At 37.9% G+C, this 60,948-nt stretch overlaps 1 protein-coding gene across 7 annotated transcripts; it reads right to left on the reverse strand.

Moving 5' to 3' along the window:
• Positions 1-2,536: 2,536 nt before the first annotated feature.
• Positions 2,537-58,935, reverse strand: anapc1 (anaphase promoting complex subunit 1). 7 transcript variants are annotated; one of them, XM_044136388.1, is made up of 54 exons: positions 58,703-58,935; positions 57,386-57,625; positions 57,136-57,300; positions 56,876-56,918; positions 56,101-56,198; positions 55,721-55,803; positions 55,543-55,616; positions 55,309-55,454; positions 55,062-55,222; positions 54,153-54,284; positions 53,841-54,059; positions 53,272-53,367; positions 51,881-51,971; positions 51,324-51,389; positions 51,064-51,201; positions 50,188-50,331; positions 48,369-48,429; positions 46,032-46,087; positions 45,525-45,656; positions 45,253-45,327; positions 43,213-43,326; positions 42,492-42,661; positions 39,601-39,692; positions 39,161-39,309; positions 38,404-38,482; positions 35,823-35,859; positions 35,595-35,668; positions 34,154-34,332; positions 33,572-33,658; positions 33,213-33,352; positions 32,835-32,953; positions 32,495-32,625; positions 31,436-31,576; positions 29,144-29,296; positions 28,910-28,991; positions 27,791-27,882; positions 27,206-27,340; positions 26,934-27,016; positions 26,070-26,148; positions 25,898-25,972; positions 25,200-25,252; positions 24,882-25,035; positions 24,582-24,778; positions 19,945-20,031; positions 19,368-19,485; positions 17,058-17,135; positions 16,892-16,959; positions 16,630-16,768; positions 15,486-15,572; positions 12,899-12,994; positions 11,697-11,886; positions 7,951-8,082; positions 7,258-7,446; positions 2,537-2,554 (listed from the first exon to the last, which is right to left on the reverse strand). In XM_044136388.1, exons 2-53 carry the CDS (start codon positions 57,599-57,601, stop codon positions 7,301-7,303), a joined length of 5,952 nt encoding a protein of 1,983 aa, XP_043992323.1. In that variant the 5' UTR covers positions 57,602-57,625; positions 58,703-58,935; the 3' UTR covers positions 2,537-2,554; positions 7,258-7,300. The 7 variants fall into 7 exon arrangements, with proteins under 7 accessions (XP_043992323.1, XP_043992325.1, XP_043992322.1 ...); XM_044136390.1 differs by lacking the exon at positions 2,537-2,554 and adding an exon at positions 6,937-7,098 and having other exon boundaries at positions 24,582-24,775; XM_044136387.1 differs by lacking the exon at positions 2,537-2,554 and adding an exon at positions 6,937-7,098.
• Between the last annotated feature and the right edge of the window lie 2,013 nt (positions 58,936-60,948).

Genomic DNA, 60,948 nt, shown 5'->3' on the forward strand with positions numbered 1-60,948 from the left:
CCCGTTGAAGCAGTTCCCTCTGTGCTTTGAGCTGCATAAAGAGGAAAACATAACCCAAGTAAATAAAGGTGTGAAAGCAGCCCGACATGCAGATCACCTGTTTGCACACATGTGGGAACACATCCAACTGCACTGAGCTGGATGTTTTAAAAATGACTTATTATACTTTGTTGAACTGCTTAGGATAGGTCTATGGGCTATACAAAACCTGTTCATTCATAGATTATGAATGCTCAGTTCTGCCTGTGTTACTTTCAGAAGGAGCTGTTTCAGGGCCTCTTGTCATTTTAAATCCAAATAAGCTGATACTGGCCACGCCTCCCAACTTAACATTTACACTCACACCTGAAAATGACTGCAACTAAAGAACCATACATCTTTGACAAGCAGAAGAGGAGCCTCCTGCGCAGCCAACAAGAATCCAGCAAGTGGTTTCTGAGTAGTTGGTCCTTTCCGGCAGCCATTGTACAGCGCATACAGCTGTAAAACCAACTGACCAAACGTGCAGGAGTGCTGCTTGGGTTGCTAGGTAACGGGGCTGGGTTCAGCTGGGGTTGCTAGGTAACAGCACAGTGTGACTTAACAATTGGGAGGTTTTTGTTGTTTTCCAGCCACCAAAAAAAGGTAGCTTATCGCTAAAAAAACAGCTGGGTCTTTACCAAGGACTGTTTTTAGAAGCAGTTGAGACACAAACAGAAGTAAAAAATATGTAAAATGTGAATTTTGCATAAGTTCTCTTTAGGCAGAATTATTTTTAATCAAGAGCTATATTTCAATCATCTTTTACAGTAATAAACAAGGTATAATTAGGTTCAAGATATGCTTCGAGCCAGACAAATAAGTTTTGACTCCTCACCCAGCATTTAGCCTACAGTTCAGAAAACTTCTTTGTTAGGAATAAACCAACAAACCTAGACAGAGGCTCTGCATGTTCTCAACATTTCCTCAGTAGAAATGAGCTGAGATACTGAGAACATCAGTTTGAGACCATTCTCAACATCAGCCTGATTGTGTAAAATTATTTCTGCAGCGCCTTCGTCCTGCTAGCTTCCATTTTAAGTGTTTTTCTCGATTGGACTGACCAAAGAGATTAGACATTTTCATTTGCCTTGTGACTTTGGTGATTTTTATTCAGCTTATTCCGGGGGGAACCCAAAGGACTACCCTCAAATGATACTCCCTTAGTCTCCCTCTGTTGGAAAGCATAAAGAAGGCATGCTGATAAAGATGAATGAATAATATTAGACTCCCTTTGAAGCTAAAGAGCTGTTATGACTTTACTCTCTACTCCAACCCAAACAAAGGAGCTTCTTTCTTTGTCTCCAAGGTTGAGCTCAGCCACTTAAGGACAAGACTCATTTCAGTTTCTTATCCATTTCTTTGGTCCTGGTCCAGGCCTTATAACCTTGGTTGAGAGTCAAAACATTTAACACTAAATTCTAGCGCTTCATTTCTGGGCTGAACTCTATCTTCACCAGACCAGAATGAAGTGGCACAGGGATTACTGAAGAAAATTTGACACAATCTACCCCAACTCTTCCTGTCATCGCTCAAACACTCACTCAAGATACCCAAATTCGTCCACTTGAGGCAGAAATATGACTTGAAGAAAGTCAAATTTGACTTTCAATCCATCTTGAGAATAAGATGGATTATTGTCAAATGTAAGAGAGACGAGCTGAGCTGAGTTTAACCCAGCCGGTTGTGAGCTCTGAAACAAAACCCGAAGATGGAATCAGTTTTTATTAAACAAGACACCCTCTCTATGCGCCATGAGAACTTGTTCACAAATGGAATCAGTGACGACCATCAGCCGTGTTCCAAACCCACAATGAGAGCAAAAAACAGTGCTAGCATACTCCATGGTGTTGCTGTCTGTTAAACAAAGATGATACCAAAAGACTGTACTACATTATGAGTCAGTAACTTGTAAACCTAACCTTTAGCAGACAGAAAAACAAGTGAAGTAGTCACTTTCTGTTTGACACGATCGATCTCTCACATCATTATGAGAGATTCCACTTTAGTTTACTCTTCTGTGCAACATTGCTCCATCTCACTGAGGTTTTAAGTATCCATTAATGTGCAGCCCTTATGTTTCCAATGCAGCTTTTAAATCAAGTTGAGATCTGGACTTTCTCTGGACCATTGCAAAACACTTCCAAGTCTTTTACTTTTCAGCCATAATGTTGAGAGTTTGAACTAAATGGGTCTAACTTTAGATGTCCTCAAAATTTGACAACAGAATACTTTGCTGTATTAAAGGTCCTGTGGTGAAAGAATCATTAGAAAAATCACACAAGGTCCCGACAAGATGGAAATAGAGGAGTGAGCAGGCTTTTTAACAACGTCTCTGTCCCATCAATGTCCATGATTGGGCTCCATTACTTGTTGTTAATTTCAGTAATGTTCTCCACTTTTCATAGTCAGCAGAGAAAATGCATCTTTGGAGGTGAAATCTGACTTTTCCAGGGGTTGTCCTCGATTCTTTCCTAGCGTTTCATCTCCTTGGTGGTCCTCGGCCGGCCCGTTGTTTACAAGAGAAGATCACAGCCTGGGAAGGAATTGTTTACACGAGTGTTAAAACTGAATGCACAAAACTCCCGTGTAAAGTTAAGGCGTGAGAAAAGACAAAAGGTGGAGGGTGTGTTCTCTCTGACACAATTACATCGATTATTGTGGAAACAAACACAATGACGTTCCTCCCCCCCACCCCTCAGAGAGACAACACTCCTTTTCCCACAGGCTTCACAGATAAAGAGTTGCTTAAAAAATAAAGCAACATTCACTCAAGGTTGTCCGTTTCCCAACACACACTGCTGGGTAATCTGCCACGCTATTGCACAATAAAACGTTTTTGCTACACTTTGACCTGATCAGGCATGACTGAGAAGAATCCACCCAAAGTGACATCTGATTTTAGTTTAATGTCCGAATCCTACACATATTAAAATCCTTGCAGCATTGACGATGGTTCAACACCTTCACCTCTCTTCCTAAATAGCGTGTGTTGGCCTACATAGTCAATGCCAACTCAATTATCTCTATTGGAAAATAGCCTGTTCATATATAAAACCCCAAACCCATTACTCAGGAGAGAGACTAAAGGCAATTAAAAATGTATTTTCTCTGTTAAACCTAATGAAAAAATTGTGGCCCAACAACCTGAACTTGAATACCAAGAATATTGGAGCAGCCAGAGGTTTCCAGTGCCAATTTCAGGAAGATAATGCATCATCCTTTTGTCCCTGATAGGGAACTGGTTTTCTAACTGTGGAGATCCACTGGAGAACCGTAAGGAGTCTAAATGAGAACCTGGCTAATTGCATCAAGTCTGGCTTTATAACTATGTAGCAACCCAATCAAGCTCGAGTCCACAGTGGGAAGGAAGGACTAACTGGAACGTTGCCTTCATAATCTCTGACGGGAAAAACGTCGACCCCAAAGTGCTCAAACTTCAGGGACGGTGCTGAAAATGTGAACTAATGTTAATGTTAGCCTCGCTGGAACATTTGTTTGAACTTTACTCAGTTTTTTTAAGAAAAACAAACAAAATAAAAGAAACATTCGAGTCCCGTCTTTGTAAAGATCTGGAAACACTTCCAGGTCATTTTATAAACATTACCATCGGCCTTTTGCTGCGCGAAATAATGCAAAATGCAGCTTCAATACGTCAAGCGTGGGATTAAGATCAGTTTGCTTTAGTCTGGAGTGTTCATATAGCTTTGTAGAGCAGAGAAATAAAGAAGTCTTCTAATATTTTTAATTTTGCTTTAAGGAGGCTTATCTCTCAACTCGAGTGCTGCTTCCACAGCCAAAGCATGGGCACATGGAAACAATCTAAAGCTGCCTGATGGTCTTTTCTTTAATTGTATAAAGCCTTCTGTGGTTTAAAACGGCATAATGCTGCTTTTAAACACATTTTTTCCCCTTAGCATCACAGCAACAGGGGGGGTTAAAAGTGTTTAAGGGTTGATCAGCAGAGGCTCCGGACTCCTCTGGCTGTTAAACACCCACACTTTGATCATCTGGAAGACACCCATGGGCTCATGTGACATTTCCCTGGAATATTTGCTAAGACGCACCGACTGGAATGGCATGTGTTTCCAGGAAACCGCAGGCATATTAAACAGCCCAGTGGAAGCGTGACCGTCTTACAAGTCTCACGGTGTGATGCTATGTGCCCAAGTCAGATGTAACGGTGTAAAGGTCACATATTTACCAACTTTACATAAAACCTGGATGGAAACAAGTGAAAGGGGGAGGGGGGGCAAATTGACTTACGTTTTCATCAAGTCTTTGTTACTTCCACAGGTGGTATTGAGCACTGCTGACCAGGAAATCGTCACAAGTTTCAGCCATCATGACTTTGATCTTGTCCAACTTGATAAAATCGTTCCACTTTTCACCCAAAGTCAACTGTTAATCATTTCATCTGCCAGTAATATTGGTGTTAAAAGCAAATATCATGCAGTTTGTCTTTTTGGAGTTTGGTTTTTGTCAAACGCTCCATGAAAATTAATCAACTCTAAAGCAGATTAAGTGTGTGGAGTGATTTTTTTTTTCTTTTTATTACCAGAACTACTAATTTCTCTTAAACCTTGTGACAAATCTACCTGGGAATCTTTTCTTTTATTAGCATTGTTAGCAGTGCTGGAGGGAGTCAGTTTTATCAGTGTCTGATGTGACCATAGCGACTGGCTTCAAAATTAACAAAACTTTGAGAAGGTAAACCAGATTTCTGCTGCCGATAACTCGCAACACGGAAGATGTGAAGTTTGATTTTCGTGCGTCTAACGTCTTTGGAGGAAAAAACCGGCACTGCAGTGATGAAAAGAACGTGAAGCATTGTTGTTTAGGTGGAGTCAACTACCATGTCAAGCCTTTGCCCAAACAATCTTGAGTGATGAAAAAAGCCAGGAAGTAAGACACAACAGAAATGCCCACAAACGTTTCCTTGTGTCAAAGATTCCTCCACTCTCCTCGAGCTCTGAAAATCTCTTCCTTTTAAAGCCTCTGGAATCACGTGGATCCGGTCTGGATGCCTTTCCGGCATTATTAACCACGTCTTCATTCTTTGTGCTGCCACGGAGACAATGGAGCATAAATATGGGTGGATCAGCTAATTTAAGGTTTAATAGACTCTTAAGATCCCACGTGTCTGGCAGAACAGAGAATAAGCTTCAACATGAACAGAAGAACATCCAAAACAGACAGAAAAGTCCCTGGTTAATAATAGCTTGCCAGTAATGGTACACAATAAAGTGAACCCAGCTGCAATTTGCATCCAGGCTAACTCTAGCAATGAGTTAAGGGAAGTTTCTTAGCAAAGTAAACACTTTGCACCACTAGTTTCCTATGGGAATGAAGAGCTGCTCGTTGTGCGGCAGTTCTGGGACAAGGGTGTGGACCACTTGTTTGTTCGGATGTTTTCCATTTGCTCTGGAATGTTCTCCGAGCTATTGGTTAAGAGAGAGATCCAGAACTGAAAGTGCACACACACACACACACACACACACACACACTCACAAACGAACCACATGATATAAGGATTTCTATGCTCAGCCGAGGATCAAGATTAAAAAGCTTGTAGTTTCTTGAAGAACCGGGACACGAAATAGGATTTGCTAAGAATCAGTTGAGGAAAATTCAACAAGACTCACTAAATAAAGTATATTTAACCCGTCTTGTGCCTAGTTTTAAAGCTATAATAATAATTTGAAACAATCAAAATATCTAGAAATGAAGCAAAAAAAACAATCAATAACTTTTTAATTTGGGTTTTCCTTGACTGTTTTAAGCACATTTTCAGCTTGGAGTATAATAAATTAGGGTTGTTTTTTAAAAAAAATGACATATCGTTGAAAAATTTGGTAAACCCCAAACTGAGCGAATACATACATTCAGATCAAAGTGACCAAATAACAGTCATATCACTTATCACAAAGCTAAGGTAGTCTGATCTTGGAGAAAATGAAACCGCTCATCTAAACTATGAAGCTGAGCTACAACTGGCAGCAGCTAGAGAAACAGCTTCGATCTGCGTGACTGGAATTTTTCTTTCAAAGCCAAGCTTCAAGCATTTACAGTATGCAATAATTCCTGCGCTGCTTGCACAGAGCCTGTTGGTCTCAAGATTCAAGTTGTTGCCTAAACAAATCCTTTCCATGTGACTGAAAATGTCTGGCAGTATCAGAAAGTGTTGGAATGTGTTCTAGGCAGCAGAAAGGACAGAAGAAAATGCTTCCTGAGCACTTTGGGCTTTTTTTTTTTTTTTTGTTCGTTTTCATAGAAAATCATTATTTTAACCAGTCGGATGCTTGTGTTGTGGTCTGCTGACTGTTTTATGGTGTAGTTTTAATTAACTCTCTTGCTTTTATGGATTCCAAGAATGATTTCAGTGCTTCCCAATGTTGACTGATGGAATATGAAGAAGTAAATCAAGCTGCTTTCTGTGTCATACTGAAAAGATTTCAGTGAAGGCACCAAAAAGGTTTTCATCAACACAGCTGCCAGGTCAGATCCTAATATCAAACATGTTATTTTCTTTAACAAGTGTTAGACAAAAAGTCTAAAACAAAAATATAAAAAAATAACTGAAAGGAAAAAAAAAAGAATTCGATAATTTCAGGCTCAAAGGCATCATTTTGTTTTGCGGCACGAGACAAAAGCATGGACCTGAAAGGTACAACAAGGAGCGACTACAGATTTGCATCTCTGCTTTGGAAGTCAAGGGGAATCCTTTCATGTGGGGAACCACCAGAAACAACGCAACAACATGTCTTCATCTCTGAATAACTTCAAAGTGCATTTATCTTGACCACAGGGATGAAATGCTGCCAACACCACTCTGCCATCTGTGCTAAATAAACAAGACGTGACAGAAAACTGAGCACAGCATTGAAAAGAAAAACAGACACAAAAAGATCACAAGGCTCACAGGTATTTTCTCTTTTATTGTCATGCCTTGCTTTCGGTGCCCTGTTCATTTCTGTTCAGCTCTTTGATGAAAGATGCTGGACTCAGTCCCACAGGAGATTAGTTGCACCATAAAATTGGTGCGTATGCAGCATGATTCCTGCAGTTTTACCTGTTACGCTGTAAAAAATGCAAAATACATCACTAGCATATATAAAAAAAAAACAAAAAAAAACGTACATTAGTTATTCCATTTAACGGAGGTTTGAAGTCTATATTTTCCTCTTTTTTTCACTGCAACATTGAAGGCGTCACAATTTGACACTTTTGTTTTCCCACCTCTTCTGCATCCCTGAGATTCAAACTGACTGGGCTTGGAGCATCAGGATGAAAATGCTGGCAGGGGGAACAGTAGGGACTGCGATCCAGATGCAGAACTCAGGAGGACGGGCACCAGTCTCAACAGGTCTCTCAAAGGGATGCCCAGCTGGCTGCTACGCAATAATAAATCTGCAAATGAGTTGCAGCCTGCAGGGAAACACGACAAGACAGAGTCACTGCTAACGGAGCCATCTGCATTTACTCTCCTATTGCAACTTACAAGCCCTGCTAGTGTAGTTATTTCAGATGCTAAATAATTAAAATCTACAAGTTTTTCCAGTAGATTGACATGCTAACATGATGCATCACAGAGGCTGTACAAGATAAAAGTCTTAAACAGAAACCAAAGGTGGATTTGCAGGTTGCGACTCGAAAATTATTCATATTTTTCTTTCGTGCATAATGTGCATAGGGATTTCCAAATCCTTACACACATCCTCTAGATCCCCTAAGGCAAATCCTTATCTGCAAGATTATCTAATCCTTAGGCATGTCTTTATACTAATATTCATTAAGTAAAACATGCAGTTTTCAAACTGCATGTTCGCAAACAAAGAATATACAAACTACATGAACACTGAGGCAGTTTTCTGCAAACATGTGCGTGTGAGTGTGTGTGTGTGTGTGTGTGTGTGGGAGAGCGCCTCTTACCCTCCAGGTTTGCTTGCATATTTCTGCAGCACGGGATGGACCGGTACACCAGGAAGCAGGCCAACATGATGGACTGAGGGTCCCTGGACAGAACCTCGCCCCTCATGTAGGATCTCACCACTGAGCTGTGGTCTAAAAGGCAGAAAAAAAATAACAAAACACAGATTTCACCAGACATCACACTTTATAACCGCCACACAAATCTTGATCTGCTTTTATTTTAGTAATCAATTATAGAGTTAAGATGGGAGTATTTCATTCAGGCAGCATCTGTTTGATGTGCTAAGATGCGTATTGGAAACTACTAATAACTTACAGAGACAGACAGATGATGCTGCATGCAGGATACTTCCTGTCGTCCTCAGATGGTGTACAGAGTATTTTAATTAACTTATTGACTAACATTTGCAAAGTCAAAGCTGACAGATGCAGTGATAGATGTGGCATACAGAATCCATTAGAAATCTACAGCACTATTATGTTTCCAATTAGGAAGAAAGACAATTTTAGGGTGACACGTTGTGTTGGAATACAGATCCTACACTGTTTCTGGAAAAAGGAAATCCTTGTATATAAAAATCCTACCAAACAGGTGGCTTTCATCAAGCTCAAACAAACATTCGGAAGAGGCAATTGTACTCACAACACAAACACAAACACACATTTTTCACATGTTGAAAAGTTACTGTGGAAGGGATCTTAAAAAAAAGAAAAATAGATGCACTGAGAAATCAGCTTGTGACTGGAAACTTTTTAACTCAGAATTCAGATTTTCATCCAATCACAGAACAAATCAGAGCCAACACCTCCAAGTGGAGCTAGCAACGCTCTTCACTCCCAAACCTGTTATTCAAAGAAAAAGACTGATATATTCATTACAACGATCTCTTTTAAATGTGAAGAGGCACTTTTGAGAAAGTATTTACTACAGAGACATGTAGATTTCAGTGTTTCGATACATAAGTTCGTCCTTTGCAGTTCTGGTTGTTTCTTACTAAACTTCTGTTGAACACAAAAAAATCGACAGAGGACGAGTCCTACCAACCTTCGGGACGTTGAGCGTAAACGGTGAATCAGTGGAAACCGTGAAGCTTTGACTGAGTAAAGTCAGGCTCTGGTATTTTCAGCATCAGTCAGGTGTTTAAAATGAGTGAGAGGAAACACAGAGATGTAAGAAGCAAACTGTATTGTCAACAAAAACATGTGGAAAATGGTTGCGGTTTACCCAGGCTGCAGGATAGTGAGAGAGAGCAAGACTTTCAGCAGAAGAAAAAATAAAAACAGAGCAAAACAAAGATGCTTGATTTTATCTTGTTGAGCCTTTAGAAATAGCTTAGATAAGGACTGGCAGCTGCTTGGTAATATATACAGAGTCTAGTGTTTACAGTTTGTAATGCTAACCATGCTAACATAAGATGGCAAAGATTGATGAAAACAGCAAATTATTACACTCTTGCTCATTTAAAAAAAAAAAGATCCATTAACAAGATGTTAATTTGAGCTACTAAAAGGAAAGATGGCTTGAAAATCAAGATGGGGACAACAAAACAAAAGAATCAGATCAAATGCAATTATAAAACTCATCAAGACTTTCTGGAGTGTGTTTTTTTTTTCTTTTTGTATATCTTGTTGAAAAGCCATTTCAAACTTTTACATGCAAGTGATTCTAGGGGAAACATTTATATTGTTTGTGTATAAAATTCCCGCAGCATTGGCTTCTGGGAAAACTGCGCAAACAAAAACACTAAAAATAAAGTTGCTGCAAACGTTTCATTTATGGAGAGTTACAGAGAAGACCAACATTCTTGATCCATGAAGTAAAGTCACTCTGTACTTCCTCCCAGCTATGACCCAGAACTAGGTGGTTAATGAAAGATTAAGCTAAGAGCAAGTTTCAGCTCCTTTTATGACGGAAATCTCACCCAACTACCTCACCTGTTTCCCACGACTTGCATAGTCTGTTTGTGTTCGCTGGTTTAGTTATGGAATGTGTGTTTGTGTGTACGTGCCGTATGTTTGTCCTCTAAACTATGATATTCATGCACTACACCGTGCACATGAAAACAAGTGGAAACACATCCACCCTGTGACACCGCTGCAAATAAGGGCCGCAGACGCGTGTTGCGCGCTGACAAGGTTAAAATCAGCAATAGCATTTTTTTTCACATGCGCTCAGCAAACAGGAATGCTACAGCCACCTGGGTGTTTATGAGGAGTTTATCGGCGAAACAATACCAGCTGTTGTCACGTCAAAATAATCTGTAACAGTTGACTTTAGTCAGCTGAGTGCCGTCACATGACATCCTGCTGACTTTGTCTACAGCACAAGTCATCAGAATGCCTTTCAGCAGCAATAATACCTGCTGTGAAATGCATAGGCTTCACTGACATCCTGTTGCAGAACCAATAAAGAGAGGTGTGACATGCTGATCGCTGCGTCTGCATCACGCAGGAGGATTTGGAGACGTTCCAGATCAGATTTAGCTGGAGAAGACGGAGATTACCATAATTTGCTCAACTTTGGAAAACAGTGGCCGCAACTTAGTTCAGGTAAAAAGAGCGTTTACCAATGTTCCGAAATTAATGGCTTTACATACAAAAACATCTCCTAAGAAAAATGTGACGAAAAGGAGGAAATCAGTCAGGAACTTGATGCAAAAGTGTGTTTTCTGAGACAGAAGATTGGCAGAACTAGCCTGTTCCTGATCACTGCAGTGCAGATCATTACCTGCAATGTAATGATCTGATAAATGACATCATACCACCATTAAATGGAGGTTGTTTGTCTGAGGATAAGAGGATTAATAACATCTTAGTATGTGGGTGAATTTGCCAGCAGTAACTAAGCAGTATTGGAAGAAACTGACCATTAAGTAATTAAATCCCAAAACATCAATATGTTCCTTATTAAACTTATCTAAAAGACTGTTACTAGAGGTGTGTCAAATCGATCAGCGACCGATCATAATCAGCCGATTTCCGTGAAAAAGTGTATGATCTGTGATCGCCGATCACTGTCTCTTGTTGCAGATCACCAAAACTGACCACATTTTGATCGCTTTGCAGCCTCCTCTTTCCTTCACTCTGTGCAAACTATAACGCTCTGAGAGTGAATGGGGACGTTTGTGTGTTGCAGCGGAAAATTACCTCCGTCAAAATGCATCAACACAACGAATCTCATATGACATTTAAAAAACAAATACTTGATGGAGTGTTGCTACATAGTGGCTCAATGCAGGAAAAAAAGGAGATCCGGAGTGACCAGACAGCAGGTAAAGCAACGCACAACTACCAACAGTCACCCGGATTAGCATGACGGTCAAAAAGCTAAACAAATAACCCGAAAAATAATGAAAGTCTCAGATGTGGTGGCGGTATAAGACACTGGTTCTGCTCTCGCTCTTGGACCGCTGCTACGCGCTACTGGTAGAAACATTTCACAGACGTAGTGCTGCTCATCCTCCACCAGATAGTGAACTCTCACACCAAACGTCTGTTTAAAGCTGCAGCAACTTAAAAAGAAAAGATTTTAGATATGTATTAAAATATGTCTATTGTGTCTAAATTAGGTGAATTTATTGCCAGATAATTTTTCCATTTTGCCAGATAACATAGTATCATTTATATCTAAAGTGAAAAATTAACAGCAGCGATCGGCCTCATGGATGATCAGTATCGGAATCGGCAGCAAAACACCTGATCGGAGCATCCCTAATTGTTACAGATCCATTAAAGCATCCATTCACCTTTGAGCCAGTTGTCCAGCGCCACGTCGACTGCATTCTTCATGACAGGAAGAAACTCGGAGGTTAGCAGGGTGTCATGTTTGTTGGCAAGGCCTCGCAGCACCCGGCTGTCCCATAACTCCACCACCAGGCGCAGCTGCCACAAGGGGAAGGTCTGCTGAAGGTCACCCTGACGCAGAGCCCCAACGGCCTGAAAGAAAAAAGGTGAAGCTGTAGCTTCAACGTCGCTAAAGATGTTTAGACAACAGGGACATGTTCTAGGAACCAGGCCAAAATTAGATGAGCATAATAACTGGAAATGGACGACCCTCGAAAACCTTTCAGGTGAGAATGTGGTCGTTTTGGGATGTATTGTGATGCAAATAGGAACAGCTGAATTGCCCAATGTCTCCTGGAAATAGAAACCAGTCAGGTGCTGCCAAGTGTACGTTTATCGGTATGGTATCTTTGTGTCATGTCGGAGAGGTTTTGATTGGTGTGATTATCAATCTGACAAGTTGCCTGTAAGCATTGAGTTTTTTATTTATTTCTGTTTCAGTGTCAAAAAAGCTAATTAAGCACAAGCTGTGTTTGCTTGCTCTCTCTCTTTACTGCAAAATCAGGATAATACAATTTCCCTCAGTTTGTGTCAGTTGTACCTCAACATGGGTTATAGTCTCTGTGTTTTATTGCAAAAAAAGTCAAGTTTTTTATATTTTTTGGCAAATGAATCCTCAGTCTCTCGTATTCTAGGGCACAGGTGTCAAACTCCAGTCCTCAAGGGGCCGCTGTCCTGCAGTTTTTAGATGTTCCACAGGTACAAAACACTGGAATGAAATGGCTTAATTACCTCCTTCTTGTGTAGACCAGTTCTCCAGAGCCTTTGTGACCTAATTATTCTGTTCAGGTGTGGTGCAGCAGAGGCACATCTAAAAGTAGCAGGACAGCGGCCCTCCAGGACTGGAGTTTTGTGCAGTAGGAGTTAAGGAAAACGTCAGAAAATAAGTCAATATGTTTTCAAACTTTTTCTTTTCCATGCTTTTCCAGACCTCGTGCCAAACCCATTAAGGCCCACAAACTGAAGAATCTTTACAATTTTTTTAACACGATAAAAGTTTTAGAACATTTCTATTATTCATGACAATATATTTGCTCTACGACCAGCTGCTGTCACACAATGTAAAACAGAAATGTGTGTGTCCTGTGCCGAGTGGGTTTGTTACCTGCTCAATAGCGATATATGTTGGCAGCATCTCCGGACACTCCTGCGTGACGCACTCGTACAGCATTGCTGAGAACAACATGAGGCTATCGTCTCTCTGTCGAAACAACAAAACCTCAAAGCGCTCAGTTACTGTTTTCCGTAAGCATCTTTGAACTAATGACTCTGCCTTCATCGACACCCCCTTACTTCTTCATTTGCTTTCCGCATTTATGAATGATAGTTCCCATTTCTTGTTATTTCTGCCTGCAGAGCATGAAACACATGCTGACATTGTGGAGCCAAATGACTGCATTCATATTTGTTCTTGCCGACTAAAAATGACTGTTCAGACATTGATTAGGGGTCTGCAACTCATGGCTCTGGAGCCAGATGTGGCTGTTGGGCTAGAAATGCAAAAGGATTGATCAATACTTTAAAATGTCAAAATAAATTTTTTTTAAATATGCTAACTTCAGCAGCCTTTCCAAGCTGTTTTCAAGCAGTAGATAACCAACATTTCCACAAAAGTAGCACAAATGGTGTAAGGAATATTCTTAACAAATTTTGGATTTTTGCCAATAGTTTGCAAACTACTCTCATTTTTCATAATCAAGAAAAAACATTGAGTGTCCCATTTGGGGTCTCTGCAGTTTTCTCCAATTCAAATTTAAAACATTTTAAGACTATTTAAGTCTAATGTAAGTTAAGACCTACATCGCCAAAGAAATGCATAAACGCTGTCCAGGCAACGGGCGATAAATTTGGACTGACCCACGATGGGTGCAAAAAGAGCTAACTAGACAGCGAGCAAGGGAATGTTAGCGGAGAGCCACAAAGTGCAATGTGACTCAAACTTCAGCCTGACAGAAAAGTTCCACGATGTAGAAAAAGAACCCAATAAATAGTAAAATACAAGATAATCTGCCAAGATAAAATTTAAGACCTCTGATTGACCAAGTCAAGGTTAATTTAAGACATTTTAAGGCCTTCATTTTAGACACATGAATTTAGGACTTTATGGATGCCTGGGCACCCTGCCTCTGAGGGAAATTAAACCCATAAACAGAAATGAAAGAGATTTTAATTTAGAAATCTAAACTTGTCCTACACTAGATATTATAAAAATCAAGCTATTTTGCTTCAAAGAGTCGTGTTGCTTTTGAGTCTCAAAACAAATATTTAATTGGACCGAAGAAAAAAAAACAAAAACCCAAAAAAACAGCTCTTAGGGTCGTAAAAGTGGCTTGTTAATCAAAGTTGAAGTTACTTTTTACTCAACAGGGAAAGAGTCAAAGATGAAAACAGAGTCTAAGTGGTTTGCTTGTATGAGCAAGTAAACAGTTTTCATAATTACAATTATATTAATCAAAGTGATTTATTTATGTACATACGTCTCCCAGAGTGGAAGTTATTTCATGCCAACTTAAAACAAAAATCTTGCAATTATCTGCAAGGAAACTAACCATCCTCCATTTTGATGCAAATGCTGTGTTGGAGTAGGTGGCTGGAGAAAAACAGACGTTATCTGCATTTACAAACGGTCACAGTTACGCTCCGATGTGACGCGCTTTCTCCCATTTTAGAGCTGAAGCTGAAACTACAGGCCTCTAATCTACCCAGATAGCCTGATGTCACGATGAAGCAGCCCACTTTCTCGCAAAATAGAGGTCAAGAGATTAATAATAAGACTTAACGTCCGCCTGTCCACTTTAAAACAATTAAATGAGTGTGTGCAGAGTGTGGTAGTTATGAAGACTCTTTGCTTAAAACGGAAGAAAAACAGATTTTAAAACCATTCATTTTATGATGTGGGGGGGGAAACAGATGTAGACATTAAAGCTTTGCACATGATCTCGCCATGGTAGTTTAAGCGATCACAAGATAACCATTGGTGGTCTTGAATGCAAAGCCTTGATAACTATCACCATGACATCCGTGACACAAATTCAGCAAGAATTCTCATTCACAACGAATGGATTATTTGCGCATTTACAGGCTGAGGATTTTTTGTAAACAGACAGGAAGTCATTCAGTTCTACTGAAGCAGCCGCTTTAAGTTATTCATAAATCCTCAATCACTTGAACCACACATGATTTTCAGATAAAACTGGAACATGCCTCCCCCCCTTAAAATCAGCTTCTATGATCTCAGTCAGGATTCGTTACCCATTAAAGCGGTCATATTCTTTCTTATTGTGTTTATTTGGACTTCAGTTTTATTACTAACGGCTTGTATGCTGAAGACATGAATTAAAATAGATGATAACATAAATCCAGGTTGAGATATGAGTATGAATAGGAAAACACCACATCTGAAAACAACTTCATTTTAATCCCCAGAGAGTTTCTGTCTGGACTAACCCGAGAAGTTTCCAGTGTTTCAGTAAAACCCCAAGATAAAACTGAAACATGGCTCACAGTTAAATTTGTTTTCTAAAGAAATAGGTTTTTTTTTTGTTTTAGTTAGAGGTCCCTTTGGCTATAATGCAGAAAAACAAACAATAGGTTGAATCCTTTCCACCTGATAAATATAGAGATTTTACAAACAAACCCAACGTCAAACTGTCTCAAGCTCTAAATATTTCTTTGCTTGGTGTGAAACTTACAGATTTCAGTCCTTCTGAGGTTTTACAGAAGAATTCAGCAAAGGAGATGAGAGCAGGCTCTGAGGTGAAGGTAGAAATGGCTTCAGGCTGCAAACAAAAACAAAAAGAAGAAACTAATTTTCTACCCAAAAGCACAGACTTCTTACAACCGAGATCGGGTTTTAGTTCTTAAAAATAATACTTTCAAAACAGCTTAATGATCTAGAGGGTGGACCTACTGGGCAGTGAGCTGGGTGGGCTAAATGGGGTTGCTTTGGAGGGATTATTTTCTCTGTGTGTATTATTTTATGTATGTGTTAGATACACTTTAACTAGATACATTTCTTTGTACTCACAAACTGTATGTATTAAAGGAAAAAAAAACTCAATAAAAAGACAGTGATTAAAAAAACAACAACTTAATGATCATCGTCATACAGTTTCTAATTATTGTGGTAGTCCAGTTATGCTATATATTTTTTTACTTAATCACATTAAGTAAAAAAATGCATTAAATGGTTGATTCATGTTTGATTCATGAGCACATGAATCAACAACAATAATAACAATTTTTAAAAAAGCAAAATATAAACCGGCACATGTAGGAAGGAATTACTTTTTGGACAGAATCCTGTTCGAATAAGAATTTTTTTTATAAAATAGAACAAAAAGGAAAACACTGAAGGAAGGCAAAGAAGGTCCTCAAGGACAAGTAGGAAAACAAACTGCATATTTTTCCCCTGCAGGTGTATTGACAGAACATACAGACGCCATGAGGTAAGCAGTAATGGTCTGTCGGCTGCAGAGCTGCCAGCTGAACCTGCAGCGGCAACCTGCCAAGACTGGACCAAATTATTCTCCATAGGGGGGAGGAGACAAAAAGTTTCCACTCAATTCCACTCATCTGTCAGCCTGTTGTCAAAATCTACATACTAGATTAAATGTTTAATTCAAAGTAACAAATTGCTCTGTTCTATTAGAAATGGAGCTAGTACTGACCTTTAATATTTCTTTAAACACTTTCCAATATTTTCAACAAATTATCTTTAACTGCATTCAGCCATTATGGCTGCAACTAATAACTTTTATTAGTCACTGCAACTAATAAAAATAGTTATAATTATTAGGATTTGGCAGAATCTTTGTGAAGAGCTCTGTTGTTTACCTTGAAGGCCGTGACTCCAGAGTTTCGGTGGCTGACGGCTGTGGCCAGCAGGCTCTTCCAGCCCTGGGGGTCGTCTTTGTAGGGCAGCTGTCCAGCCCGCAACTTCACGTACAACACGCCGTCTCTGACCAGGATGGACCTCAAAACAGAAAAAAATTGTTTCTTTGGTTTTTAGATCATCTTGAGCAACACGACTAGAATGCAAAAGGCTTGAAATGTGAAGATTTGAACCTCGTTCCCAAAAGGTTCTGCCTATCCTTACTTCAGATGCTGAGTTTCTTTGCTGAGGTCGAGAGACAATTCCCAGTATCGTGGCCCCTTTACTTTTACCTTCACAGCAAACAAAGGGGTTAAAAGGCCTTTCAATGATGTGTTTAATGCGAATTTAGTTTTGTTTGCCAGAAAGAAAAGATTTAACTCTGCTTTACCTCTTTGAGAAGGTGAAGCTCAGGAAGAAGGGTGGGAGCCATCAGTTCCACTGTCGTCTCATTATACCACTTGGTTCCCTGACAAGAGCAACAATTCATCAAGCAAACTTTATTATATTATGCAAGTTATGAACTCCAAGAAACTCTGTTCAGATTTGTTAAAACAACTAAGATACACTAAAATATGCAATCAATTTTGACAATTATTATGTGGCAACCTATGGATGGTGACAGCAGAATGGCTAAAACTGAGGTGTTGTGCCATAATTAACATATTGAAAATAATGGTTACATGACCTGTCAATCTATCTTATGTTTTATCTTTTATAAATTAAATGGACTATGGTGCTATAGTCTTCAGATCCCTCTCGTTAGTCTGCAGGTGTGCATGTACTGGATGTTGCACTGCATCTCGTCTATAGGTCAAACTGAGATTTCTGCTGAGAATGAAATTAAAGTGCCGGGACGCCAACGGCAGTGCTAAATACAAACAGCGGCCTCAGCTTTTAACCTTTAATCCTCCTTTAGCTGAGAAGCCACCACAGTAGTAATAGCACAATTTAATTACTTTAACATATTTTAACTAGAAAGTTAACTCACACAGACAAAAAAAAAACAACAACCTGGAACAATAAAAGAATATTTCTATTAATTTAGAAAATCTATTTATGTATACATGCACCTGTGGTCAACAAACACATACTAGTATCTGAAGTATGGGTGCACAGATAAATCAGCCGATACTTGCATGAGAAACTGATCTCATCTACTGCCGCAAAGGACTGAAAATCAGCCGCTGACTTTTTGTTCTGCTGTGAGAGAAGGCAGACTGATAGACCCATCCGCCTGGTTAACACTAGTCACCCCTCTGTTCCCAACCGAGTTACTCTGTCATTACTCTTGGCAACTTTTCAGATATATAAATAAATAAATAAAAATTTGCGGCCAAAAATCTAAACCAGCAGTTTAGATTTTTTAAAGTTCGGTGATCAGCCAGAACAAAGCAACAGATTATGCACCCATAATTTTGATGGTCCATTCAGAAGCATAAATTCAAATGTTTACAACACATTTATTGCAGTTATTTATACAGTGGCTAAATTTTATATAGAGAACCTGATTTCTTTGTCTATTTAGGTAATAAAGGTTGGAAAAACAAATATTTTGCCATATTCTATTCTCCTTCCCTTCTATTCCACTTTAAATCAAAATCCATACTTTCTTCTAGACTTTTTGTTCCAACTGTGATGCTATTTCTGAATTATTTTATTACTATAATCACCAAACGCTTCATTTTCAACTTAATTCCGAGATTTTTGAGAAATTGCCCAACACATTTACACTGGCCAAGTTCGGGTTTCCCCACAGTGTTTGAATTATTTGTGATAAGCCTCAGTACAAGTACGTGTAAACTGAAATATTTTACAATATTTTCTGTATTGATAAAAATACAGGGGAAATGAAAATAAACCAAACAATCTGTACTTGATGATGCACATGAAGCCACAGTGACGTGCACAAAGAGGCCAGCAACAAAACCAGGCGACACAGAACACAATGGGCTCTGTGTTTAGACACACTGGCTTTGTCTATTGGTCTTTACTCTGGAAACCTTCTCAAACAATTCCCTTCGAGGGAGTATAAATACATGCCATGCTGTGTATTCAATACAATTTCAGTTCCTCAAAGTTGAAGCTATAATTGCGAGGCTAAAACACTGAGGTTTTTCGTGAACAGAAGTGAATTTCATTCATGTTTTCTCAGATTTCTAAGAATCAATTTTCACGCACGTTTGAGAAATGTGTGTAAAATGAAAAAAAAAAAAAAAAGATTTCTCCATGGTGCAAACATTCGGTCTTTTGATAATTTTGTATTATTATTTATGAATAAGAGGACAGAACAAGAACCTGTAACAGGGAACACTGTATAAAGGAACCAGAAAACCTCAGAAGAAAGCATGAAAATATGGCTCTTGTGATTCAGTATAAGCTTTTACTTAAAATACCAGATTAAAATAATGTAAGTGGTCATACGCAATTAAAATAAATATAAATCTTGTCAAAACGTAAGAAAATTAATCAATAGAAACGGCTTAAAGCAGAAAGAACAGCTGAAACATGAATGGTAACTATATGGCTAAAAATAATGAACGGCTTTTATTTATGTATTTTTAATTTAAAAGCTGTTCTTTCGGCTTTTTATTAAAGACTTGAGTCCAAAAAAAAAAACAACAACAACCAAATAAACCAAAATGTGCTCATATAATCAATTAAATCAATTATTGTTTTTAGGAGTGCAACGTTCACTGACCTTGTAAGTGACCTCTAACAGAGCATAACAGGGCTTCAGAGAGTCAACGTCCACAGGAACCAGGAGCCGGGGTTCTGCAGCCAACACGGTCAGATGCCGCAGGGCCTGCAGGTGATAGCTGCACCCACAACATCAACCCAGTTTTCAATTAAACACACAAACGAATAAAAACCCGAGAAAAAAACTGTCATTTTTCTACACTTTGTTTTTGACGGACAGTGGAAATATTTTCATATGGCGAAATGGTCCTTTTTGAATGTAGTGTCTTTTATTCTCATATTTCAAATTCTGAGCAAGTGTTTCGACTTTTAAAATGCTCAATATTTTGCACTAGAATCTCAAGCTGCAAAGTGAAAAATCTTAATTTAAATGAATGTTTTTGCCACGTTCAAGCTTAGCCTAGCAAAAGCTAAACATACTTTTTCATTCGGTTCAAGACTCTGTAGGAACCCTGACAACTGTGTTTTAATTTTCAGGTACGTCCAGGAATGCCTGGTATTTAAGAAAATTTGGGGTTTTTTTCATGCAGGGACTTTCTCTGTGTCCAGCAGTGTATTTAAAAAGGTTTCGGTCTTACCGGTTGTCAGTGCTGTGAGCAGGAAAGTGAGGGTACAAGGCACACAGTAGGGCAGCGATGGCTGAGTTGGAGGTGCTGAGGGTGTATCTACAACGAAGGACAAAATGACAAACCTTAAGATGCACTCCCACAAAAAGATTTGCATCAAAATAACAGTTTTGTGATGCAAACTCAAAACATAATTTCTATAAGACAGAAATGTTATTTTGCATGTTGCAAATCAAGCAACAGTTTGTTGATTTTTACCCAACATAATGGAACAATTTTATATGTTGCATCTCCATTTTTAATTAAAGAAGGTGCTGCATCATAATCGACACAATCAAAGGTCACAGCAGTCCCTCTTAAACATAATGACAGAGTGTCCGCTTTAACTAATTGGATCATTATCCTAATGTCAAGCTGCAAGGCTCCAACAAGTCACATCTGAGAGTGTTTAGTAACAGTTTTCTGAGGTAAGGAATGTCGCTCTTCGATTAATGACTGTGTTTGCCAGTTTTAATGTTTTCAAGCTTTCAATTGAACCCGTGATTCAACAGTGGCTCTAGGCAGCTATTTCAGGAAGAGAGTCATGGAAAACTGACACCAATTCGCGATCGATGCAACACTATTCTTTGTGATTAAAAATTTTGAGAAGAAAAAATAAATGCAGATTTTCAGTAGTACTGTAGAACTTGAGGGGTTGTTGCAACGCCTCAAGTTCTGACCTTTAACCTAGCAAACCTAGCAGTTTGCTAGGTCAAAGCACGTCAGTATAAAAGTGCAGTATTGTAGTTTAAAACAGGAAATCTTCCGTAACCATTGTTCGATATCCACAACATTATTCTTTCAAGCTTGCAACTAAAAGTATTCGGCATTTTTACTTTCGGCTGAACATACAAACTTTTTATCAAAGCAATAAAAACGGATACACGTAAAAGTTGGTAAGTAAGTGGGATCGGACTATTGATCATCCCTGGCTGGTGACAAATCAATTGGAAAATTAATAAATAAATAAAAAGCTGAGCAGTTTTCTGAGCAGTGAACACACCACACCTAAGTGCAAAATCAGGCTGCATTAACAACACTCTTCAGTGTTGATGTTGCCATTAGGACAATGAAATGTTAATAAGGTTCTTAAAACTGAAATCAGAGGAAGCACAAAAGTTCTAAGAATTTGAAATTAAACTTCACTTTCATTAACAAATTGAGGAAATGTTGGCAGATCATATTGGCTGCAAAAGAGTGAGAAAAAGCATGACTTTTAAAAACAGATAATATAAAGACTTAACTTTATGTTATGAAGTCAAGTTCCTATGTTTTGCTCTTTCAATCTTAATTTTGAATGGAACATGCCGTGTTTGAAAATGTTGGCAGACATTTTGAAATGTTAGATTTAAGATGGGGGGGTCTAAATTTTCTAAGGAATAACATGCAGACACAGAGTCAAGCTAGCAGAACGCCATGCTAACGTAAGAAGCTGGAGAAAAGTTTAGATGTCAACTCCATAATCAAACCAGATATCAAAATTTGGTCACAAAATTCAAGATGTTATACTTCAATTCTGCAAATGACGATGCAGTCATGTGCATTTCTACTCTGGTTGCCCTTGTGACAAAATATTACCAAAGTAAGTGATTATAGAAAGGAATGTTTCCGACCCTATCCTTAGGGTTTACCCTATTAAACAAAAGACCTCCAGGGGTGACTGCAAGTCTGGACACCATGCATGACTATTTGGTGAAAAAGGAACCAATTTTCACTTTAGTTTCCACTTAAAACTGAACAGGAAGAGAAATTTACTGAGCAAACAGAAACAAAGTGAGAGGAAGAGGGTAAACAGCGCTGAAAACATACAAAATAAGCAGTGAAAAACAGATGAGAAAAATGAATGAGAGAAGTGTGTGAGGCATATATGAGTAGACAAGTCTGATGCAAATAAGCGAGTGGCTGAATGGTAGATAAGCAGAGGGAAACTGATGGGGTGTAAGAATGGTATCACTCCAGTTTTGACCCGTCCACCTCCGCAAATCCACAATGAACCAGACCCTCAGCCCATGGCATTCAAGCCTGCACTCCCTGCAACTCCCTGGCCCAACATCTACAATGAAGCAGGAGCAGAATAAATCAAAAGGTCCATCAGATTATGACTCTTGTGGGGGGGAAACATTTGCAACATCTAATGACAGAGTGTGAGCTGTTGTTTCTGTTAGAAACACGCAGGGCGAGGTCAGCAGTTTGTGGAACCTCGTTAAGGGTGTGTGTGAGTTTTGTGTGTACGCCAGTCATTCAATAAGCTCAAAATAGTACTCGCAGCAGGTCTGTGTATTTCTGCACCAATCACACACAGTGAGTGCATGTGGTCTACCTGATGCTTTCCAAAAGCAGGAGATGTAAATCTAGTGGGTATGTGTGCTGGCTTTTGATTTGAAAACCTCACGAGGACAGACTTATTGTCTTAATTTTTCCATTCTTTGGTGACTTAATTATACACTGCATGCCCCTTGTCATAGGATGCATAAATTACTGAATGCCAAGAAGAGAAAATGTGATCAAAGTGTTTAACTATTATAGTTGACATTGTTACTCCACTGTTGATCTCATGAGAGCATATATAAATATCAGCATAGTCAAAAATATGAATAAATGCAATTATTGCATGTTAATCAGGCAATAATGATTGCACTGAGACAAAATGGCTGCCAGTTTTCTAAACCTGTTACAGAGCAGCTTCACTGCCAGGTCTTTTAGATCAAGCATGAGAATTAACATGCATTCTGCATCGACGGCCGCATGATGCAAATGATTAAACCTGCATATAAAAGCTGACAAGATTTTAAAAAATTTCAAAGTGGGCAAAGCCAAAATAGAGAACCAAGTGCCTGGATGAGGTGATGGGGGTTAAGTGCACAAGTGGTCAGGATGAGGGAAAACACTGTTTCCAACTCAGCTGTTCTATGGCAATATTTAGATACTCCTGTTGAAAAGAAAAGAAAAAAAAACTACATTTTTTGTGTTCCTGGAGTCTTTGGTGAGCTTGTGAAAGCACCATTCGCTCTGCAGCAACTGTTCTGAGCAAGAATCAAGTGCTGCTGTAAGCCTCTCCCACTTCCTAGGTTCTGTAGTCAGACATTGTCCATTTTTCTAATGAGTCACGCATGTGCAAAGCAGAAAAATGCTGCTGAATTGACACTCGCCACTTTCACAATTCCAACTGCTGACTCGCAACAGGGGCGCGTGTCTGAGTGGGACGGTTTTATACCAGAATGCAGGTGATGTAGGTATCAACAAAACTGTTCAGGTCATAAGCAATAGGAAAATTCAACAGCAGCAACCACCGCTCAACCCAAAGAGGACAGCACTAAGGTGGTTTTAGGCCAAATATTACAGAATTAGACTTATTTACACAAAAATGTCTCAAATTGTATGTTAGTAAATAGGGGTGCACTGATCGCCGATTACCAATTTTTATTTTTTATTTTAAACCTTACCTGTCAATTCCGATTTTGGCCAATACCATTTTTTTGTGCATGAAATATTGCTCAATATAGGTAGAAAGCTGCTGAGTTAGCAACAGACATGACTAGGTGGGCCAGTCCATCAGTCAAACCGTTCTCACTGGAGAGCATAAGAGAACAGTGGTTGGTTTTTAGACCTTCCTTTACAGAGGTAGACAAGATCGGCTTCACATGTAAGATTCGGCCGATCATCAAGTTTCCCAAAATTAAGAAAATCTGCACTGATAAATCGCCAATAATAAATCGGTGCACCGGTTATGGATCAATCTGTTTATCTGCAAAATAAAAGTACACCTAGGGTTTAAGTACCCTTCAAACAAAAACTGAACATTTTAGGAACATGTATATTGAAGGGTCATTTACACTCCCTCTGATCTTTCCATATCAGCCGAGTCCCCTCTAAGAAGGACTTTAAATACAGCAGAAGGTTAATCTGAGTAATAAGAAAAACAAATGTGAAATTGCCAGCAATTCTCTTTTCAGCAGCTCCCCAAAGCTTGCAGATGAGGCTACAGAGGATTCTCTGGTAGCTCCCTCTGCAGACAATGCATTGCAGGGATGGCTTAGTGGAGGAACATGAAATCTGAAACCGAAGTCACAGAGAAAGCCACAAGGTGGTTGTTGTGTAGCTTCCAACTGGGACACAAGTGGAGGCCTGATCAGCCCTGGCTGGGTCCACTGGATGAAGATGAGAGACCCGAAACATCCGCCGTCCCCAGGTTGCATGATGACGCAAGAGATATTGCTAAATCTAACAAACCTGAGTTCATTGCAGAACAGCTGCTTTTATTATAAGAGTAACGTTTTGATAATTAGATTATTGAAGTCAATCGGTCACAGTGGATTATTCATGGGTTTCAGATAAGAAAATCTGTAAAAAGGAAAATGTCTTTAAATATTCCTTTCTACAGATTTTCAAGTGTTGTGTGCATTCACATGGGAGATGAGTGTATTTGATGCTTGTTGACACAAATCATTAACAAAGTTAAAAAAAACTTTTTTTTTGACTATTTTTTTTTTTTTGCAATATTAACTTGCAAATAACAGTGAATGTCCATAATTTAAATATTGCTAGATTAATTCTCTGAGCGTTATTTCAGTGTTTGGAACATATTTACATCGCCTCTGTGTTCATCTCACCTGCCACCTCCCAGGAAGAGCAGACCGAGGGCCATGTGATGAGCCATGTGGAAGCCGTAGTTCATCTCGCCGCCGGTTCGCTTGTGGAAGAAGCGACACAGCTGCAGGACCTTCAGGTTCCCAGTGCCCGCCATTACCATAGACATCGCCAGCAGGATCATCGACAGGCAGGTTTGTAGATTATAATAACCCATCTGCTGAGAGGGACCAGCATGCAAGTTAAGGCAAAACAAAGTAGACAAAAATGCAGCATGACTGTGGCAAATTACTGAAAGGTGAAGAACATAAATAAACACGCACTGCGCCCACAGCCGCAGTGCCAGCAAACGACATCATCTTCATGAAGGTCTTGGCAAACTCGTAGAGGCAGTCGAAGGCATCGGAATTGGCAGAGCCAGCGAAGCGCAAACCCAACGCCATGCACGCGCCAGATGTGATGTAGTCTTGGGCTTGACTAAAATATTTCAATGGGTAAAAAAGTGAACCAGACCCAAAAATAAAAGTGCTCGTACACGTAGAGAAGTAAAGTAAAAGCAATATTCAGGTTGATTTAACTGCCAAAATAACGACTTAGCAGCAGCAAACAAACAAACTGATCGTTTTGGGTTCTGTACTTACGCCATTGTGTCCATATTGATGTCTTCTGAGGGGTCAAAATTCCCCCTCATGATCTAAAACAAACCAAATAGTACATTGAAATGATCGAAGTGTCAATAAAAAACTTAAAAAACATTATGGCATCATAATGAATGAAAAATGAACCCAAAACCTGTATGAAGTTCTGCAATAAGAGTCTTGAATCCTCCCCGGTTTCTTTATGTTTCTTTTAATGGTGGGTTGAGATAGAAACAAAGCTAACTAGCGGTTAGCTGCTTGATTACAACACTCTCTAAAGGCGGAAAAGGCTGGGATGTCTCAAAGCAGAAAATAAAGTCTTAAACTGTCTTAAACTGCTGAAAAGAGAGGGATCCTAACGAAACTTTTTGAGGTTAGTAAAGTAAAAACAGAAAAAATTTTCTGGAAGGAAAACATGTAGCACTGACACATTCAAGCTGTTTTCTCTACTTTCACCTCATCGGGATGTCTAATTCTACCACAGATACTGCATTCTCTGGCTTTAGACTTTTGAATGGTGACATTCTGTATAAATAATTATCCTTAATGTTTGCTCTGGAAAAAGTTTTGTCCCGTAAAATACACTCAAAGCTAACCAGTGTGATTTTAGGGATGCGTGTTATAGCAACTTCCTGTGAGCTCCACAAGAATACAACACCACAGGAACAATCAGTAATGCCAGCAACTGTGCATTTTCTCACCTGGGGTATATTACTCTTAACCCACTCTGTGTTTGGCAGGATTTCATCCCACATGATAATGCACCGTGCAAGAGTCTGGTGGAGGAGAGAAGCAAGTACATCAGATCTAGGAGAGGTGGGAAAAATATCATCCGACTCACGAGCGAAGAGACACAGCTGGCATCAAACTAACCCTCAGCAGCAGAAACTCTGGCTTAATGAAGTCCAGCAGAAACCAAGTATCTGGAGGTTTCAGCCAATCAGCAATCGACCTAAAGGACAGAACCGGGATGAGAAAAGGGAGTGTTAATACCCTGCCTCAACACCTTCTCCGCTAACAGGCAGACAAAGTTGGGCGAGCGCTGACGAAATTAGGAACCCCTTGACCAACTACACAGCTGGGAGGTGGAAGAGTTTTCTTCTGTCGTCAGGTTATCATGCACTGCGCTTCACATGGATTAGAAATAGCTCGATTTAATAAAGTAGTTCTATATTATTTGCACAGATTTAAAAACATGGTGTGCACAAATCTACAATATGTGCACAAATGCCCACTTAGAATTTGTAATGCATCCCTAGATAATACAATAATGTCCGCAAGCTATGAATATCTGACAGAGAACAGCTGATTATCAGGACAACGCTGCAGGACAACTGCAAACCTTTGATCACATGGCCGTCCACCTAGATCCGGGGTCTCAAACTCCAGTCCTCAAGGGCCGCTGTCCTGCAGTTTTTAGATGTGCCACAAGTACAAAACACTGGGATGAAATGGCTCAATTACCTCCTCCTTGTGTAGCTCAGTTCTCCAGAGCCTTGCTAATGACCTAATTATTCTAGTCAGGTGTGGTGCAGCAGAGGCACATCTAAAAGTTGCAGGGCAGTGGCTCTCCAGGACTGGAGTTTGACACTTGTGACCTAGAAAGAAAGCATCAACCAGAGGAGCCATGTGGTTCATGGTACCTCTGGAGGAGCTGCGGGGATTCACAGGTAAGGTAGGATAATATGTGTAGGGGTTTGAATACGAAGATTAAAACCTCATGAAAACTCATCTTACCTGTTGTTGGTCTTCAGGTAGATCATGGCGAGGGCCAGCGTGGCTCCTGGACACGTCACGTCTACATTTATTGTGTCACCCTCCTGAGAAGACAGTTATTCGAATGAATAATCTAACGACAGCAGTCTCTATTACAGCACCGCTTCCATGTTCTTTCTGAAACATTTTGGCATGTGAGGAAACCTCATTTTCCTTGCCATTTTTACGGCACTGCAATCTGCAATTTCTTTTTTGCATTCTGTAACACCTTTCGATTCTGTGTTTGCGTCTACCTTGATCTGATAGCTGGGAGACTTGTGCCTTTCCCTGCTGGCCCCGGCCTGAGCTCTCCGATGGCCCCCGACCATGTACTGGTACAACTGTTCGGGAACGTTGAGGTCCGTCATTCCGATCAGGTTGCTGCCGTGCTGAAAAACGCAGAGGAAATGAGAGAGAGAGAAGAAAACAAATGATTAGGGGAATCAATAATAATAAAAAAATTTAAAAAAAACATTTAAATGGACTCACACATTGAAGTATCTCTGCAAGATGTATAATTAGATTTTTTTTTTTTTTTTTTAGGAAAATCATAAACAGTAGAGAAAACAGCTTAATAGCAAACAAAAATTGCCATTGCTGAAGATGGTGAGTGTTTCTGAAACAACTGCATTCCAAAAACTTGTAAAAGAAACATTTAAGCACAAAACTACAGAAACAATATTACTAATACTTTGCATAAACCTGCAGTAAAACCAAGATTTGGCCTCGAAAAGAAAACAATAGTAACAGTTATATAAAGTCAAGGAAATCTACACCTACAAATGTTTTCCTGTTGCCATTTGTATCACAAACTTCGTGCTTTTATTTGGGTCACTCACCCCAAGACAAACCATGCCAAGTGCGAGTCCTGCTGCGAGTGAATAGGACTCCCTGTCAGTGCAGTACTCCATCTCTGGACCTGGAGGTCGGCCTTTAAGAACACATGCAAGACTTTATTAGTTTAAATTCACTGTCGTATAAACAGACAATGTCACGGCCACAGAAGCAATAAACAACACGGATAAGGTACAAAAAATTCAAAGCTGAATAAATGAATGAACGATTTGAATTTTTTGATAAAAACCAGGTCAGCTTTTGTCAAAAGTGAAGCAGTGACATCTGTTCTAGTTTTGTTAGACTTTTCAGCTGACATTGACACCGTTTATTATCTTAATCGAAATAAAGCAAAGCTTAGAGCAGTACTTTGTAGGCTACAAAATTTGCGACAGTAGCGCAAATTTTGCATAAAAATATAAGAAAATCTATCTAACATTTTTGCGAAGAATAAGTTGATAAAGATGACAGGTTCTGAGTGTTACTGTGTTTCAACTAAAAAAATGCAAGTCCCAGTGAATCATGTGAACTTTTTTTATTTTTTTGAGTATCATACAGACTAAATGTTACAAACTGAGTTCGTAAACTGAATTTTAGGAATTAAAACAATAAAAAGAGCTGCAATAACTTAATATTGATGTTGCATGACAGGAAACAACTGAGAACCACTAGATGGAGATTATCTCTTGGATATTTTAGATTAGTTGACCTTTGAAATAAAAGTTTCTGTGTCTGTATAAACCACGCCATGTCACACTCTGCTGTTCTGATCTGTGGGAGGCCCCAAGGGTCGGTTTTAGGTCCATTTCTTTTTGCTATATACTAAGCCCTTTGGACATCCATTTCGTGCAGGAATGAGCGTGGGGGTTTCCCCAACAACTTCCTTGAAAAAAACTGCATTTTCTAATTCCATTTTACACAAAATATAAAAAGGCTTTATTTTCAGTTCCCACAATTTTCCCACATGACTGTATTTGCCACAGGCTACGCATGTTTTACTTTCAAAACCAAAAGTGTAAATACTGGGACAATTACAAATTTTACATTTCAACAGAGGCAGAAAAGGTTTAAAATCATTTTTTTTTGTTAACCGTTCATCTTTTACAGAAGAAAACGACACAAACCAATCTCAGACAGCAGGACTTCCGCGTTGTGTCTGTGTCCCGTTCCCTGGTACACCAGACCGATACCAATGACAGCAGCAACCTGCAGGACAGACGGTGACATTTAAAAATTATTTTAGTGCAGTTTTTGTGCCGGGTGCTAAGTAGAAAAAAATAAATAAATAAATAAAACCTTGTGGTATTTTTAGATTTTGATTCGCCCAAAAATAACATTCGTGTCTACAATGCACGGACCTGAACATTGTGTGGCACGTCCAGCTCAGTGGAGGTGGGAGGGAGCAAAGCAGGAATGTGAATACTGAGCAGTCGGGTGATTGACATGTCCATGGTGCCCAGTTTGGCAGAAGAAACGCCCAGCAGGAGTCCAATGCTGGTCATCTCATGTCCCTGTCAGAAACGGGGAATGAAAAATGTTTCAGTCTCACTGTTGACAGGTAATCACAAAAAAATAACTACAGACGCCGTTTCCCTTAACATTCTCACATGCAGTACAGAAAACGTGTCATAAATCAGTTTGTTTCCAATTAATGATCAATTTTATGTAAATGTAAGCACTCCATTCTTTTCGAGACTTTATGGTTGAAAATAAAAAGTGAACAGGTTTGCTATTAATTTGCGGCATACGTTGCTGCAGTGACCCTGGTTTACATAAAGGCACCAGCAAAAACCAAACTGGAAAGCAGGAAGCACTGGAGGTAGACAGTCGGAATGGAGACGGGACACAAAAGGAAAAGGTGGAATAAAGAAAGGACAGGAAGGAAAAAATGGTAGTACGTAACAAAAGAAACAAAGACAGGACGTAGGACACTAAGGAAGCAGGACAATGGAAGGAAGAACAGAAGAAAATTGACTCAAGGAATAAAAAGAGATAAGTACAGACAAAGGGCAAGGAAGAGAGGGAGTGGTAGCGTAAGGAGCCTGTGGTTATTAACTCTTTACAGAATCCTGCTTAATGGTGCCACATGTAACACAACAGCAAAAATGTTTGAACGACTATGGATTTGGGTCATTTTCTACAGTGGATGTCCAGACAACAATGACAGCATGCATCAAGTTTATATTAAATAGTTTTCAATATGGTCAATTTTTTTGCTCTATGCCACAAATAAAAATATACAGAAATAAAATTCTTACTTGTGTCCTTGCCTTATGTACTTCACCGCTGTTTCATTTTTATACTGATACTAATGAAATTATGTCTTTTTTTAAGTGCATTTTGTAAGGTAAGCTGCTTTACCTAAATTCTATTATGGTTTATGTGGACAACATTTATCAGAATGCTTTAAAAATGAGATAATTTAACTGCTTAGTATTTCTGAAATCTTTAAAGCCTCTCATTACTACCAATAAAGTTTGAGTGTGTAAAATGTACCCCTATTTATTTGGTTGCATTGTTGACTCCATGTTTGTCAAAACGCAGCTGAAGCCTGGGGATTAACGATCTGATTGGTCGTGAGCGCGACTCGAAATTCTCTTTAAAACCACAGCCATGCACAATTCTGACAAACTGTTCGTTTGCATAGCGGCGTAATTTCTCTTCTACAGCGAAAGTTGAAACCAGAAGAAAACCACCACCGACGAAAACGCTCCGCTGTCGACCTTGTTCACAACTTTCATTCACACTGCTGGGTTGAGCTGTTTGTGAATAAGTAAAAGGATACTGTGAGAACTTCCTGATTGGGTTTACACGCTTTTCAATTTAAAATTTATTATAAAATAGGATTACTTTATTTCCATTAATCAGTACTATAGGTATTCACCAATGATATTATATTTTCATGCAGTCAGTAAAATAACCTTTATGAAAAAGAAAAAATATATAAATTGCTTCCAATTTAAATTTCACTTCAAAACCAGAATGAACATTGCAGCTTACAGTCAGAGCTACTTGTAAGTTGCATGTGCAATCTTTGAGTGGACCTTCTTACACTGCATATTTTCGTAAGTGAGTCACCGGGGATGCACATTGACAACTACAACTTAATTTCACAATCTGAATCAACATGAAAACGAATCTTAACTGCTGAATGGTCGCAGTGGTTCCTGTTTGTCTTTATTCATTTCTCTGTGGTGACTTTTTATTATTTAGGCAAAAGAAAGAACAAAAAAATAAATAAGTTTTGACGTGCAGCATCCTGTTTTTCTCCACTGAAAGTGGGAAAGAATCGTCTTATTTCTAAATTTCTCAGAAGCCAGAGTTTCACTTTGACTAGCTGTGGGGCTTTGATGCAAGTTTACAGTTCTCGTTTGCGCTCATCTCAAGAGAGGTGAGCAAATGTTGTTGTGTGTGAGAGCAAGCAAATCAAAGCAAAGGGGAGCATCGTCTCTGTGTACTAAATTCCACGTAAGTCGGCGTGTTTACTGTGTTCTGTAAATTACTGGCGCAGCGGTCGTTTAGAGCAACCGCTAAGTTAAACCGAGGATATTCATGAGCATCAATCTGCATATTTCAATCGGGGAATGTTGGTGGGATTTACGCTACAAAATGAACAAAAAAAAAAACTGTTGAACTCTCTTTGTGCAAACCTTGGTGAGGTAGTCATGTATGTTGAGCGTAGCCAGCTTGGTGAGGTGTCCGTTGAGGCCGAGGGCCATTAGAAAGCCTGCGTACTCGTTAGCCAGCTCAGGGCTCTTCGGCTTGTTGTATGCGATCCATGCCGAGTCCACCTTAAGACGAGAAACAAACATAATGAGACTTGTTTGTAGAAGAAAAAAGGTTTTCTGTATTGACGAGTAGAAAAGAATCAGCATATTTTTTTATGCAAAAGACCAAATCTAAACCCGATTCACTAGCCCCATGATACTTAATAGAGCTGTTAGTTCTATTAATTAAGGTCTATTAGTTAAAATATTCAGCCGAGAACTAGGAGGCTCCTTCAAGAAGGTGATAAATACCATCACTTCTCAAAGATTTCCCATAAGTAAATTCACGTGACCTAAAAATGCCTCTTCGATCATTGAAACAACAATCAGTTTAGTAGCAGACGTCTGCTGCTCTCCTGCTTACGCTTGTAAAGAACACACACACAACAGTAAACAAATATCTCTGTAAATATGGGATTTTGTTCTTGCAACAAACGTATTCTCTTTAAAAAAATAAAAGAATAGAAACTATTTTTGAGTGTTACGTTTCTTGTTTAGAAGTCAACATTTTATTCAACAAAAATAATGGGTGCGCACTAAACTACACATCAGTAGTTGTAACATAATCAACCTGAATTATTGCTGCAGCTACTATTCAATTCAGCTCATCTATGCTCTATTTAATTCGTCTCGTGTAGGAGATCAGATCTTGAAATAATGCTACTAGTAATACAAGTTGATGCATTTCTACATTTTCTGCATTTAAAGACTAAAAAAAATGTTTGAAAAGAAAGGAACATGCAAAAGAAGCAAGAGAAACAAATAAATAGTTTATATCTGCAACTTCTGCTAGGTTTTATGTGCAGCCATATTGCGGTTGCCTAAAGATGAACTTTCCAAATGTGATGGTAAAGCAAAAGATTTGGAAGCAGTTCTTACTAAACTTTTAAAAAATACATGTTCACATGAAAGCAGACATGAGGCTTGAAGCTTTAAGCCAACCTGTGAAGCGGGAGCTATTTTAAGTCCCGCTGCAACTCCATTATGGAAACTGGGCCAATTGGTCATGTTGGGAGGAACATCAATGTTCCCACTGTTGAGGTCTACCATACCGTTCCTGGGAGGAGCACGGCCTGGAGCAGAGAAACACAAAGCAGACAGCATTGCAAAATAAAAGTTAATGATATTGTACTCAATTAAATCAACCTGTTCTTTTTTTGGGGGGGGTTTCTATTTGTAAGTTTTCTTGTTAAGAAAATTCCAGATATCAAAAAATAAATCAATAAAATCTTGAAAGCACTAAACACTGAGGTAAAAACATTAATGCAATTGTAACAATAACCTGTAAGGTTGAGTTTTGGTAAAGGCAACGGTTCGGTTGGTACAGGATGGTAGGAAAAAAGCGTGAAGAGGCCTCTGCCAACCGGAAGAGCCATCGTCCTCTGGCACAACTGCAGAAGTCTAAAGCAGACAAAACAGTAAGGCAAAAAGATTCCAAAAAAATTTTAAATGTCACACAAACACAAAAACCAAATCGCATAAAATAAAACAGATCAAATGTCAAACATCTTTAGGCGTGTGGTACATACAAAGCAGAAACCAAAACATACAGGGTGCTTCGCGTCCCTTTAAAAGTTGCTGCATGCTCAATATTTTCTTCCAATTAAGCGTCTGTTTTAGATCATACATTATTTTATCAACACATACAAACTGTGCTTACTTGTTTTCTTTCTCCTCTATGTACTCGTGGTCTGAAACTTCAGGTTGTTGTACAACACTAACCCGGACCGGCCTTGAGCTCTGGAGGAGCCTTCTGACTTCCTGGATCCTTAAATCTTGACTCCAGATCAGTCCTGTAACCTGAGGGAGAGAAATGAAGAGACAAAATATTTCACCTTAACCCTCCAGCTCTTATAATAGCAATAGTGACCATAGCAGGTGACAACTATAAACAGCAGGTTACAGCAGAAGACTCAAAGTCTGGCAGAATCAATCTGAATTATGGAAGATAATGTCTAGACAAACGAAAGGAAGCAAAAATATTTCAGTCAGGAAAAAAACGACCCACAAACCAGTTACCTCATGAATTATGTCCGACATGCCATCCTCCTCCTCGTCTGCTTCTGAGGATGCAGGAGGGACCAAGGAGAATCCTGATCCTACAGACTGAAAACACTTAGAAGTGAAAATCTTTCTGAAGAGACAGAGGAAGCTGTGAGCACTGGCCTTTCAGAAGATAAAGGCGGCCACTGCTGCTGGTATTAGTACATCTGCATCCAACTATGCCAAATGTTTTCATAGATCAGGGTAATAGGAAAGTTTTGCACTTCACGGGCAATTTTGTTGTGCCCAGATTTTTCGTCTCTGTAGCATTGTTAACTGATGAGTTTGCAACAAAGTGACAAGTTGTGGTTTACAATCTTAAAATCCAGATAACGTAAAATCAAAGCAATATCCTTCCTTTTGGCAATACCTTTGCCAAAAGCAAGGATACCAAAGGCATGCCTGATTGGCATTTTTTTTGGTAGTTTTTAGGGCTTTAAACATGTAGATTTAAAGAGAATACAGTTATCTATAATATTGTAAGCCATTAACAGAATAAAAGTAAAACTGGATTCCACTAAAGATGGCTGCATCCTGATTTCAGGAATCTCTACTTACAGCTTTGCTTTTTGCCAGGGTCATCTTGTGAGCTTGCTTGGTCAGGTCCTGTCGGCCAATCAGCAGACAGACTTCCTCTGGCCAATCAGAGGACGGCTGCTCGCGACATCGATAAATTGCCTCTCTAATGGGCAAAGCCACTCCGAACGGGACCGACTCCAAATCCTTCAGGGTGAAGCCTGCAGCAGTGGGAAGGCAGGGGTGAATAACTTTGGTTATTTAGAGTTTAAAAGCAACCATAAAGACAGATTATGCATTTTAAAACATGGACCAAGTGCTGTTAAAATGATGTTAATGAGCAGAAAACAGAAGTTTTAGTAACTGGTCCAGACCCACAAGGAGAGAGAAACCTAACCCAACTTTTATCACGGACAACGAGTCCTTCAGAGGCAGTAAAAAAAAAACAAAAAAAACATTTGATTTAAGAATAAATTTTACAAACTGTAACCTCAGTAACCACCTTAGAGGGAACTGAACTGGAAGAATTTAACTTCTATAAATTTCCAAGAACCTTAAATGATTCCCTCTTTTAAAACAGATGTTGAGAGTCTTGCGAAAAAGCTGCAACAGAAACTCGGTTTTTAAGTTTGAAAATACAGATATGCAGCCGCCTTTTCATTGGCGATGGCCAGCGGGAATGTTTTTGAGTTCATGTGTCTTCTCAACGTCTCCATATGGTGGATTTCCCTCACGCTTCACTGAGGTTCATGACGAAGCGCTCTCTTTTTTACTCCTCTGCCAGTTTGTATTTACATAAAGTACAGGAGGTTTATGTTTTTAATCTCAGGATTAGTTGCTGCTTTTGGTTTAGGATAATGGCAATGAAACTGAGCCTGTTTTCCCATTCCCCTTCTTTAAAAGTAATGAGTAGCAGAGCGTCTGGAACGCAACTAATTTTACTGAGTGCATTCAAATCCAAATTATGAGTACTACCCTCACCCTAACTCCCTTTCATGTACTTGTTTTAATTATATTTTTTAAATTGAATCTCAAATGAATAAAACCTGGTATGATAAATGTCAAACTGAACTAAATATGTGTGTTTTCTTTTGTTACTAGCTATTGTTTACCTTAAATTTTTATTGTAGCAAAATATTTTACCACTTATCAGATAGTTTATTGTTTTTCTTATGGCATTATCATATCTTCATAAGTTTTTATTTGTACTTTTCCCACAATTTCTCCTCTATAGTTCATATTTTAACGTTTTATGTACAATTGCCTGTATTTAACCTTTGTATTACATGCTTGCAAGAGTAGGTCTCTACCAGTAAAGTTTGATTGGCTACATACCCCACAATTGTTCACTTATCTAAATAACATATCTGATTTGGCTGCGAAAGTCAATTTGTTGACTTTAGCTTCATTGCAAGTGTCAAAGCATCAATTGTTGTGAGGCAGTGTTGTGTTCAATGGGAGGAAAATGATACGCTGCTCGTACCCTGAGAGGCGAGCCACACCACCAGCTGCTCAGCTAGACTCTCACTGGAAAACCTGACCTTCACACTGCTCTGCCTGGAAAAACAAAGCACAGAAGAACTTTGTGAGAAAAATGATCAATGATTTCACTCATGATTTGATGACAGAGTTTTTAAACACAAACAAAATGTCTGTAGATAGTTGTACAAAATCTTTGAATTTACAAAAAAAAATTTTCCGCTTATTTTACCTTCTGGAGTTTGACTCACTAACACGGGATTTCTGGCCTAGAATGATAAAGACAGACATTAAACACAGCAAACAGCACCAAAATGCAAGCAATATCTCAACTTCCATAAATGAAGCCTTATTTATGAGTTAGAATTATAGCATAAGGTATTCTAAAGTTTTCCTGAATTTCTTTAAATTTGCTACTAAAATTTGGCATAAAGCAAACTTAGATTAAGAGTGAAAGTGCCAATATTATGTATTATCCATGCACATTGTAAGTAACTCTCTTAACTTCAGTTATTATGAAAATCCCATATATATCAAATATGATTTAAAAGAAATGTTAGTTTTTAATTTAACACCTTGAAATTGGGCCTCTGTCTCTTTAGAAACTCCTGCTCTTTCTGAAACTCGGCCTTCAGGATGTCATCACAACATCACTCCCCCATTAACCATTTAACAACGTCTTTACCAGCGTTGAACTGAAACGCAGTTTATATAACGAGTTCAGCAAGCGTTTGCTAATTGCGGCTGGCTAGTCTGAAGGAGCTGTGTCTCAAAGGACCACTCAGGCGTTTCCACAGGTGAACGGTTGCCATGGGAGATTATAGGATTTCTCAAACATTCGTGAAAGAACCAAGGCAACACTCCAGGTATGTTTTAGATGAGGGAATAAAATAAGTAGATTTTACATAATACTGTCCCTTTAAATACAGGATGAGTAAATTGTGTTTTTCTTTTTTTTGTAACAAGGAATCTGTTCCACGCAAAAATGAAGTCTTAATGCTGGCAGGAGAAAAACTAAGGTTTTCTCATCACTCACAGGCTCAAGGCTAAATTCTGTGACAGAAGAAAAATGGCGGATCAAATAACTGCCACCAAGGAGCTCTAGTGGGCTTTAACGTGAGGGGACAACAAAGAAGGACGAAAAGCAGGAGACTGTGTAATAATCTGACTCTGAAGCAGAGCACAGTGGGGCTGACGGTTAATATGGGTGACTTGTCGATAAATGATTACACCACGAGAAACAAGCTGTCCAAGTGGTGTTTCGGGCAATTTAAAAAGTACACAGAAGTTTAAGTTTCAGGGATATTTCTTCAGAAAATTCATCATGACCAGAAGATTTGTGCATTTTTGTTGGTTTCTAATGCGTAACATAAATTATGCAACTTTTCCCCTAAAGCGTGAAAGAGAAAATAACTCAGCTAGTGAACACAGAATAATGCATCCAAAGAGGACAGAGTCTCTGGTAACTAAGCCTTTGACGCTGTTACAGCTTCAAACAGACAAATCATTTTATTAAATGTTTTATAAAAGGTTTAGTGAGGGATTTCATTTGTCAGGAAAACAACTAAGATTCTCCCATTGAAGTGGTCCCAGTGCTGCAACATCCTGTACTAAACTGGTTCTATATAAAGAAATACAAACAGCCAAAAGTCACCATGGTCCCTTAAAACTTCCACTCTGCTGCTTCCTGGGTTTATATACAGGATAAAAGCACTTTTAATTTTATTCTTATGAGTAGTCGTCTTAACATGACCTATTATTTAATACAAAATGCTTTAAAAAAGCAGATTTGTATTTATAAAACACCACTGCACACAGGTGTTACACTTACAAGTTCAAGCAGGATTCAAAAACACAGGCTTGTAACAATGGTAGAGCAAGTAATAGACTATATTTATGAATTAAACAAAAACAGAAGTTGTACAGACAAAAATAATGAAAATGGTGTGCTGAGCTACATTTACTTGATAATGGATGGTGTAAAAACAAACGGGAAGATTAATTTCTTTCCAAGAGCTATACAGGGTTCCTCCACATGTTGCACTTCAAAATGCTACACTTTTCCACATTCGAATTTAAACATTGTTCCAGCAACGATTTTAGGACATTCTTAACGCTTTTTACCAAACATTAACCTGCTTGGGTTTAATTTCTCGTTTGTTCCTCAAATCTGAATACTGGATGCTCAGCAGAGTGGTAGACGATCATTTTGCTGTGGTTTCAGGATCAGGACTGATTCAGATCAGCTGAATTTATTCATTCTTTTACTCTGAGCTTTTCCACAAACTTCATTAATCTACAGCAAAGAAATTATGTTTTTGAGAGATTATCACCGATCCCGTTTAAAATCTTGTTGGAAGAATCTGGACCGCTGTATGTTTCTGAATTAGTGTGTGTTTGTCTTTAGGTTCTCCGTCAACAATTAAAAAAATCTAAATTATCAATAATCTGGTCAAAAACTCAAGTTGCATTATGGTAAACTAACCAATGTTATAATAAATGTAAGAATTTTAATTTTAAAAATAAAAGGCCTGGCTGTTCTTTTATTCACGTCAATCCTCACATGAAAAAATGTAAAATTAATTCTAAACTTTTTAAGACAGTATAGGAAACCGAACTGCAACACATTGAAACCCATTTGCGGAAATTTTGTTTGATTCATGCATCAAAACTTCTGTTCCTTCGTCTAAGCTCAAAACAAAAGGAATGAGAAAAACCAACCCACTCGGCTATTTTAACCAGTGGCTGGCTGATTGGTGCTCTGCTGCTGCAAAACCCCAACATCTGGTATAAAAATAAACAGTGAAACATACCTGCTGAGAGCTTCAGGAGGTACTTCCATACATTTGTCGACGTAGCATTATCATCTCCAATGACGTACAGAGCATAACTCTGTCAAAAAGAGACGCAAAAGAAGTTACTTTTACGTAAAAAGCAACAACATTGGTGATATTACAGTGAGAAAAACATTTAGCTAGTTTTGTCAGCTCTTTTCAACATGACTGCACATGTTTACAAAATGTCAATGTTCAGGGTTGAGAGGAAACATAATAAAATGCGTTTTTGTGTGTTATTTGGGAAATTTTGGAATAAATTAAACAAATATAGGACCTTCTGACAGAATGTTTCCACTTTGCTTATGTATTGGAGTTACATTATTTAGCTATACGTTTCAAGCTGAAACACCAGAAAAATTTAAAATTCACACTATTTATTCAACTTTTAAAATAAACGATGATAGGCCCCCTTACTAATATATATATATATATATATATAAGAATAAGCATCAAAATTGCACTGTGAGTAAACATGCAGCATTTTTAAGAAATTTTTATTAAGAACATTTGTAAGGGATCAATATGGCTCCCACAGCGTCATAATGTTTAGCATTAATAAAAAACATTTATCCTAAACATTATATGTTTTTATTAAGAATAGAAAAAGGCAAATAACTGAAATCTAAATAATTCTAATTTAATTTTATATATATATATATACACACACATACATATATACACATACAAGGAACAATGGCTTAAAAACATTCAAATACAGGAAGTGTGGTTATACCAGAACCAGCAGCTTGGTCCTCTGACAGACGCCAGGCAGGTAAGGAAATGGGGGGCTTTCCTCCCCTCTCAAGCAGCTACTGAGCCAGTTGAACACACATGGTGGATCAGAGCTGAGGAAGGACGGGCGGTGCATCTGACCAATCACAGCTGAGAACAAAGAGTGGGCCAGTCAAAGCTCAAGGCAATGGGGAAGAGAAAAAATGTTCAGCCATTGCTGGTAAACAACAATTACCAGACAAGCAATGAAATTGAACCTTTAATTGGATACACACGCTATGGAAATAATATGTTTATACTGGAATTACCTGGACAAATACAAAGAGCTCTCTAGGCTTTTATGAGCATCAAAACCGTTTTTTTTTTTTTTTTTTTGCTTTACAATTACATGTCTTGTGCATTTCCTGCCTGAATATCACATTAACCCATTTAGTCTCTTACCCTGGTCTATGATGCAGCTCTCCGTATAGCAGCTAATTAGTGAAGGGTAGTCTCTCCAGTACAGATCAACATATTCCTCCAGCTGCAGGTCTCTGCAAACAAACGATGAATCGCATAAATAGAGTGCAGAGAAAAAGTATTTGCCTCCTTGTACATTTGTTTCCTTTCTGCCATCTAGCATTTGTGATATTCGACATTCAGTCTCCTTTTCCTTTTTTTGCTCAGTGTTAGTATCTTATATAACGTTCTGGATTTCTTCTTCTTCTTCTTTTATTTTTTTGGCAAACCCCTACATGCATTGTTGACCACTGTTTGCAGTTTTGTCCATTTTTAGATAATTGTGCTTACAATGTCAGCCTGGTAAAAACCAGACCTGGACTCTCAGCTACTGAGAAACAAATATTTACTTCCTCCGCTGCCATTACTAAACACAACTGCCTGTAGGTTGCGAACAACATCGTCGTTCGCAACCTGATTGCCTTGGTCGAAATTCAACTTGAGAAATCAAAGTCAATGGGAGAGAGCCTAGATAGAGCAGAGAATAGAGATGAGAATCAAGTGGAATTGTGTAGGAAAGTGGTGGTTGACTGGAAACCCAAAGCCTTAAAAATGTCTTTGTAACCTTTTGTAGACCAAAACTATGACTTTGTTTCTCATCTGATCTTATCTAAATATAGGGTGTCACATACAGTAAAGAAGATATTTTTAAATTTTCATTTTAAAAAAAGAAACAGAAAAAAAAAGCTCTCAGCTCTTGGTTTGCAGGTCAATAGCAGTGGTTCATGGTTCTTAATTACTTTTGCTCCATCTTGCGGCAATTGCAGCCCTAAACAAGTTAAATGTCACAGAAGCTATTTGAGAATGTCGGGATATTTCTAGAATAGCTCTAATGACTTTTCAGTTTATTGCCTCGCTGTGCAGCAGACACTAGTAAAAAAAACTATTGCAAGGTAGACATGAACTTCTAAGCTATGAATTATTAATAATGGAAATGGTCCTTTGCTTTAATCAAAGGGAAATGACAGAATCCAAGCTGCCCTGCTTTTACTCCTTGCTTTTCCTCATTTAATGCTTCAGATTATTAAACAAATGCAATTTGAGTAAATACAAAAATGAAATTTTAGAGGAAACAAGCTACTCAAACCAACCTAGCACTACACAAACGTGGTTCAGTTTTTCTACCCACACCTGACCTAAAATTTGTCTGACAACATGAAGTAGGCTAAAATGTTTGAAAGTGACACATCGAGCCTAAAGAAAGATAGATAAAGCCCAAATTAGACTGAAAAAAAAATAAATAAATAAGCATATAGATTCTTCAACTTAAGTAGGAGGAAATTGTCCTCCTTTTCCCTTCATCCCAGATTCAACATGACAACACTTCAATCTAAAGTGAAAACCTTCTCTACCCTTTATTGGGTTAATTTTTACCAGAAGTTATTAGTTTTACTCGTCTTCCAGTCTAGTATAAATTATCTCACTATAACAACCATGCATTTTGTTGTATGTACTATATATAAACTCATAAAATTTTAAATGAAAATGTCAAGAATGATCATCTGATATCATGATATTAAAAGTCTTTTGTATGTTCTGTTGTGTGGACTAACACTGTGAGTCCATTAGGAGACCCTCACACACTCACAGTGAAGAAAAGAATCCACTTCAATATTCCGACCATAAGAACTTGAGAAGTGCAACTAAATTTTGCAGGTGTACAGCATTTTTAATTGGTCTGCATTTAAAATAAAAATAAAGACATTATAGATAGTTGCATTACACCCATATAAAATCTATGTTAGATTATTTTATTAACAGTAATAATAGTTGTTACTTTTGTGTTTTAAAACAAAAGCAATCAGGTGACATAGTTCCTGTATTTTTTGGAGTTACCACCATGAAACTGGGGCCATTTTCACTCAAAGGTTATAATAGCAGAACAATCTGCCCCCCTCCCAAACTCACCACTAATGGATATTTAGACAATTTGGGCCAAACGCATGATTCACAACATGATTCTGAATATAGTAGTTTCAAAATAAAACTAGAAGCCCACCGAGTAAATCTGCCCTGTGGCTGCATCTGTGAAAAGTTCATCTGAAAACTGAAACTTCCTTCCTTGACTGGCAGAATTTGTGTCAAGAAAACAACCAGTATGACAGAATCTATCTTTGGACTCAAAGTGTTTACAAAGCGGTAAAAACATTTCTCCTATACAGTAGCCTGTCTCCTTGTTAATTTACCAAACTGCCTTAATGAAATGTTACATTTCCAGAGGAAAGTGAGGCTGAGGATGTGATTTAAACTCATGAAACTACTGTGAATATGACAGTATAAAAAAAACAAAAAAACAACAACACATGGCAAAACAATTCAACTCAAACAAAGAAGATAAACTATTTTTTTAAATGATAATACAAAGCAATCAGAGTTATCATTTGCTTAGCCAGTTAATAAAGTACAGAAAGCATTAAAAAAAATGTCAGCATACTTGTATGCAACCCACATACTAACAATGTAGAACAATTACTGTAAAGAGCTCTTCACTCTCCCACTCCTCTTATTCTCTTACTGTCATGGTCACCAATAACAGCGGTCACTTGGCAATCTGTTAAAGTTTATTTCCCAACACACAAACCACTGAAGGGCCTTAGATTACACACAAAGTTTCACTGAAAACAATGAGTTGCGTTCCGCATTTCCTTCTGTGTGCGAAAGTTCAATGTAGTTTATGAGCATGTTCTACAGGCTGTGTTTGTAGTGATAATTGTACGCGCCTCGTGTCAGTATGCCAACATTGTTTAATTACAGAAAGACAGTTTCTTCTTCCCTTTCCTAAGTTTAATGACTTACAGAACTTAAAAATGGAAAATAAATAAAATAGCGGCTACCTGGCCAACTGCTGCAGCAGACACACCAGTGATGAAGCTCTTGCCCTGTGCAGCTCGTCCAGCTGCAGCTCCTGGTAGAGCAGATGCAGGACACCGAAAAGGGCGGGAATGTGAGGGAACAGAGGAGCCGAACTCTCAAGTTTCAAAGATGAGCTGGAGGGAGAATTCACCTGGTGTTTTAAAGGGGGCGGGGGAATAAGAAAGAAAAAGTTGAAAACATCCAGCGTTGATTACTAGCATTTAAAAAAAAAAATCTGAACTGAATCTGGAATTGAAATAGAATCAATCTGAAGCACGTTTGGAGTCACATATTGTTCTATATAACTGTGTATGAATTGGACCTGTGTTGTATAAGATACATTAGCTGTGAATTGGCACCACATTAGTAAACTTTCAAGAAATGAGAAAATATTGCATTTAAACTTTTTCCAGCAACTCAAAACAACATTTACATCCTTCTGCCATTTAAACCATACACTCCAATTACCTCCTTTTACAAGTAGTTTCTGCAAGGTGACTTATAAAGCACTTCAAGTCAGACACACATGATGTATACAAAGAGAGGGGGCAGAAATGGATGTGGAGAATAACAAGCACTACATCTGTGAAGAGGCAGAAGAATCTTTTACTTTTATTGATCTTTATGTGTAGTAAAATCTAAAAAGCATGGGTTCAATGGGATATATGGAGTTTATGGAATAAAGCAGACTGGGATACATACAGAAAACGGGTCCTCTTTTTCTGCGACGGGAACATTGTTGGGGTCCACTGACCCACAGACAGGCTGAGAGTTTATCTGACGATGATAATGAGAAGCCAACAGGTAGTCCCAGTCCTATAAAACCAGGATTACAGATCAATACCAGTCTAAAGTTTGGATTATTGCCACCATAACCACAACTAAATTCAAATGCTAAAAATTAGAACGACACTTAATGAGTTCTTTCAATTCTAGAGAGGTATAAAAAAAGTACTAAAGTCAGATTTAGAGCATAATCAAGGAATAATTCCAATGAACCACATGTTTTAACCAGCAGCACCTCTTAGTAAACTACATAGTTTCACTAACAAACTATGTCTGTATGGGTTAGATGTACCTTCTGTTATAAAAAGTCTTAAATACACTCAAACACACTTTTTCAACTACTGACACGTTCCAAAACAATCAGAGCACAACTTTCTTAAATAAATGAATAACATCTGTACCAATCAGACCAAAATGATGCAAAGGAAAGCTGTTTTCACTCAACTTGAACATGTTTCAGTGAAGTTCAATGGACAACGTTAACAGATACCATCTCAGGTCTTTTCAGAGAAATTAAAGTTGACTCTGAGCTGCCACTGGCCACATTTCAGTCAACGTTTCTTTAAGCACACTTTGAAGCATCTCATTAGAAAAGGTTGCTGGAAACAGAAAAATTCTAAATAACTTCCTCAATTTCACAGAAAAGTTTTTTTGAAGTGGTTTTTGGCTTTTCTGAAAAGGAGCGGATGCACTAAAGGGGTAGATGGAAACACATTAGCCGAATAAGTTCTGACGTAGCAATCTTACCCATTCACCGGTGTGTCTGGGGCTTACCAGAGGTACAAAACTTTCTTCTTCTTTTTTGCAACATTTTAAGTCTTTGCTCAAAATGTGTATGACCATCCATGTTGGAAGGAAACGTGGATTCCTACATCACACCCAAACTGAGGGCCTTCTGGTCAGAAATCCAAAATCACTGACATTTCTGACTTGTTTGGCTCCATCATCAGCAAAACAAACAAAAAATTGTATATTTGTCTCAATTACTTTGGTTCAAACAAAAAAATAATAAATAAAATGAAAGTCTCAAGTAAATATTTTACAGAAATGCTTGTTTTGATTTTTGTACTGGGATTCAGCTTAGTTAGGCTTTAAGATCCAGGTTTAATTTCTAAGCAATAGAGACCTCAGTGCTTTTTAAGACAGAGATGTCAAAATTTACAAGTCTCCTTGTACTTTCCTACAAGAAGTAGGAAATTGCAAATCTGCTCATTTTTGTCTAATTTTGTGTAGACCTCAGAAACGAAGCAGAAACCACTGCTTGGTTTCTGCTCTGAAATGCCCCTCATTTAAAAAAAAACAAACAAAAAAAAAGCAGTAGAAAGTGGAATGAAAACATGTTCTCACTTTCCTGTTACTGTTGGTTTTGTTTTTCCAGGACAACAATTTTCAAAATGGCTTCAAACCAAGTAACCGAAGTCTGTTGAAAGGGTGAAGCGGTGTGAATACTTTCTGGAGGCACTGTATATCATTATGTGCAGGTTACAGCAGGGGTTATCCTCAACTAAAATTAACCACACAGTAGCTTAAGTAAAATCTGACACATCTTTCCTCAGGTCAAAAATAAAGCAGCACATTGAGCCTGCAGCTGATTGACATTTTCCAGATGCGTTTGCTTTAATGAGAAAAACACACAAACACAGATTAGCTAAGAAATTCCCTTTAATGAGACGCATTTTAAGAAAACCCTTGAAGCCAACTCGCAGAGGAGCAATTTGTTTCAACTTTCCTTAATATATAATTAAAGTGCAGGTCAAGCTTAGAGAAGGACAGAGCGAACGTCCACTCTGAGGGTCTTTATTCACACGCAAGCAAAATTATGTGTGAATGTAGAGCAGAGGACCAATTATATTCTCTGCTACTTCAGATAAACTGCACTAATTCTCTCTGTAAGCAAAGTTTAAGAACTGGATGCATATATTTGTTATTGTTGTTCACATTATGCATCTTGCATACCTCATCAGAGCCTCCGTCAGAAGGACGAGCCTTCTTGGCAGCAATAACTGGAGAGAGCGGGACTTCAAATTGCAGCTGTAGAAAGAAAACAAGAAAATGATCAACTGAAGGAATATTTCTGTTTGATAAAAAAAAAAAAAAACTTTTTTAGTCGGCTGAAAACTCTCTCGACAGTCAGATATGATTATGAAAGTGTAATCATCAGTGTTTTTTGAAGATGTGCTAAATCTCACTGAAAATTGGAAGAGAAGAATCAAAAACAGCTGACTCACGTGTCGAGTCCAGGCCAGGCGCTCCGTGTTGTAGCCCATCAGTGTCATAAAACAGGTGACGAACTGGCTCCACTCTGCATGAGCGCTGGGGCCGCCGGGGGCGTTGTAGATGTTGTACCACTTCACCAAGACCTGCATATTTTATGAGAAATATCCAATTTCTCTCATGACCTAATTATCGTACCAATATTTGTACTTTGAAAGGTTTGATATGACGTTGAACAGAAGTAGTATTTTTGTTCTGCAGAGAAATAAGTCATCTGTAATCACTGCGGCAAGTTTTAATGTAGATGTAACTAAATTAAATATGTTCACATCACTATTTACCAAAGTAGTGGTAGTTTCTCCCTACTAAAAATAAATCACATCACTAAAAATCATAAATAATTATAAAAAAAATAGGAAATAATAAACAAAAAGTTTAATGTGAATATTATTTCAGATTTATTTAGCTGTGCACGCTTAACTAGATTAAATCTGGGTTTCAACATCCCCACTTTATCAAACCTTCATGGCAACTTCTTTGGGCAGGATGAACCGAATCGCTTGAAGGCACTTCCTCACTGCAACAAAGCAAAATGAAAAAAACAGATTTTCTAGCGTTTCAATTGAACTGCAAGCTAAACTCCACAAAAATTCAGGCCAAGTCATGCAAGAGACCAACCAGGTGACTGGATTTATCAAAACTACAGCTTTTCTATAAGATATTTTACAACAAAAACAATGAAATTGATTGTGTTTATCTTCCTCAGATCATTACTTTGAACATAAAAAATTATAATGATAATCCTAGCTTCATTTGTTTAAGTAAGAACTCTTTCCTTGTGTGATATCCATTTTATCATGACAATACCTGGCTGATGCGTTTTAACAAATGCCAGATGAGAAAAGGGGGAAAAAAAAACAAACAAAAACAACCAAAACCAGTAGCACATTAATTAATGTTGCTGTGTCTGACCAATCAGATTCCTAATCAGCATCACTAGGCTATCTTAATTGGTCGTCCGAAGTCAGAAAGGTCGAAAAGGAAGTGGGTAAATGCCATTTCATTAGAAGAACGCCTCATCCATTCGATCGATTACTAAATAATAGGAAAGGGTGCAGGAATGAGAAACAGGCAAGAAGAAAAAGGGAGATAAAGTTATCTTCAAACACAGCTGACACAGTGGGAATTAATTCTATCTAAAAACAGAAATAAATGACGATTTTGGCTTACAGTAAAAAACCAGAGCTCCCACAGCACAGATAAGATGTAGATTGTAGAAGATGACAAAGCTGATCCCCAGTTTAACTGGTCAGAAAATGCATTATGGCTACATTACCTTATTGCTTAGACATTAAGATATGGCAGGGATTAATACTTTTTGGTCGAAGCCGTATTACCAAGTAAAACTGTCAATTTCCCCGATTTATGGACTCCCTCAGGATAAAAGCAAAATTATTCATGTAAATGTCTTGTAAAGGTTGTAACCAATTGTGCCATATCAATCGTATTATACCATACAAAATTATCAAATAACATACGAAAAATATGACAAAAACAAAAAAATCCGATTGCTCTTTCTTTGCAGGTCATTTTCAAAAGCAGAGAAAAGAAACAGACATCAATAAAGCAAAGCAGAAAGGTCAGAGTGACAGAGCCTCTTATTACACAGCAGCAGATTTCATCTTGGTCCTCAATCCCCAGCTGTCAATTATGACAAAGACGCTTTTTATTTTAGAAAGCAACTGGTCAAAAACTCCAAAACAGAATAGCAATTAAGCACTAGCTACTATTGAGAGAGAAAAAAATCCCAGTACATCAAATAGACATGCAATAGAAAAATCTAACAGATAAATGATCGGAGAGAAGACGTTCATTCTCATGCTTTATTTCCAACTCTACCAAACAGGTCACCTAAAAGTAGATAATTCTCAAAGGTGTTGAGGTGCAAAGAATAATTGTTTTATGCAATAACTAACATCAAAAACTATAATTAGGTGTTTAACTGTGCATACAAGTAATGTTAGAAACAGAATGATAAACAACCCCACTAGTGAGCGGGCTCTGAGCTAGCAGGTTGTGTACAACACTGAATTAGTGTACCTCTATGTCCAGTATAAATTAAGAGATTTTTTTTCTCCTCCAGTTTGAACTTAACTGGATACCCACCACAAAACAAAAGAAAATTAATTAAATCAAAACATTAAAGGCGTTTTGTTAACTTAAAATATTTTTTTTCTAAAGTGTTCTAATTAATGTGGCTTTATTAGCTACAAAAAGAATATTTCTCCTTATTGGAGCATGTCATGAAAATACAACTCCTACTCACTGTCATCATACATTAGGTGGCACTTGATGAAAGCCAGCACATTTCAATATAATGGAGGTGAGTGAGGAAAACTTAATCATTCCCATTGAAATATTTCTGATGTCTTTATTTTATTTTTTTTTTAATAATCAAAGAAACATTATGAGAACAAGTTAGGTTGGAGATGTCCACGTGATTCTTTTTTTTTTTTTGTCCCCAAGCTGCAGAAAACATTGACGTGGCGGATTAATTATAACCATTAAGAAGAGTCAGCCTGTGTGTGTGTGTGTGTGTGTGTGTGTGTGTGTGTGTGTGCCTCTACTTTGTAATGGCATCCTCAGTATAAAAGATTTTACGTCACTGTGAAGCAGAGAGCAGCCCGCAAACCTAATTCTGAAGCGCTTAACTGCTCTGACTCAATCATTTCTGTCTCTGTCTGTGCAGCAATGGGGGAGTAAAAAGAATAAAAGTAAATAATTTATTAACACATTGCTTAATTAAACAACAGCAACCACCTTGTTTTTGTTGCCTGTGCTAAATTAGCGTGTTTTACCCAGCTCAGAGGTAGCTATCTCTGGGATACAGATCCTCAGCATCACACCACTGCTTAGCTCCTAGAAATAAAGACAAATAGCACAAAAATTCACATTACAACCTTCAACTCCAATTCCACACAGGTGTAGGGGAAACAGATGAGGTGTTTAATAAGACAATTTCAGAAGCGCAATCCTCCAATCTGTACAACTGTAAACTCCAACTAAAGCAGGTAAATTGAATTTGTCCATCCTCTATTTGATTATCTCTACCTTTGCTTTTTCTGTTACATTATGAAAAAGATGCTCTCTGAAAAGGCCAACTGGTTTCCATCAGGAGATGGAATCCCTCAGCACAAGAAAAACCCTGAGCTAAATAGAAATATAAATTGATTTGTGAAATAAATGATTGTCTAGAAGGGGAGCACATACACGTGGTAAAAAAATAAATAAATAACTGTTTTTGGGAAGCAGAAACAACAGGTTTACTTGCAGCCAGAAACTTCTGCAGCGTTGAACCAGAACTGAAGCTCCTGCTGAAGGTACCATGGGGAAAGTCTCCATTCCTCTCTTTACTATGGAGATTGTAATTTAGAAGCAGTTTCCTGCTTAAAATCATTTGTGGAACTGATTTTTAATTTGTTTTATATATATACATATATATATATGGCATTAAGGATGCTTTATATTTTTGTGAATGGATAGTGTAAGAATTTAATCAATGACTACAATGATTTTGACAGCACTGATGAAAAATGTTCCAATTTGTTCTGGCAAACATCCATCTTGAATGCTTGCTTGTTATTGGTCCACTTTTGACGCATCTTACTCATTGGGGAGGAGGAGCGTCAAGGGAATATTATTTTACAATGGCGGACAACAGAAAATATGACAGCGGAGCGCAGAAAAGAAGGAAGAGAAAAGAAAAAGAGCATCGCGCCAAAGAGGCGACAAACAAAATGCCTAAACTGTTTATATCCATGTTCTGTCTGACTACCAGAGAAGCACTTTTTTGACATTTATTTCCTCCACTATTTACCAAGAACTTTAAAACCAAAGAAAAAGTTTGAGTTTTGATATATTCCACTTGTACTTATATGGACTTGTAAATGCTGGGGATATTTGTATAAATATTGTTTTACTCGCTTTGCTTTGTAAAAGTATATTTGAGCATTGCACTTTCTTGCACTCAATCTGTTTTATAGTTTGTGTTGAAGTCCAGGCAACAATAACTATTCAGTGATTTTATTTTGTGATGAAAGCATCATATTTTAGTTTCATTCCCAACATGTGGTTTAGTCTTTCTAGAAAAGAGTTCAGAGTTGTTTGTAGTTTGTGACAACTGGCTTATTAAAGTTGTCAAAACTTACTGTTCGGTCATTTTCTGCTCATCCTCTAAAACAAAACAAACACATACAAAAATACATATATATATTTTGACTCTAGCCCATCCTGACTCCAGCCCAGGGGCCCCCATCCTCCTAAATCCGGCCCTGTATATACATACACACACACACACACACATATATATATATATATATATATATATATATATATATACATACATATATATATACACAATCCATGAAATTGAAAATTCCAAACAATTAATGAACTTAAGATATTTTTTTTATCATTTCATTTCAATGTGCTAAAAATTATTTTCACATAAATTCTATTCCACGCAGTAAAAAAAAGTTGACAGGGATTTAATTATGATTTGATATTAAATCCTTTACTGAGGAAATGAATAAATGGTGTTAGTATTGGACATCTATGAACAGAGGGGTAAAATGTCTGCACTGTTTCAAAAGAAAAAACATAAATGCATCCACCTACCAGAGTGACCCGGTTGCACACAGGGTCCCGCAAAGAGAGGATGTAAGGCGTGGCTTGTTGAAACGAGAAGTCTTCAAAGAAAGAAGCTTCATGCTGTCTAATGTTTAGACTCTTCAGCTCTGATACTGGAGAGGGCATTGCATCCTTAAGCAAGGAATAAATTTTTTTTATTAAATTAAAAAAATTAATAAATAAAAAAATCAGGTAAGATGACAAGACCAGGATCTGTTTAAACATGTTAGGAAATTCAAATACATACATAAAAAATGTGCCTGAAATGCTAAAATACTGTAATTTCCGAACTATTGTGCTGCACCTGTAAGTTTTAAGCTGCAAGTGTCCACATTGTAACATGAGATACTTACACATTAGATTTTTTTTTTTTTTAACATTTGATGAAATACATACCACTAACTACAAGTACATACAATACATACTTTTTCAGGACAACATAAAAAGAAATTAAATAAAAACAGAAGCCTACCAGAAAAACTCATTGATTACCAGCTTCATCAACCTAAAACCACTAACGTCAAATTCTTCAGCATCTGAATTAAACAGCCTCAGAAAATACATTGCTGCTGCAGCGTTCAAAGCACGTGAAAAAAGTAGCGACTTATAGTCTGGAGAATAAGGTATCCAAACATGGACAGGAAAATTTGCAATAAATGTAAACCATGAACCGTGAAAGTAAACCTTAGTGTAATTCTGCCATATTTGACCATTTATATATTCTGTATATAGTATGAATATTCAAGTTAAAAAGACAACTTAACCGATAGCTTTGTGGAATAAAAGCAACTGTTTCCTACTTCAAGTTTGAAAAATACATCGCCAGTGAGTCGAGCGGAGTGCATTAACGCCACATTCTTTTACCTCATTAAGCCTGTGGATGTGCCTGCTGCCTGCATTAGCAGGTGTACTGACGGTCTCTACTGGCGTGCTGAGATAAGGGCGGTGATTGGTCAGGCTGATGGAGTGAGACAGCGGGCTGGGGAGATGCACCTTACTGACCTGCAGGAGCACAAAGGAAGCCGATTCAGGACTGCATCACTGTGTTGAAATACTAACACTAACAGCATGTGAGGCAGCTAAGCGTTAATGCAGTCATGAACCGGTCTCCATGTTGTCCTTACCCTTGTGATTCCTGTGTAAATAACCAGACTGCCACAAGCCTCCAGAACCAACATGGCATCTATGTTCTGGAGAGCAAAAAACAAACAAATGAGACTTTTACAAAAAGATTGAAAAAAAAATACAAATAAAAAAAAAAGCAAAACAAAAAACTTGCTATTTGTGTTTCTTCCCTCCACAGTGATCCAAAGTTCAGAATATTTTAGACACATTTTAGGACAGAAAGCAGAGAAAATGTATTAATGGTTAAATAAGATTTCAGTATACAAATATTTAAATAGTAATAAAATTAAATGGGTTGATTTTATACTAAATTCAAAGAAATATGTACATGGATCATAGTCTAGAGAAAATGGATCTACAAACGCATAATAAAAATGGAAATTAATAAGACACCAAAATGATAAAATCAATATAATTTCAAGATTTTTCATACAACCAATTAACTTCCATCGCTACGTTAAAAAGGAAGTAAATTTAGTTAGCAATTAGAACACACTGCTTCCCTTTCTGATAGGAAAACGTTTTGGAACTGGTTGTACTGGAATGCCATAAATACCTGCAGAGGGGCAGCATCTTTTGCAGGAATGGTTGTGACGGAGGGGAAGATGAGCTGAGTGGCATCGTTGCTCTCTATAAACTTCACGCATCTGTGGGAACAAAAACACAGATGCTACTCATCCGTAAGTGCACATTTCACCATTTAATCCGATAAGGAAGGGAAAAAGGAAGAAGGAAAAACATAGAAAAACATTCTAGATTAAATTTGCTTTGTAGAGATAATCAATTCTCCTTGCTCTAATGGCTCTTTAATGTTGACCTAATTGTTTGCTGGAACTCAGACAGCATCCGTCAGCTACATTGTTATTGTACCTTCTTCGTTGTAGGTCTTTAAATAAGAAATGATCAGATCTTTACTTGATAGAGAAACTCTTGAAATTCAAACTTAAATAATAAAAATGCGACAGGGGTTGGCAAATTAGAAATGTAGTAAGTATAGACTCAAAGCCGAATATACAGACAAAAACAGTGATGTACAATATAACAGTGTTTGTTTTTGTGCGTTTGGTTCACTGCAAACACAGATCCCAGAAAATGATAGTCAGTCCACCTAAAAAATGTTATAGATTACTTCCATATCAAGATCAAGAAAGTTTTAGGGGCTGCATCCTGCTACATCAGCTGGGTTTTTTTTGAGAGAGAGAGAGAGACCCTCAGTTTAATTTCTGATTTATTTAATCAAAGCATTTTCTGCACTCCTGAAACATTTTTTGCACCATTAAAAAAAAAAAGAATTACAATACATATTGCTGGCATGATGATAAATTATTAATCATTGCAGCAAAGATGTTCAAGAAATGCACATTTGTGCAATCATTTAAGTCCCCATTATTATTATTATTTTTTGTTTCTTTTGTTATTTTTGAGGATGATGATCTGGCGTTGTCGCAGCAGCTGATCTTGTAAACCACCTATTTGGCCCACACTACACTAGTATAGTTCTACACAGAGAAAGCTTATTTGATACCAGAACACTTTTTTTAAATTCTTTACATAAAGGTACTTTTCACTTCCTGCTACTCCAACATTTTCTTTTGTTTATTTTTCTGTGTTGTATTTTTTGCTGCCTCTTGGCCAAAACTCCCTTGAAAAGCTCAATGGGTTTATTTTTTTTATAAAAGTTAAATAAAAAAACTCCCCAAGAGTGATGTAAATAGATCTGCAAGCTGCATCAATAACTCTGAAGAGTATAAATGGTTTAAACTTCAACTTTAAGGATTGCTAATTAAATTTGATGTGGCACCCACTGTGGTGTCGGATTGTACAGAAAAAAACAAGGGAGCAGCTGTAAAGGAAATGGATTCATTCCGAGTTGGAGAAGCAGCAATGTTTTTGTTGCATAAGAGCCAAAAAAGCCAAAAATTGCAGCAGTGGTGCATATTTGCTTACCTCAGGTGTTGATGTGATTCCACCAGGAAGCAGAGGTAGTGGTTCTCACAGAGGTCAGAGGTCAGAAATACTTTAGATGCCTGGCTGCTCATCTCCCTAGAAAATACAAGAAATCGGCACTAGTAAAACACTGAGGGATATAAAACTGAAACAGCATGACAGAATGTACAATAAATATAGTTTTTATGTGTATTGCACAACGGTGTCATATTCACTATTCCCAGAAAAAGTTTTAACATTTTGCTTACATGATCCAAAGAAAATTTTATTCAAACATTAAAAATGAAGATGAATAAAATGATTAGAATATTAGACACAGACATTAACCATTTTATTAGAAAATATATTATTATTATTTCATTTGTGGGATCTTTTTGTCATGAAGTAAAGCAACCCCGGTTTCTAAGACGACAAACCAGAGTGGCTTAACATGACAGAATATTTTTTAAAAAGCATTCAACTGGAAGTTAAAGATAAATTTATTTTGACAGAACTAATCTAGCAATCTATCTAACAGGTGTAACGGCTATAAATGAATCCCAGGTCTGTGTCCAACACGGCTCTATTACCTTTGACAGCCAGCGGAGATCGGCTCACTCCACAGCTGCTCCACGCAGAGGTCCGGTATGATCGGCTCCAGCTCCGGCATCACCATGCTCTCGTTAGCAGTGCTGTTAGGAGACGGCAACAAGCCGTGGTGCCCCCTGGGGGACGGGCTGTGGAAGGACGTGTTGAAACGAGAGGCGCCAGAAAAGGACGGAGCAGCCATGCCTGGAGTGTGAGAGCGACTAGGATGGACGGAGGAAGTGAGAGAGAGGGCAGAGAGATTTTACCCTTTTCATGTCCCAAAGTGGAGTGGTAAAGCTGTGGTTTACACTTACTCCCACCTTAAGGCGGCCATGATGGATATGCTTGGAGAAGGAACTCGAGAGTGTACTCCCGGTGAGGAGGTCATGATCCTGCTCGGGTGACTGTGCAGGGCGCTGTAGTGCAGAGGAGAGCTGAACGCAGAACTGAAGGAAGAAGACAAAAGACAGGATGGGACAACTACTACTTAACATTTTTATTTACATTTTTGAGCAAACCTTATGAGGACTTTCAGTATTATCACTCCAAGCAAAACTACAAAGCCCGTTATGACAAGCAGTAATAAACCTACCTGACCAAACATGAAGCCCTCCCTTGAATTAAAATATCATTGAAAAACTGGCCAACTATCATTTTCACTAAAACGCTATTTATGAATAGCTATAGATAAGCTATTTGTGTAAAAAGAACTGGGTTCAAAGATATAGGGAAAATGTTTAACTAACCTAAATATGAGCTAAAGGACAAGTTATTCTCTTACTTGAGTTATTATGTAAATATTACTTAAGTCTTGAATTCAATAAATGTTAAAGGAACCTTGAAAATTCTTACATTTCTTACCAAAACCCTGTTTGATGGTGAATTATGAAGCCAAACGCAGCACAAAGTGTTTAACTTCTAATTGTGAAAGAACTAATTTTTGTTTTTAATCTGTGTTCAGAAACATTGATTAAGTTTTAGATCCCATTTAACTAACAGCTAAAATGCCATTTAGCAAATAACAGCTATAACCAATGTCTAAGCAACAAATAGTCTGACGTTTTGAAATGGTTGGACAGGCCCGTCTACAATATATAACAGATTTTAGAAGAGAACCAGCAGGAGATAAGTTCTGCAAGACTGGAGCATTAAGTACCAATTTCCTAAAAATAAAATAAAACGAAGGAAAAAGGAAAGCAGGAATTTTTCTTTTTATCCATTACCTTATTCCCGCTGCAGAACCCAGCCCTCCACTTCCTCCACTTCCTCCAGGTGAGTCAAGATGAGAGGCGTTGCGTAAATAAGATGCTGGAAAACCTGAAGCCATCAAACCCAACGGTGTCCCAGCTGGTTCTGTCGGACACCGCAGGACCATGGAACGCTCCTGAGAAAGAGGTCAGGGGTCAGACAAAGCATAGGTTTTTGTTCAGGATTTTTTTTTTTTTTTAGCCTGACTGTGAGGTCACTCACATCATGTGTGACTTTCCGCAGGGCCCACACTGTGTGCGTTCCTTGTACAGTATCATATGATACAACTATAGAGGGCTGGCAGCAGGTGAACACTATCTTCATGTTGGAGTCGGACACATACTGCACACGGGAGCCTTCAAACGGGCCTGCAAAGGCATAAGAAGCCTAATATCAGGATAGTCAATAAACACTCAGACAGGTGGAAAGAGACCAACAGACAAATCTGTGCTATACCTGAAGGTTTGCACACAATTGGTGCAATTTCATCTAAAGGATGCAGCATGCTGAACACTGTTGGAAGAGGTTCTCTGTATAGAAAATACACAGGAATTTAATGAGGAAGCACTAGTTCAGGTTTAAACATCTGCCTCAAGCTTGTATCTCCAAGTGCTGATGGGTTTTATCATCTCACCCAGGAGGATTTGGTTGTGTGTCATTCGCTGCATTTTTCCTTTCCAGCAAAAGTCCAAACTTGGTCGCCCAGACATTCAAAACCTAAAACAGACAATATGAGACGGATCAGAAACAAAACCGTTCACTGACAAGCTTATAGAAAAAATAATGTAAAATAAAATCTAGAAAACACAATATGACATTCACATAGATGGCATGCAAACATTAATGGACTTTACATTTACATTCACTTAGCTAATTTCAACTGATAAAAAAATCTTTTTCCCCAATTATTACTTTTTAGCACAGTCTTGCAGATTCTAAATTTATTTAGTGGTCCAATATGAAGTCTAGCACAAGGAAGCGCACAAAGCTGTGTCTCCTTAGTTTCTCCCTCACCTGGAAAGGTAGCGGTGAGATGAAATCTTTACCAGTCACAGTGTGTACGTTAATGCAGCTACTCTGGACGATACACACCATTTGCTCCACTTCTTCAGCTGAAAAAGAAAATAATAAAATTATTTCAGCATAAATGGACCTTGAACAAAAGTAAAGGAAAATCACAGAAAGGTTAGCCCAGGCCTGTCAAGATAACACATTTTGCTGAAGAATAAATTGTCCCAGAAATTATTGCAATAAACAGTAATATTGTAGGTCTGCACAGTGGCCCAGTTGGTAGCACTGTTGCCTTGCAGCAAGAAGGTCCTAGGTTCGTTATCTCCTGTGCATGCATGGGTTCACTCCGACTTCCTCCCACAGTCCAAAAACATGACTGTCAGGTTAATTGGTCTCGCTAAATTCTCCCTAGGTGTGAGTGTGTGTGTGAATGGTTGTTTGTTCTGTCTGTCTCTGTGTTGCCCTGAACGTTAGCTGGAGATAGACACCAGCAACCCTCCTGACCTCACTAGGGACAAGGGTGAACAGAAAATGGATGGATGGATGGATGGATGGATGGATGGATGGATGGATGGATGGATGGATGAATAATATTGTCACTTTGAGATAATCGTTAACGGCATAATAAGTATACCCTGTCTAAGATCAATAAATAAAGAGAGACATGAGAAAAACAATCATGCAAACGGAAATGATCAAGTTCTTTTTAATTTTTCATGCAATTAATTGATTTATTGTGACAGGTTAGCCTTTTAGTAAAAGCTTAATTTTACTGTACCATCATTGTTGTTCTGAGGAACAGCAAAGTTGCACCATAAAGCCTGCATGAAGTAGAAGACAGTCAGATCCAAGTACAGAGAAATCACCATGTTCTATTATGTTAAAAAAAAAGATACTTTAGACCAGTTTTGATGAAAAAAAACAATTAAAAACATAATTAGAATCACAATTTTGCAGAAAATGGTGGTGAAGCTAAAACACTTTTACACTTTCCTGAAAAAGATCAAAAACAGGAATCTTGCTTTTCCTATAACCCACCTGCTGCACTGGGCTGTCCACAGTGAAGGCCTTGTACACACTGGAGGCTTGTGTACTACTGCCCTGGCTCCAAACAGCCATGTTTCCCGCAGTATAAAGTTCTTCCTCAAACTCACCCTCATCCTCTTTGACTCCTGTGCAACCTTTTCTGAGCTGCCAAGATTCCTGATCAGGGAAAAAAGTCACTACATATTTAAGAAGAAATATATTTTTCAAAGAAAAGCTACGTGCAAAAGCCGTGCCATCTCACCCTCTCTCTTTCCTGCAGACTAACTTCCTGCAGGGACCCCACCAGCCCGGCAGCACCGTCGGAGGACCAGAGCTCAGAGGCTGGCTGGAGCTCCCTAAGCTGCAGGTTGAAAGCGTTCGGATGGTTCCTGCAGTGCTCGCGGCCAAATGGGACGAACGACTGCAAATCCCCTGCGGCAATCATCGTGGCTGTCTCTTCATACACGACTTCCGACATGAGTTCCAGATTTCAGCATTATTTCTGGGGAGAAACAGTTTGTGGGGGCAAACTTTTTTTAGCTTATTTTTCACAATTACTTGACCTGACCTTATCTGAGGAAGGTTTTGAGATCAAGATGTTTTTTTTATAAAGAACACAATCTCATATTTATTGTTGCTCCAGCACCTGTAGACTACCGCTGCAAGATAATGTGATTGTGAAATTATTATTGAATATTGCAGAACATGTCAACTGCAATTTACCCATAACTGTGCTAAATTCTTGTTCATGTTTCTATGTGACTAACTCACCACTCTCATTAAACTTTACCATCGTAGTTAGTGAAATTTTTGTACAAAGTTGGCATAATAGACAGTAAGGAATATCCAATTGATCAAATATGTTATTGGACAGCAGAGTTTTAATACGTACCACCTGAGACATTATAATTTAACATATTGTGCAGCTCTACAATACATTTTATTCATAATAGTCGTAATGTTAGTTTCTTTTCCAGTGAGCTTTATTCAAGTAAAAACCACATAAATATCAACTATGAGAATGAAATAGTGAAGTAAATGTTATTCAAAACGAGAACTTGTAATGCTGTGCGATGACATTTAGCTTTAATCACAACAACGCAAACTATCTCTTCTGATCACATAAATTACCATCTATAAGCAGCATCTATTAACATACAAAAATAAAGATCATGCGAAGTTCATGAAAGGGTTGTCATCTTGTGAGCAGTTTCTACATTTTTATATTCTGATTCTCTGAATAATTCAATTAATCCGCTAAATTAGACACCAGCAGGAAAAATATGGGAGGATCTCTTTATTCTCTTTTATTTATTATGACAGTGCTTTTTGCTCAACCCTTTTAACGTTTAATACTAATACGGTCTCGCTTCAAACCCCACCACAAAACCACACAACATACTGAGATTTAACGAGAAATACTCCAAAGCAAAGCTCACTGCCTGTCAATTAACTTCTTTGAGTAAAAAATAAAGCTAACAATAGCATGCTAACGCTAAAACATGATAGAGGTTCGATGGCATCAAAGCTAGATTAGCACGTTAGCTGTGAGTTTACTGGGAGGAGTTTACCCACTTACCAGCTAATAAGGAATAAGCAGGCCCTTGTCGCGATGTCCTCGTCTTTTCTTACTATATAGTTGGCTTGGCCACAACGTTTTCAACCGTGCTAACATAAAAACGAGTCGGTTGTGTTGCTCAAAATGTGAATTTGGCTACGACAGGTTTTCAAATGAGCGCGGACATCTTTGCTGTTCTGACAAACCACTTCCTCCCTGTCTCAGCCAATCAGCAGAGAGAACGGCCTGAGCTGGAAACTGATAGGTGGCTGCTGCGTTAAGGAACTGTCAGGATAGAGTAGCACTAGATTACGTTCGTCTTTGAAAGAATGCTGAAAAATGTTCTCTCGATACAACTGGTTAGACTTTGAGAGATATAAAACCTTTTGTTGTTGAAAGAATATTTGTACTTTGTAAGTTATGTAAATTGTAAAAAGATATTTACAATGTACGTAACTGAGTTTTATTCTGTCTGTATTATTGGGTTCATTTGACTGCAAATTTTTTAATTTAATCTGCCTTGATAAAACCCTTTACATACATTTGTTATTAATTGGATTCATCTAACTGTAAGTAGCAGAAATAAATCTCTACAGATAGAGTGCTTTAATAATGAGTTTTTGGTCATGAATTTACCAAAAACTCCAAGATTTATTTTCTTCACTCATGAGTGAATTTATAGACTGTAATCCTGCTTTGTGTTTTGCTTTATGAATTATTCCTTCTGCTTCTCTGAGTGACCTATGAACCCATGTTAATACAGCAGTTGTTTCTTTTAGGATAATAACATTTTCTTCCCATATCATTTTAATAATGTATTTAGGTTTTTCTGGGTTATTTATTTTATTTTATTTATTTTTTTATACATACAAGCATTTAACAGCAAATTACATTACTTTCTTATTGAAGAATATGAAGGCTGGAAATTCCAATCATGTTTTCTCTTTTATGTAACTCAGAAGAAGAACACGACACCTTTAAACATCTGGTTTGCCTATCTACAATGTCACACAAAGACGTTGAATGTTTGACAATTTGTAATCAGAAGAGTACACATCGTCTGGGCCACATTTGTCAAACTCAAGGCCCAGGGGCCAAATCTGGCCCGCCGACGCTCTTTATGTGCCCCTATTAACTCCAAATTACATCAATAAGTCCTTCCAGTTTTTCACAAATCTGCAAAATCAACAAATCTCCACATATTTTTTGCTGATTTTATTGCCATTTTTTCCAAAATTGGTCAAAAACATCGAGTTTGAGTGACTGCTGCCTCAGCCTTACTTGATGTCAAGTTATAGTCCATAATAGAAAGTCACATTTAACATCAAACGTTAGTGCAAATACAAAGATTCCTTACAAACGTTTCTAAATTGGCACAAAATCTGTCATTTAGATTGCAAAGAAAAAACACAACAACAAAACAATCACAAAATTCTGAAGAAACAGCTATTTATTGATATCTTAACAGTTTAATTGGTTTTATCATTATATTCTGGCACAACTGGCCCTTTAAGAATGTTCAGATTTTTTGACATATCCCAAAGTGAAAATGAGTTTGAAACCCCTGCTCTAGGGATAGGCTTAATGTATGTAAACTTTGAACCTTGAAAATGGCATGAAATTAATTTTTTCACAAAATACTCTTCATTATGTGGGCATTTAGTAAAATGCTGGTAAAGCTTGCTGATGTAAAGCAGGAAAAGTTGAGTTACATATTTCAAGTCTGATAAATAAAATCAATATTTGTCTCTATATTGTACTGTATTGTGGACTTCTATTTTCTTTTTACACTCATCTCCTTTCTCCCTGAAGATTTAAAGGTGGCTTAAATAAATCTATTCACTTAAAATAAAAATAAAACTTTTATCATAGTTTTACATAAAAATGCTATTTCCATTATATCTAAACACAAAAGAAATTTTAGCTCTATACCAATATTCAAATGTATCATCAGCAGGAGTCATTTAACAAGATCATCATTTGGGTAGGAAAGGTAGCATTACCATGACAAATACTAATAAAATAATCTAAAAATAATCTAAATTCTTACATTCCTGCTGTTATAATCAGAACTATGTAACAAAAGTTATTGTGATTTTTTTAGGAGTAAATTAAGAAAGTTGTCTTAACCAAATTCTTGTGTTTTGAATAAATCAAATTAAAGATACAATTATTTAACATTCAGTAACTCCACTGAAACACATAAAGAGGTTTAGAAAACAAAACAGCAAAAATGTCACCAATTTATTAAACTTTTGTATGTCATC

The sequence above is a fragment of the Gambusia affinis genome, linkage group LG13 (assembly GCF_019740435.1).
Source record: "Gambusia affinis linkage group LG13, SWU_Gaff_1.0, whole genome shotgun sequence".
In the NCBI taxonomy this organism is placed as follows: domain Eukaryota; kingdom Metazoa; phylum Chordata; class Actinopteri; order Cyprinodontiformes; family Poeciliidae; genus Gambusia; species Gambusia affinis.

Bases quoted from the DNA above. Each gene is read 5' to 3' on its own strand.
- anapc1 (XM_044136388.1), bottom strand. From the start codon at position 57,601: ATGTCGGAAGTCGTGTATGAAGAGACAGCCACGATGATTGCCGCAGGG. The intron at 54,060-54,152 runs GTAAGTGTAAAC...CGTCCATCCTAG, and splicing joins ATGGCCGCCTTAAGGTGGGA to TCGCTCTCACACTCCAGGCA. The intron at 33,659-34,153 runs GTAAGTAGAGAT...AAGTGTTTTCAG, and splicing joins CCCTGGCAAAAAGCAAAGCT to TCTGTAGGATCAGGATTCTC.